Here is a 72,089-nt window from a genome sequence, read left to right as displayed (position 1 = left end):
CTATATTTTATGCAAATAATATGCCCTATAATGATAGCCAGAGTTCTCAGATGCCATAGCCATCATAATATCCCCATTAATAACTTCAACATACCTAGTAGAGTACCCCTATAAACAATGTTCATTGAGTGCCAGCGCACATAATATTGTCATATGTACTAGAGTATTTGATTGTCCCATAGGGACCATCACCCAGCAGGAATGAGATAATAGTCATGTAACCTGTGGATTGGTGACAAGATGTTATAACAAGACAACACTTTTAATGGGAATTGCTGGCCTCCTGCCATTCTTAATACTGATGACCTATGCTGTGAGAATGTCATCTGTATCACATTTGTAGGGGTCTGACATCTGTCTTAATTGTGAGGTAAATGAGGTGACTGCTGTAAAACCTCTACAGAATCGTCAAGTGCTGTTCTATTATTAGGCTTACTGGTCAGAATGAAAAATGCAGGACATAGTACTTTTTTTTAAATCTAAATAGTGTGTGGGCAAGGAAGCTTGGTAGCAGCAATGGTGCAGACCCAACCAGTCAGAGAAAGAGGCATAATGTCTGGTGCAAACAGGTTTATTTGTAAAAACAGCAAAATAAATAAACCTTCACTTCAGGTACAAAATAAGCAAAATAAAATACAGCCTTAACTTCAGTCATAAACGTCAAACAAAAACCCTGCTTGTCCGAGCACTAACTAAACAGTATACTGATAAACTATATGCGTGGCTTACTACCAGCCACATGAATAAACAAATACCAGACTTAGGTCTCACCAGTCTCTCAGTATTTCAGGACAGACCCAGGCGGCTCCTATCACTCCCAGGATCTGCTCTGCAGCCCTTTATGGCCCAGTAATGAGCCCAGGACCCACACGTGGGCTGAGGCCTACTCCAGACCCGCACTGAACCACACATTTGTCAGAAACCTGGGGAAGATATAACGTGATTTCAGCATCTTCTCACAAGTGTTATAGAAAATGTTAAAGCAAAACTATCAACAATTCTTAAAAATATGTTTAACATAAAAATTTGGCTTAAAAAGTAAGTCATTATTGATGACACGTTCCCTTTATGAAACATTTCAAAGATTTTTCAACCACAGAACAGTAAGTCAGAATTTATTTCAATGGCCAAAGTTTGTTAACTATTCTAGTAGTATTTATAGATAGATTAACATTTTTCCTGCCATTTTTTTAAGTGACAATTAGAATGGCAGCCATATTGGTTGTTACCTTTAAATTTACTTCTCAGAAACTGAAGTCTGAAGTTTTATCAGTATGTTCAATGAAAAACAGTCACAATTTACTAGAAGCCAATTTACACTCAATATGGCGGCACTTTCGGTTATTACTTTTACCAAAATGGACAGCGTAACAAAACAGAAAATTGTCAATATCTGTGAGAGGAAATAAAATACGTCAAATTTTGAAATTTTGAGTAGAATAGTATATATTTGAAATTTTCTTTGTATGTATATTTATTTCTTACTTTTGCTGTGACTCACTAAGAAAACCTTATATACAGAATTTTTTTATATTTTATGGTATTATATTATATTTTGTATGATTTATTTGACATCGATACAATATACCTATAGTGTTCCATTAGCTATATACACGTATTTATCATAAATTATACCTATCTTGTCTATAAGGTCATTGTTGCCACTGTGTGTGAACCTTTCAATAAAATCAGAATTGGGGGATATTGTGAACGTTCATTTAGCACCCAAACACCTCCACGCGTAAAATATTCTCCCATTAACCCCTCCACCCTCCATCCATCAGCCGCCACCCTGACCGAATCTGCCCTGAGAGCACATTAGTTTAATCAGGCCGGGGGGTGTTAATACTCTATTGATTGAAAATGCTGCTACACTGTGTTAGCCCAGGTTCCATATTCTTCCTGCGTGTGACATTCAGGTACATGTGAAAAATTATACCAATTATGAAATCAGCCACTTACTGCCTTAAAGTGCACTCGTGTGTCACAGTGTAAAGTGCTTGCTACCAAATAATATTAGATGGATCCTGAGCTCGAGGGAAAGTGCTGAGAGGAAAGACTTTAACCAAAGGGCAATTGCATGAAATTTACTTAGAAATAGCTATTTATCACCCTAGGATTTCCTGCTGTTCACATCCGATGCAGACACTTTATGGAATGAAACAGCCATCCAGCCGGTATAACGCAGCCATTGTGAGAAGTGGGTTTTTTTCCACTAGGCTGACATTAAATGAAAAATTTAGAAGTCATTTTAACAGCTTAAAGATGCATTATCCTCTTTGATGTGCCATTTGAGCTGCACATAAAAACCCATATAAAATAACCCCACAGAAATAAAAGGAACTTTAGAAAGTTTTATGACATGCTATTTAATGCACCTCTCTCTCCCCTTCTCTTGTTCTCGCTCTCTCTTGTCTATTCTGTCTTGTTAAATGCACCTTTCTCACTAATACTTCTTATCTCTCATTCAGATTCCACAATGTTACCATGCTTCCCCCAATGACACAATAGCAGGTACTCCATATATCTTTGTCTCCTATGAAACTACAACTCCCAATATTCTTTGCCTAGTGGTCATTGGTTGAGATGATTTCCAAATTTACAAAACTTGTGAATGTTGTCACTTCCAATGTCTAAAGTGTCTGATGAGAGACAAACCACTCAGACTGAAGAGACCATAGGAAAAGGCTGATGGTCACAGGTCTGGCACACAGTTGACCTTGTAGTTCACTGTGGCATTCAGACAGTTCTAGCAAGTTTTGAGTTCTATGAGTTCTACCAATGGAACCCCCAGTGATCACAAGAACCCCTGTATTCGAATCTCCTTGGTAAATGGAATAATAGTATACATGTGTGTCTACCACTCCATTCACTTCTATGGGACTGATGAAACACTGTACTCAGTGATCAACGTCAGCCTGATATAAGTGTATAGTGTGGTGGTCACACATTTACATTGGGTAGTATTCTCAACATCTCTGGGGGTACCAGCAGTCAGACCTCCCATAATAAGACACATCCAGTATCCTGTGCCCAGGGGACACATATTGTATGGAGTGTTTGTATGGAGTGTTTTCTATGAAGCAGCATTATTCTTGTACTTAGAATATGTCTGACTTAGGCTGCCTTCACACAGAGTAACGCCGGCTGCCATTCACAGTCGTACGCGTGAGCGCTGCAGAAGGCTCTCGAACACTTCCCATTCACTTCAATGGGAGCGGTCGTAAATCCGGCGTTACGAGCACTCCCATTGAAGTGAATGGGAAGTGTTTGGGAGCCTTCCGCAGCGCTCGCGTGTACGGCTGTGAATGGTCACCGGCGTTACTCCATGTTGTCGGGGGAATCATAATACCCCAGAGATATGCTGTCTGTAAAGGAAAATTAATTAACAGGCCAAGATTGGCTACAGCCGATCTTTGACCTGGAGAATCACGAAGACACATGGTGTTTGGTGTATCAAGGTGGATTCTAATTTAATGGTGCACAAAGGTGGTTTAAATACAATACAGACAAGAGCAGGTTGGACTATTCTAACATAGTTGGCATAAAATAATTGGTTATAAGATAAACCTGGCACATGACTATTGGCTGAGGCCTTATGTATTTTGCATATCATTACAGCTTAATGGACTTTGTACTTTGTCCTTAAACAAAGAAAGCTTCAAAAACACTTATGTGTGAACTAGCAGCTCACACTATGTCTATATGCATATATCATGTAAACAGAGATAAGATGTCATGTTGGTGCTAAATGAGTCTCAGTGACCTCCATATACCATGAAGATAAGATATACAAATAGCCAGCTGCGACTTACTTACACAGTTTGTGTGAAAGGTTACAAGATGACTGACAAAATACAAAGATGGAGGATTTGACTCTAACATTCCCCCATTTTGAGATGGCTGAATACAGGAATTCATATTTAGGTACTTCAGTGACCTAATGTCTACTGCCGGACTTTACCAGATTCCCCTCATATGTTCCTGTATTCTAACCTAATCTCAATCATAGTTCTGGCCTTTTATATCTTGGTCTGCTCATCCTTTTGTATATGTTTTGTATTAAACAAACAAAATGAACATAAGATTTTTACTACAACTTGCTGATATTTACTTGTTTATACTATGTATCGTTCCTAAAATATGAGGTGGTATTTTCTTAACTATATACTTCAAACATTTCCTGTTGCGTCAAAGAAACAGCTATATATGACATGACTTAGGCTAATATGGGGTTATGAGGACATATCCTACAATCTGACACATTCAGATCTTCGATCAAAATCATATGATGTTTAAGAAACGTATTGTCCCACTTCATTGTTAAATGTTCTATGCAGGCTTATCGTCAGGACCATCTGTAACAGCATTATCAGGAGAATCTTCATCGCTTTGTGTGTAGATACTTTCTTGCAATATGAAGCATGGATACAATTAGGCTCTCCTTCAAATATCACAGAAGGACTGGTTATCAGCAGCATTTGGAAGGACCATCAAATCTTGGCTCCAAGGTTTTTCTCACGTGTCTCTTCATCACCATCAATCTCTTGGCTCAAATGAATAGGTCCCGCCCACTAACTTAAAATCTGAGAAGGAGAGAAAACTCAAAGCCATACATTAGTCAGATGTTTTTGCCAAGACATCACATAGTCAGCCAGTACACCATACCACATCTGTAGGAGTTGCCAAGAATACAACCCCCAAAGAAAGTTTGACATGGGCTAAAGCCAATTCTTCTCTTAGGAGGGTACCTTACAGAAAATACCAATACAAGTGACACACTACATCTTCAGTAGCCGTCTATCTGCAGTCCCGTTTGTGATGGCTTTCTTCACCAGATATGCCTCAGACTTTTCTGAAGATAGATAACTATACACACAAGCACGTACTTATACCGTCTCACCTTTAGTAACTGCATATAGTTAACCTGCAATCTCTGGAACAGGTACAAGGGCTCTGGGCCTGGCTCTGAGAAACTTTTCACTTTTTGGCCTACTTTGCATTTAACACATGCCATGCAGTGTCTGTAGTGATGTTAAATCCTGCAGCCGCCCATCCTCTGCTTACCAGGTCACACAAGGCTACTTCTAAACACTGCTTTATGCCATCAGTGGGGACAATGCACTTAGTAAATATATTCTCTTACCACCGGAGATCAGGACTTGTACATCCTCTTTTACTGTAGTCCTGGACCATTTTTGGTGCCTCAGTGTTGTAAAACCTGAAAAGAGAGCTAAAAGGGGGGTTTGGGTCGAGTATAGTGACCAATTATCAGTAAGGCATATCCCCTAGGCCTCTGCAGCTGGGTTAGCGGCAGTGTCTGCCCACAAGTTACCTCTACTTTCCTTCGTATCAGCCTTAGTGTGTGTCCTGACTTTTGACTATACCCACCTGTGTGGAGGTGGCAGCATCACTACCTGAACAGCCTGGAAATCCTTTTAGGCTTAACATTAACCCTACAGAAAGCTCTCGCTCTCCAGATTGGACCATAGTCCCACTATATCAAACACCTACCCTCAGACATTGTACCCTGTCTCAGTGATGGCTTCTAGTTCAGCTTCATGAGCTGAGACCCATACAGTTCCATAATGGTTCTACTTTGTGCTTGGTTTTACCCTTGGTTTACCTCATATTCAGTGACCATGACATATCTGGTGCAGAATCCACCATCATTCCCAAATCGAGAATCATCTAAAATAAAAGAATTCTCATCAGAGTTAACAATAGATTCATCATTTACATAACCAAATCAGCAAAAGTAAAATTAATTTTAAGTTATCTGACTCTCCTTACTCCTCCCCTGAAACTATTGTTAACAGGTTAGAAGGGACTTGTAGTGCAGCACAGAATGCAAAGCTTACATTTAGAAGACATAGATAAGACACACTGCAGCCTGAGATATCCAGCCATTGTCATCTTTGTTTCCAATGAAAGATTTATTACCCCTTTGTCTTATCATGGAAGCAGCTGCGCTGGCTCTCCCCACACTTGTCATAGCTGTAGTACTACATATCCCAGCAGACTTATTTATACAATCCCAAGTAAATTCAGTTCTTTAAAACTTCTAAACACTCCAAAAATTCATTAAGGTAAGTAAATACTCAACATATATCAGCAGAGAAGGCGGAAGCCTTAAATTACAGAGCAGATATGCGAGTGACTTCTGATCTACTTACACAGCTATCTAACACCTTGTAGCAAACAATGACCCAGAAACACCACTTTAATTTTGTAGAACTGCAATTTATCTTTACCTGCGTGTACATGTTAGGGGCGTTCTGTGCCCCTTGTGGCAAGATAGTTCACATGTATTGCCTACCCCTATGGGGCCTAATCCCATATCAGAAGGAACATCTGAATAACTTTTTCACACAATAAATCCCGATTGTTAACATTCATGGATTTATAGTATAAACCCATAACAAATATTTATGTTACAAGTGTAAAGCCCATCTGATATAATTGATACACATACGCACCAATAAACACTGAGTACATAATACATGTACATGGTATATCAAGTACATCTCATTTACACCAGAACACACATATATGTATTCAACAATGGAAAGAACTTTTATGCCTCCCTCTCATATCTACTTGTCACCACCCTCTGTGGTTATCAGCATTCAATATCTGCTTGCTGTGGAGACTGAAAATGTAACAATACAGACATGGACAAACAGAACATGTACACATAGCAGACACATGTAACATGTACATTGACTGACACACATATATGGGCCCATTCACTTTTCTGAACCTTCCATACAAACATGCAACGTCACACTGGAGCTCCAGACAAAACAAAACAAATGTCAATTAAATCAAAAAGAACTTGTCTGAACTAAAATAAAAATTTTCATATATTTTGTACCGTGATATCACTTATCGTCTCGGGACGGCTTATTCCTACAAATAGGCACAGAGTTAGTTATAATTCCCGCACAGCTAAATATTGAGGAGAAAACAAACCAAAACATGTAAATAGTTGCCTTCATCTTCTTACCAATTTGCATATTACTATAAAATAAACATAATAATGTTGATCTCATATTTATGCCATTTATCCAATTTTAAAAACATTACCATGAGGGGAGCATTCTCAAAATGGGAAACCTTTCCTGAATAAAAGGACACTATAGACATTCTAGAAATAACTTAATGTCCACCCCCAAGCCTATATACACACATATGTGTATACACATACCTACACTTAACCTGCAGTATCCTCACCACAAAACATATCATGTTTCCACTTTCCACTAACCAACAAACTAACAACACAATGCTATGTGCCAAGCACATTAGCCCTTTAACTGGACTGTCAATGGATGCTCACTATACATTTCCTTACACTCAAAGCCTTTGTCCTTCGCTTAGGACACCAGCAATCTCTAGCCAAATGTCCCTGGTTTCCACAATTAAAACACTTCCTGGTTACCCTCTATCCCTGTATCTGTCCTGCCTATTCTCCATTGGTAACTCCTGCTCTTTTTTTTTTTTTTTTTTTCTTGAGCGGCATCTTCTTCTCTCTCTCCCATTCCTATTAGTTCATATGGGGGTATACCCTACCTCAGAGGGTCCCTCCCCCATAATAGCTGATGGCCAGTCAGCCGTGAGCATCCCACTCCTCTAGGGCAATTAAGACAATAGAGGGTCACTTTTGACTCACCTAGTGGGACCTCCCAAACAGTCACTCTGTTTTCATTGAACTAATCTCTAATGTGCATGTTCTGGCGTAGTGCTCAGGGCAAAACCCTCATTTGGTTTCCACAGACTCCACTTTGTCTGTGTCCCTCTATCGAACACCCCTGAATCATTGCATGTACTTACTCAGATTCTACTCAGTCCTTAGTGTCCAAAACAAGGACTTTTCAATCACTCAGTACTTCCACTCTCGCAACTCTAGGGATTAAGGATGAAGAATAACTCTCTCTTCTGCACCGCTTTTTACACTCTATAACAGATGTAACAACCAAATGACAGCATGGACAGTAGACAAAGAATGAGGTATAACATTTCCCACCCCACTACAGACAACATACTATTCAGGTTCTTGCACATTATATAATATGGCATCGATTGTTATAACATATGCAGCACTAATCTTCACTCACCGACACACAGGATCCGGAACACGTAGGAACTCAGATTAGTTATTTGGCAAGAAAAGGACTTACCGTTACAGCGCCGTTTTATTCATCTGAGGTCCTCCGGGCCCGTCTCCAAATCGGTTGGTGAGTGGATCAGTACACTATCGGCTGCACATTAAACGATTATCGATGCCCCACGATGGGCGTCAGGTTCTGTCAGGGGAATCATAATACCCCAGAGATATGCTGTCTGTAAAGGAAAATTAATTAACAGGCCAAGATTGGCTACAGCCGATCTTTGACCTGGAGAATCACGAAGACACATGGTGTTTGGTGTATCAAGGTGGATTCTAATTTAATGGTGCACAAAGGTGGTTTAAATACAATACAGACAAGAGCAGGTTGGACTATTCTAACATAGTTGGCATAAAATAATTGGTTATAAGATAAACCTGGCACATGACTATTGGCTGAGGCCTTATGTATTTTGCATATCATTACAGCTTAATGGACTTTGTACTTTGTCCTTAAACAAAGAAAGCTTCAAAAACACTTATGTGTGAACTAGCAGCTCACACTATGTCTATATGCATATATCATGTAAACAGAGATAAGATGTCATGTTGGTGCTAAATGAGTCTCAGTGACCTCCATATACCATGAAGATAAGATATACAAATAGCCAGCTGCGACTTACTTACACAGTTTATGTGTGAAAGGTTACAAGATGACTGACAAAATACAAAGATGGAGGATTTGACTCTAACAGTGTGAAGGCAGCCTTAAAGTGGTCGTCTAAATTTTTATAGGATAGAACATTAATTTTAGATCGGCAGGGACCCCCACCTTTTCCCTTTGAAAGTGCAAAGTGTAGCTCAATGCAGTTCAATGGTGGCAGTTGTGAGTTCTGTAGTGAGTGTCCATAGACTTGAATAGGACAATTGCTGCAGTAGTCACTACTATTAAAATTACAGCAAGTTATAGGAAACAGCTGATCTGTTGTGAATGAAGAAAAGTGAAATCTAATTTCCCTCAATATTTGGTGTGATCTTTGCCCTTTGCCTTCTATCAGTTCTTCTCCGTACTTTCAGAGAGTTTTTCAGGCCCGGTTCACATCTGCATTTGGGTTTCTGTTCGGGGAGCCCACTTGGGGACCCCCCGAACGGAAACCTATACGCATAGAAAAGCAATTACATGGGAAATGACACGGACCCTATAGATTATAATGGGGTCCATGTGGTTTACATAGAAACAATTTGGAGAGAAAAGTTCTGCAAGCAGCACTTTTCTCTCTGCATGTTTCGTGTGGAAACCGAATGGAAACCACACAAACCCCATTATAGCCTATGGAGTCTGGGCGTTTTCCCACCTAACTGCTTTTCTATGCATATAGGTTTCCGTTCGGGGGGTCCCCAAGTGGACTCCTTGAATGGAAACCCAAACACAGATGTGAAACGGGCCTGAAGGAACTCAACAGGGAAGTTGTTTCCGCCATCTTGCAGAACTAAGCACAGATCTTCTGTGGATGTAGGCATGCTCAATCCTTCTATCTCTTTTTGTAATCCCAAACATACCGGACAATGTTGAGATCAGGGTTCAGTGGGGGCCATATCATCACTTCGATGACTCTTCCTCCAAAGGGAAAAGATATTTTGTTCATTCACTTCATTACAATAAACTATTATCACTTCTATTTCTGAAAGCATTCTTACTTTGTAGCATTATTACCAATCCTGCATAGAACTTTGGCACAGTCAGTATATTCTAGATCTGTAGGTAATATCCAGCTCACTGTCTATACCTGTCATTAGTCAATTTCTCTGCACTACCGCATGTTTGTATAAATGTCTGGGCTGTATTATAAGCCTTCTCATGCCCTGCAGTAACCTCTACATTCTGCTTATGTTGCTACAACATACTATTTGCTTGCTGTTTTTGTTCATCGCTCCCTTTCAAGTCCTCACTTAGGTAATTGTCATAAAATGCCGTTTTCGGAGTTCATTTTGTAGCTTGTGGTCGAGAAGCCTGTCTTTTTTAGTTCTCCGAGCAGAACAAACATTACATCTGCTGTAAAACCTTCAGAAGTAATATTTTGGGATGCATGGCTCAAAGTTTAGAACCTCCTCACAAAATAAAGCAATTGATTGCCTGTGCCATAAAAGTGCGCAGCGCCTCGGATGAGGATAGAAGACGCTGCAGCAGAAATGTTGTGTGAGATGTTCCATGCGCTGCAGCCCCCAGCCCTCCCTCTTGTCTGTAAATTAAATGAGCTGAGACCGGTAATACAGTTTGCCGTGTGTGAGTGACAGGCCTGTTCCTTAGGAGTGCTGCCATTAAGTAGACAAGACAGGAGCTCAGGCAGCAAGCAGCCCCTAAAATATAATGAAGGAACACTCTTTGTGGGGCAGAGCTGTACCCATGGGGGCATCCAAGTGAGGAATTGAATTTCTGGCCATTCTGGGGCTCGATGGCTCGTGACGATAGCAATCTCCTGTCACCGGGGGGTCGGAGGCACTGTGAGAAGGGCTGGACAGCCGAGGAATTGAATGTAATTACATTTCACTGCCATGGTTCGCATGATGCCACGGACATTTCTGCGATCTCAGTATTAATCGGGGCATTCAGACTTGGCAATCAGTATGCAGATCCCACTCAATGAAACGCCGTTGTCAGTTTTCTAATTTAGTTGTCGAGTGCACTAGCTCTGCTCACCGAGCTCCCTACAATATATTTCTGCGTAGGACAATTCTTTATAGGCGAATATAAAAGTATTCACACCAAGTTTGTACGCTTTAGGTAGAAGATAAAACTATATCAGTTTCAGAAGATGTTTTTTTCAGAATTCTCTCTTTTATTTGTACCTTTTTATATTTCTGTTTAGCAACTACCATAAAAATTTTATCAAAGTTTTGATTCACCTCCCTACTAGATTATTACATATACAGCATTTTCCTGCATCCTGCAACTCATGCTGCACTGCTAGAATCCCTGAGGCCCATGTTATAACTGAGACTAATAAGTGGCCTCAGTGGTCGCTGGAGAGGGACAAGTGATGTCATTCACATATGTCAGCGGTTCCTTACCATCGAACACTAAAGCCACTAAATGGTCTCATAGGTCACATGAGCCTCAGAATTTGGCACGGGATAGAAAGGGCACTGGCAGTGGACAACGGCGTGGAAAGGTGAGTATATATGTTTTTATTATTCTTTTACTCCTCCGCCAGCTACTCCACGGGTTGCTTCAGTTGCTATACAACCCCTTTAAGGACTGAAACAATGATAGAAATCGACAACAAAGGATAAATACAAATTTCCACTGCTGGCTAGCAAAATATTTCATTTTACTTTCGTTTATATTTTTTTTACATAACAAATAAGAAGGAGAAAGCCCATACAATAGATGCACAACCATGGGATGGGGGGGGACACTGATTCTCATTAAAGAGGTTCAACAGGTTTATGGAGACTTAACTACAGGTAATAATGGGGAGAATATGTTTGAAAAATAAGTAAAAAAATTATTATACACAGTCCAGTCATATTAATGTGACCACCGCCTACTTCTGACGTCAACATTAAATAACCAATCACAGAAGCCACGTGTCATCAGCCATCTGGGTGCACTCATCATTGTGAAAGGCACAATGGATCAACACTAGTATGCATCTATCCTTGCAGACCATGTTCACCCCTACATGTGAGTTGTTTCTCCTCAGGATGATCTACCAGCAGGACAATGCGAAGTGTCATAAAACTCGCAGTGTACGTGCGTGGTTCGAGGAGCACCAGGATGAGTTTACCGTACTCTCTTGGCCAGCAAATTCTTGTATTTCCAATTTACCGTACTCCTTTGGCCAGCCCCGGACTTCAACCCAATTGAGAATCCATGGGACCATCTCAATCGGGTTTTTTGCGCCATGAATGCTCAACCGCGTAACCTAGGGCAGCTGGACATGGCACTGGAGTCGGCATGGCTCAAGATCCCAGTGAACATCATCACAACATCCCCTCTCTTCCTGCCATCCCCTCCTCCCCTCTTACTGTATGTCTCGCAGTGGTTCACTCTGTGAAAGGTGGTTATTCTGGATTTTGACAGGTGGTCACATTAATGTGACTGGACTTTGTATATTAGCCAAAAATATTTCATGAAGAAGGAGAAGGAGAAGAAGAAATGTTATTTTCTCCTAAAGCTGTGAATGTTTGACCTATTGTATTTGCATTTTTAGATTTTTGTTTTAACCAAAAAAATGGCAGAGGTTGCGATAAAAAAAGGAAAGAGGACAAATATGGCACTTATACTTGGTTGCTATGTTTAAGTGTTATTATTCTGGCCCTCCTATATCACTTTATCATTGTTTTTTCATTTGTTCTTTGACAACCAACTTCATTAACCCCTTCCCAACATGCGCCGTAATAGTACGGCGCGTGTCGGGTCTGTAACTATGGCGACCGCCCGGGAGCCGGGCGGCCGTCATAGCCGCCGGGTGTCTACTGCTTTAAGCAGTAGACAACCGGCTCTAATGCCTCTGATCGGTCCCCGGACCTATCGGAGGCATTAACCCCTTTAGCCTTTGACAGCAGCGCCGGAGGCGCCATTTTCCCGGCGGCGCATGGGCGCCGCCATTTTGGCAGGGATCGCCGGCTCCTGGAGCATGCTCCAGGGCCGACGTCACGTTGCCATGACAGCCGGGAGCCTTGTTAAAGGCTCCCAGCCGGTCTGCAAATTCTCTCTTTTGCAGGCTGGTGTATACAGCCTGCAAAAGAGATGATTTTTTGCAATGCATTAGCATTGTAATGCATTGCATTAGTGATCAGACCCCCTGGGGTTCAACACCCCTAGGGGGTCTAATAAATGCAAAAAAAAATAAAAAAAAAGTAAAAAAAAATATAAAAAAATATAAAAAGTATTAAAAGTTCAAATCACCCCCCTTTCCCTAGAGCACATATAAAAGTAGTTAAAAACTGTGAAACATATACATGTTAGGTATCCCCGCGTCCAAAATCGCCCGCTCTACAAATCTATAAAAATATTTTTCCTGTTCGGTAAACGCCGTAGCAGGAAAAATAGTCAAAAGTGCCAAACCGCCATTTTTCACTGTTTTAATTCTGATAAAAATTTGAATAAAAAGTGATCAAAGCAATAACATTTCCCGAAAATGGTAGAACTAAAAAGTACACCCAGCCCCGCAAAAAAAGACGCCCTATGCATCCCTGTACACCTATGTATAAAAAAGTTACGGCCGTCGGAATATGGCGACTTTTAGAAAAAAAAATTTTTAACACCGTTTTGGAATTTTTTTTAGGGGTCAAAATGTAAATAAAACCATATAAATTTGGTATCCCTGGAACCGTATCGAAACACAGAATACAGGGGACAGGTCATTTTGGCTGCACAGTGAACGCCGTAAAACCAAAGCCCGTAAGAAAGTCGCAGAAATGAATTTTTTCTTCAAATCCACCCCATTCTGAATTTTTTTCCTGCTTCCCAGTACATTATATAGAATAATTAATGGTGGCATCATGAAGAAAAAATTGTCCCGCAAAAATTAAGACCTCATATGACTCTGGGAGCGGAGAAATAAAAAGGTTATGGGGTTTAGAAGGAGGGGAGTCAAAAACGAAAAACGAAAATCAAAAAATGCCATCGGCGGGAAGGGGTTAACCAATTTGGAACATGTTGCTCATTGTCCCCTCTCTTTTGGAAACATTGACTACTCCCCTAAAGAAGTGATGAAGTGTTTCCATTGACCGGAGTAACCATCCCTGAACTAGTTGAGAGCTCTTAGCATAAGACAAGAATGGAGAACCTCACATAATAGGTATGTGTGTTCTCTGCATTCAGGACACATGCATGCTCAGGCGATCAGATCATCAATGTATATGGGGGAAGTCTAATAAACATTACCCTAATGTGTAGAAATAGTCTAACAACAATGAAAATTAAAATTGTCAGACAAAAATAAAGATAAAAAGTGGCACCAAACAAGAACCATGACTGTCCACTAAGGTGCCACCAACTCTGTAACAATTGGTGCACTATCCATGAGACATGGTGAGAACTTCACCTTAAACAACACCATTCTATGGTTATGCGGAGTACAGGATGTATAACATGTGGGCAATCATATACAGTACTTTGTGAAAGTCTTAGGCAGGTGTGAAAAAATATACTAAGAATGCTTTCAGAAATTGAAGTGTTAATAGTTTATTTTTGTCATTTAAAAGAATTAAATGAATGAAGATAAGACAATCTAAATTCCATCAATATTTGGTGTGACCTTTGCCCTTTGAGGAGTCCTGGAAGTGATGATATGGCCCACAACAGAACCCTGAACTCTACATCATCCAGTCTGTCTGGGATTACATGAAGAGACAGGATTGGAGCATGCCTATATCCACAGAAGATCTGGGCTTAGTTATCTAAGATGCCTGGAAATTGGAACAACCTCCCTGCTGATTTCCTTCAAAAACTCTCTGCAGTGTATAAAGAACTGATGGATGACAAAGGATGATCGCACCAAATATTGATGGGATTTAGATATCTCTTTTGTTCATTCACTTCATCTTGTTATTTGAGAAAAAAAAATAAGGCTGGGTTCATGCTACCGTTCAGTAGCTAGTAGCTAGTGTCCACTCAGAAGGTGTCTGTTTAAAAAAAAAAAAAATAGACACCTATCTGTTATGGTTCTGTGCATAGATTTAAAAATAATATTTTTAAACGACAGACCCACTAATTTACAAGGCACTGCAGCGAGGTCCACAGGCCCAGATGGGCAGCTGTATGTCAGAACAGTGCACTACCAGTTAAACTGCGCTGGCAGTGATGTGGCGTGGTGCTTAATGTGCACAGGCTGCAATAAAACCCTGCCAGTTAACCGCACTGGAAAGGTGCACCTGTACAGCTGAAACTGCAAGGCTGCCTAGGGTTAACCGTCACCCCAGGTCAGCAACATAACATGCTCCTGCAACAGCTAGGAGAAACAAAGGAAGTATTGACAGTTTAAGAGGCTATCTCAGGGACCATACTTGCTGACAGCACCTCAGGCTGGAACAGATTCTACGGCTTCTAGCCTTAGTGTAGGGCTGCCAGTTCAGGATTTACAGGTTCTAAACTACAGTACAGATAGAGGCTAAAGAAACCCCAAACAGAGGCCTATTCTACAACCTGCCTGAATGCTGGAGCCTAGCCCTGAACTACTGTCATTAACGAACTTCAGTCAAAGTGTGAGCGCTGGGCGGGCGTTGGCTCACACTATTTAAAGGCAAGTCCCCGCCCAATAGGGGGGTGGTCATGACCTCACCGCTCATGCTCAGTAGGGACGAAATGGCACTTAGTTTGCGAGCGGCTCCAATATGTCTGAGCATGCTCAGTAGGCCGAAAGCTGGACTTACACTCCAAACACCTCACTATCCGAGGCCGAGGGCGAGAGTTAGATTGACCCGCAGGTGGCGCTGTGTGCTGAGTGAGAACCCTGCAGGACCCAATCCTAACACTATCATAACGAACACAAATGGACAGTAACTGATGGCTATCAGTTAGTGTCTGTTATATGTCCGTTGCACATAGACTTCAATGTTAAAAATATAATGGACACTTGCTGTCTGTTTTTTCAAACGGACAGAAAAGTCCTGCATGTAGGATTTTTTTGTCCGCTTGAAAAAACAGACATGGTTGTAAATGGACACTAAAGGACACAAACGGACACTAAAGGACACAACATAAAATCCCATTGAAATGAATGGTAATTGCAAACGGACCAGCTAGTGTCCATTGCTAAGATCTCGTGCGGACAATAGCCACGGACACTGCTGAGCGGACACCAACGGTACTGTGAACGCCCCCTAACACTTCTATTTCTGATAGCATTCTTACTTTTGCAGTCCCCCACCACCCCAACCTGCCTAAAACTTTTGCATATCACTATGGCTTCTTTTCTTTCTTAACTCCAGGGGAGTCGTCCTATTCTCACTTAGCAGGAAAAAGAGCTCTTCACCTTACCCTAGGCTATGTTCATACTAGTTCCATTTATAAACACAACCCATAACTATGTGATGGATCCAAATTGACTCCATCATCTAATGGCTGAAGATTCTATAATTTTACCGTATGATTTTGCTGGATGTGACCTCCAACAGAAACTTCAGGCCATCTTTATTATACAGAATCCTAGAGAAAAAGACTTACTATGAAATTAAAGGTTTATGGAGATGCTGTAGGGCCCCCATAAAAGTCTATGGACTCCGTGTTATGAGCATGTAATACAGGATCCTTCATCTCTGATGTTGGCTTTCTACTTTATGTACCGATAGGCTGCCGTAATTACATGGCATTGTTAATTCTTGTACTCCATTGAAGTTTGGCATTGTGTATAAATTCCTACAAAGAAGATGCGTGGATTGTGCACTTGCTATTAAATTAAAGGCAATAATACAAGTACAATTTTATTTCTAATACATTGTAAGCTGGCGCTTCATACTTAAACAAACCATAATGATATCTGGGCTCCCTCACCCTCTGCCACCGTGTGAATTACATGTTTGCATATTGTCTTATTCTAAATGACAACAGAGGGGTAATTGCTTTTTCCACATCTGTCACTTGAGTTATAAAACTTTGAGAAATATAATTAGGTCTGAACATCCCAAATGCGACGTCAAGGTTTTTTTTTTTTCTTTTCGAGCTGGGAGGGCTACGCATCAACAAAATGAAGAGATCCACAATGAAAATAAACCCGCTCTCCGAGTCTGCAGAAAACACTCAAATATTTTCAATTATAATCAGGAACTGCTTAAATCTCAGAGGGCAGTAATAGCCCCAGTGTCCACAGGAATACAAAGAGTTCTCCACCACTTCTAGAACAAACAGTTTACCAGAAGCGGCTTCAAATAAGTAATATGTCAAACGCTCCAAAATTAAAACTGTCTTATAAAAAGAAATGGTCTTTAGGTCCCGGGTAAATTAATATGTCAATTTTCAGTTGTTTATTACTGTATCTTCATATACAGTAAGGTAGTCATATCAATTGCTCCCATGGAAGCTAGATTATTTTAGGCTGTACCGTTGATGCCCATTGGTTCTTTTGGGGCTATTATTAGTTATTTTCATTCTAAGACCAAGGTCCAGACATTTCATGCATCCAAATATAATAAGTACTATATTGAAGAATCATAAGAATCTATATTTAAAAGTATACTTAAAGATAAGTAAATTATGCAATTTTAACTCTGTCTACTTATGCTAAAAGTAGACAGACGAGTGTCAATTTTGTAGGCTTTTATCAGTCACCTCATTTACATGACAGACAGCATTACAGTAGAACATAACACCTCCATAGATGACACCCCTGACCTATCATTACATCCAATACTGACAGTAGATATTGTCACAGTTTATCTACTCCACTCTCTGCACAGAACATGGTCTAGAAAACTCTCCCATTGACCTCAGTGAGTTGACCCCAGTCTACCACTGTCTATGTTCATAATACTGATGTAAAGCATATCACTAAATGCTGTTAACAAAACAGAGAACAAACTCAGGCAAGATGGGTGCCCCCATAGTACTATAGAGAAATGGTTCCCCTTTAAGTCAATCAGTCAATCATGGCGCCTGCACAATAGAACACCAGCAGAAGCCACGCATGCGCAATAGAACACTGCTTCTTTTTGCTTCTGCCGGCATTCTATTACGCAGGTGCTGGCTCCCTTGGGAAGCAACGGCCAGCAGAAGTCAGTGTTGGTGAGTATGAGGGGGAAGGAGAGAGGAGAACTGGTGGCCTCCTGTCTCCAGTAATGCAGATATGGAACGTCACCAGGAAATCAGAAAATATGCCTGGTGCAGTCACATGACCGCCCCAGGCATATGGGTAAATATACATTTTTTTTAAAGGCAGTATATTAGAAATTAGGCGGGGGAGAGGGTTAAGCTTAAGGATAAAGTTTTAATTTATCTGGACAACCACTTTAATTGAGATCTATGACTATCAATCTCACAAGAATGGTTCAGTCATAAGCACCAACTAATGCTTGGCCACACCAATGATGCATGTATATTAACAAACATGATCCAAAAATATATGTCTTTGTTTCTTTGTTCAGTGCTGTTCTTCAGAGCATGAACCTTTTACCCGGTGACAGGTAGAACCTGCAGACCTGACAAGGTCTGTTTGGCTTGTCGGGAGGGACTGTATAGGTAAACATACTCTACATCTCTCAATCCGAGTGTAAGGCTGAGGCCCTTTCTTGCGGAAATGCACCTTTTCTGTTGCAGATTTCTGAGCCAAACCAAGAATGGCTAAGAAAGGAATGGAAATTATATAGGAAATTCTTATACTTCTCCCTTCTGCGTAATCCACTCCTTGCTTTGGTTTAAAAAACACAGCAAAATCTGCAACAAAAAAAGCTGTATTTCCGTAACATTGGCCGCAGCCTAAGAAAGACATTGTGCCACTGTGACTCCATCACCCAATGTCCACATAAAAATGGAGGACACCAGGCAGAAAGACATCTGCACACAAGGACTCCTGTCACACGACCAAAGATCATCATATTACCTTGCAATTCTTTCACCAAAGTATTGTATTAGGATCACCCTCAGAATAACAATGCAACGTTCACTTACATTAGAGATGTCACAGAGCAACATGGAGATCTTCAGTCACGTGACGGGAGTCAACCTGTAGTCCTAGCTTAAGGGGGCACCAGGCTCACGCACTTTTTAATGCAGATTTTGCTACATTTTTTTTGAGCCAAAGACAGGAGTGGATTTAGCAGAAGGGAGACGTATAAGAGATTCCTTTATATATTGTACATTCCTCTTCCACAATGTGTGGCCTCAGCCTAAAAGAGTCAAATGCAAAAGTTTGGACAATTTGCAATACTGGACATGGCCCATGGATAAGAGTGTTGCTTCTTAAAAGTAGATTCTTTTTCTCATTTCTGGAAAATGCCAGTAACCTTTGCTCACCAGATGTAATATTGGATTAGATGTGGTAGATAATGGTACAAAAACATACGGGGGCACAACTACTAATCTTGGGTATTTACATACATACGACCGTAGGCAGTACAAAGTGTAGATAATGCATTGTTCATTCTAATATCCAGCTGTTTGAGTGGAATGACTCCAATCTTTGGCTCTAGAGGGCAGATTTAACAAACCTCTGGTACCAAACATGTTAAATCATTTTTAACATTTTTACTAGGCAGATTTGGGCAATAAATCAGACACAGTACGTGCATAAAATTCCAATTCATCAGCACCGTACCAAATGAGCAGACTGATGCTATTGAAGTAATATTTCTGCTTTAATTATGTACGATAAAGAATTATGGTGTTTCTGCGTGAAATCTATTCCCCTTCACATGAGAATTAATTGTCAGCCTTAAAGAATGGAATCTCCAAACCTGTGACCCTTAAAGACAACAATATTTACTCTGGCAGAGGCAGAGGAGCCTCCAGCAGACATGACCCAAGATGCACCTTACATTATAGAATACATGTACGTCTAGTACGCACTGCTAGGACCTACTGAGCAAGGTCATATTAGTATATATACTTATCCAAAAAACTTTAGTGCAAAGGAAAGGGGTTAAAAATTTTTGACTAAAGTCTCAAAATGTGTCATCAAAAGGAATCTGTTTTTATTTGCAAGTTTCTGTACATGATTATGGGGTCGGCCATTTTGCCAGAGTTTGCCTTTGCTCTGTTAACTGCACTTGGTGACATGCTTTACAGCATAGTCATGGCCATAGGCAGCAATAATCTGGAACTGATTCACTGAAGTCTATGGAGACGTTTTCTAGGCATGTTCTGTGCAGTAAGAGGGAGTAGATAAACTGTGACATCACTGATTGTCAGTAATGGATATAATGATGATGGTGTTATCTACAGATGCGTCATCTTCCATTGAAATCCTCTCTATGATGTAAATGAGGGGACTGCTGCAAAGAAAACCCCTATAGAATGAGCAATGTTATTTTTAGACTTAATGGCCAGAGTAAAATTGCAGGATTTAGTTAAATTTTTTTAAAATATAGATAATAACATGTAAAATAAATACCATCAAAAATTATTGAACAGTATGCCTCCTGAGTCTTCACACCCAGGAAATGCTCAGCCAATCGTTGACCACAGCATTGAGGCACCTCAGCAAGTGATTGGCTGAGAAGCATTTCCTGTGTGTCAAGAGGAAACAGGAAGTAGAGACCAGTTGGGTATCATGGGTGTACTGAAATTAGAGCAGTTCAGTGAATATTACTTCATTTATTTATTTATTTTTTTTACCCCCTTCAGAGCCTTTTGTCTAACATTTGTCCCCACCAGACAACCCCTTGCTATTGGTAACACTATTACAACACATTCAATAAAAATGAGAGCTGTAATCTTGATCTTGGTCTGGTCCTGTATATCTCTATCCTACTGCATTACATATGCTGTATACCTGTAGCCTCTGCATTTTCTGCAGTATATATCTTGTATACCTCTAGCCTTCAGGATTTCTGCAATGTATATCTCATATATTTGTAGTCTCTAGGTTTTCTGCTATATATCTTGGTTCTTGGTGCTTTGCACCACAGGTCTATCAGCCTTGTCATTTACTACCAAACTGGGACCCCTGTAGTAGGTGAAGGCCTTGCGGACTACCCACAGCGAAGTCCAGATTCCCGTATGGAGGTTAAAGGGTGAAAACTGGGGAGTCTGCTGGGATAACATCCTTAGAGGTGGTCCCAAACCAAATGGTTTGGTACCACAGTGGCTTCACAATCCACTTCCCACAATTAATATGAAACACTGCTACGAGGGCTGTACACACTGGATAATGCACTTGGTGATTATTCATCACATAACCATTGAGATTTTTATCCACTGGAAAGCTTGAATCACTCTCGGTCCATGGATGTGGGTTTAGGGGTTAGCACTGTTGACACTGGGATTTGAGTACTAAGGCAATGTTCACACTGCATATAATGTATACCAAGAATGTCTGGGTTATAATGGACAGTAAATGTTTCAAGTGATCTAAAGTAAATGAACCTCTTCTTGGCAGAGACTGTTCACAATCACCTTTGAGCCTTCCGTCAGAGGAATATGTTGGGAGGAATTCTCATTATTCACCTCCATCTTGGTTCCTGTGTACGCCATTGAATAAGGTTACATTGTCATAATAGCCCATGGGATCCCTTGTTAAAAAAACGTGAAAGAGATTTTTCGAGCTTGTATGCTGTACATATTGCATATGATGTGAACAACAAACTTAATTGTTGGATAATGTCTGCTGACCAGTTCCCTGGCGAGTTCCAGCAGAATAGTGAATGCGGCCCTGGACTGTAAGGCTTCACACAGAGATTTTTGGACCGAATTTTAATGCGGAATCCACCTCAGAATCTGGTCCAAAAAAACGCTTCCCATTGACTTCAATGGTTGCTGTTCACACTTTTTTTTCCACTAGCGGTTTTGTGCCACTTGCGGAAAAAAGAAGCGACCTGCCCTTTCTTCTGCCGCAGCGACCGCGGTGCGACATGTCTGTCCCGACTAGTCCCATTCATTTGGTAGCTGTTTTTTAGAAACAGCGGCCTCCGTGTCAAAATCTGGTCCAAAAATTGCTGTGTGAACCCAGCTTAAAGGGGCTCTATCACTGGGAAAAGTCTTTTTTTTTTTTTTTTTTAATGTAGATTGTGAGCCCCACATAGAGCTCACAATGTACATTTTTCCCTATCAGTATGTCTTTGGAATATGGGATGGAAATCCATGCAAACACGGGGAGAACATACAAACTCCTTGCAGATGGTTTTTTTGCCCTTGGCGGGATTTGAACACCAGGACTCCAGCGCTGCAAGGCTACAGTGCTAACCACTGAGCCACCATGTGGCCCCCAGGAAAAGTCATTTTTATCTAAACACATGCTGGCATAGGCTTTAGAAATGCTATTCCACATCTACCTTTAGTATGTAGATTGCCTCAGTGGTTTCTGAATAAGTCCGTTTTTATTCATATGCTAATGAGCTTTCAGCCAGTAAAGGAAGTTCCCAGCAGCCTCCTCTCTCCCATTATCTTCTATGTGTGTGAGGCAAACAGGAAGCTGAGTCATCAGCAGCAGCCTCCCATAGGAAACAACAGGAGAGGTGTGCACGATGTATCGTGCAACAGTCTAATTAGCATATGAATAAAAACGGACTTATTCAGAAACCACTGAGGCAATCTATATACTAAAGGTAAGTGTGGAATAGACTTTCTAATGGCTATGCAAAGGTGTGATTACTTAAAAATGACTTTTCCCAGTGATAGAGCCCCTTTAATACAGGCTAATAAAGAGACTCTATTTAAAGGGAGAACCCACCTGCAGATAGGTAGGTTATTGTCATCTGAATCAAACAGTATTTGCGATTTACATGTTTGGAGCAATGGTAATGCCCTTGTCGCTCCAAAGAGCTGATTTGCATATTTACAGAAGCAGCGATATCAATGGAGGCAGTGATTCATTAGGTATATGCTAGGTTCTAGCGACAGACTTCTCTTTAAGGAGGCTACTTGTTCTCACTCAAGAAAACTGGCATAGAAGCCATGAAAAAAATGTTACAAATTGTTTGCACATGTGAAAATTTTGGTGCAAAACGGCCCCATCAGACTTATCAGAAGTTATGCCTCTTCGCAGGGGCGTATCTACCGCGGTAGCAGCGGTAGCCGCTGTCACAGGACCTAGGACCTAGGCCTGGTGGACCCCTGATATGTTTTTTTTTTTTAAATACGTAACCCCAGGAGATAACTGGTCCTATTTACTTACCGATCCTCACTCCTTCTCACAGCTGGCAGCCCTTCCCCTTCTGCGAATGCAGATGTAAACAGCTTCGGCGCTCGGTAAGTGAGGCTGCAGGCCCATGAACCTCACATACACCACTATCATTATACTCTGGGGTCTTTCCAGACCTCAGAATATAATGATTTTTGGGCCAAGGGAGGTGAGACAACATAAAAAATACTGTTACTTACCTCTCCTGCACTCGGTGCGACACAGGGTTCGGGCCTGTTTATTGAAGTCACAGATGTCACGTGGCTCAGGCCAGCATCATTATGGGTCGCGACATCGGTCTGGTTCAGGTGACATCTGGTCCATGGAGTGCTCCGGAGCCCAGGAGGTGTGAATAACAATAATTTTTATGTTTGTATCCTCCCTCTGCGACTCCGATAATTATACTCTGGGGTCTGAAAAGACCCCAGAGTATAAATGTTCGTGGGAGGATCACAATGGGGCATAATACTGTGTGCAGGGTCCACTATGGGGAATAATATTGTGTGCAGGGGCCACTATGGGGAATAATAGTGTGTCTGTAGCGGCCACTATGGGGGATAATAGTGTGTGCAGGAATGTGGTTTGTGCGGGAAGGGGAGGGGGAAGTCAGGGGGCTGGGGGACCTCATGTCAAATATTCGCCTTGGGGCCCCATCACTCCTATTTACATCACTGGATTTATGTTTAGGCATATGGACTGCAACTTATTTTTGACTAAGGATGCACATGATCATAAACTCAGTGTAGTTTCCGGAGGGGCAGGGAAAAGTTTCTGTATATTTGGTGAAGCAAAGTGTAACTTCTTGCATTGAGCCTCACTTGCTTTTATTGCCAGTTACAGTTATGAACTCCTTCGATTATTCATGCGGACTCATGTTATGTAACACTATGGTTTCCGAGCATATTTTACAGTGTAAACAAATATGTGATGGCTGGGCCTGGTAGGAACACTGCCTGGAAAAGCCTGAAGATGGAGCATGTCACGCTGCTGTTATGACAACTCGAGAGACGTGCTTCAGAGCGACACATCAAATACAACAAACGAGTAATTATGGCGGCTCTTTGATTAACCTGTTGGAGTCTCTGGAGCTTGACAAGATTCAATATCTCATAGTAAAAAATGGTAAAGAAAGTTGTTGAAAGAAACAGAACTGTCTTAAGAGGTAGCTTTAAAGAGGACCTTTCACCACTTTTGGGCACATGCAGTGTTATATACTGCCAGAAAGCCGACAGTGCGCTGAATTCAGCGCACTGTCGGCTTTCCCGATCTGTGCCCGCTGTAAAGAGCTTACGGTGCCGGTACCGTAGTGCTCTATGGTCAGAAGGGCGTTTCTGACCATTAGCCAGAGACGTCCTTCTGCCTCGCGGCGCCTATCACGCTGTGCTGTGGAGCCGGGAGGAACGCCCCCTCCCGCTCCTGATAATACTCGTCTATGGACGAGCTGTGTGAGCAGAGGGAGGGGGCGTTCCTCCCGGCTCCACAGCACAGCGCGATAGGCGCCGCGAGGCAGAAGGACGTCTCTGGCTAATGGTCAGAAACGCCCTTCTGACCATAGAGCACTACGGTACCGGCACCGTAAGCTCTTTACAGCGGGCACAGATCGGGAAAGCCGACAGTGCGCTGAATTCAGCGCACTGTCGGCTTTCTGGCAGTATATAACACTGCATGTGCCCAGAAGTGGTGAAAGGTCCTCTTTAACTTAGAAGATGTTAGATGGCAGCTGTATGTGCAACAGCCGCCCATGGTCTGGTCTGGGTACAAAGTCAAGGTAAATTTTCAATATATATAGAATTAAAGGGGTGTTCAGGGACTAAATGTTGATGGACTCAGGATAGGCCGTCTTTGTTTGTTTTGGACAATATTATTATTGATAGATAGATTATCACTATCAGCTCTGAGGGTCCCATACCCTGGACTCTCATCATTTGTTTGAGGAGACCTCAGCACTCAGATGAACACTGCAGCCTCTTCACTGAATACCAAGCACAGTAGTGCACATTGTGTAAGGGCTCTGCTTGGTATTGAAGCTCAAGCCCATTCTCTTGAATAGAACTGAGCTTCAAACAGGTCACGTGATGTATAAATGAGATGTCACATGACCTGTGAAGTAGAAGCAGCACTCCTAAGGATAGCTCATTGAAACACCTTTAAAAACCCTTTAGGCTGGGGCCCCACATTGTGAAAATACAGCGTTTTCCATTACCTGCAAAGTGGATAGGATTCTGGCAAATCTCATCCACACGTTACTAAAAAAGATCTGCTGCAGAAAAGCTGCATTTTCAAAAATGCCCATATTTTTGAAAATTACAGCATGTCAATTATACCTGCAGAAATGCTGGTTTTTTGCAAAAATGCAATGAAAAACATGATGCATTTTTTCTGCAGCATTTTTTTTTCCGCTCTGTCTGTCCACCTGGGGCCTTAGCATTAAAGATGGCTTTTCACATCCTCAAAGATGTGCAGTATTACATACCGCCGACAGTCAGCTTTCCCAGTATGTGCCCCGTTAATTTCGGCACCAATATCTCTCCACTGTCAGAAAGGCAGGCCTTACATTCTAGCATCATCACTAGGCTGTGAAGAACGCCCCCAACAGCCTTGTACTGTCAGGGCGGCGTACCTCACAGCCCAGCAATTACGCTAGACTGTAAGTCCCGCCTTTCTGACAGTGGAGAGATATCATTGCAGCACCAATATCTACAGCACCTGGGTGCATAATGGAAAGCTGACTGAATTCAACGCACTATTGGCTTTCTAGCTGTGTATAATGCCACACATCTATGAGCACATGAAAGGTTCTCTTTAATCAAATTAAAGGGTACAGATGCACCCCCTGGCATAGCAAACCTATGTGGCTGTGTCTAAGTAAGTAATAAGGGGCCATGACACTCATGATTCATTCTTATAATCTGCATGAGTCAAACATGGCCTATCATAAGGTTTTAGTCCCATTTTAGTCCCATTTTTAAAGCAGTTTAAGGTGAATTTTTTTATGCAGTTGTAACGTGTAAACGGACTGGGTATAATGTACAACTATGGACACCTGCACTGCCTCTGCTCACCAGCTTCCAAGATGGCCGCCTTCTGCTGTTCATTTTACCTTGACCTACAGTTTTACTTGGCTTTGCAATTGCTGTTTGGGCCACTGCATCTGAGCCTGAAAGAACTAGACCCTGGGAACTCACACTTGATCCGTCTTTGGCCTGACTTTACAGTAAGGCAGCAAGTCCTACCTCTGTCATCTGAGTGTGAACTAACTGTGTGCTTTTTTTGTTGATCGCTTACCAAATACTAAAAGTGCTAAAACCTCATAACATATCCTCCGCGTGCACTGATTTGGGCGGTATAGTACTGATATGAATATGTGTAACATAGGCTGGGGACACATGGGCCTATAATCAGCTGAGACAGAGCGAGTCGCAACATTGTTATCTCAGGAGGTCCTTTGTGCCACAAGTGAGATCTATGTCAGCTAAGGACATAGATTTCAGGTATAATTTGTTCCGTTTTTTGGCATAAGTCATAGTAAACTTGTCAGGTAGAAGCATCTCCACCCTGACCAGTTTTTAGAAAAACCAACAAGCTTAGCAGAAAATTCCAAAAACATGGCATACAACAAAAATTGTGACTTTGACATCCTATGGCACCTCCATAGATCAGCCCCATGTGATAGCTTTGTGCATTAAGCTGGGGCACCACATTACGAAAATGCGGAGGCGAAAAACTTCAAGTTTTACAATATCTACATAGTGGGTGGGATTCTGGCTAATTCCATCCACACATTGCATAAAAAAAACTGCAGTGGAAATGCTGCGATTTCAAAAACACTTGTAGTTTTGTATATGGCAGCATATCAATTAACCCCTTAAGGACCAGGCCATGTTTTGGTTTCGCATTTTCGTTTTTCCCTCCTCACATTTCAAGAGCCATAACTTTTTCATTTTTCAGTTCACAGAGTCACATGATGGCTTATTATTTGCGGGACAAATTGTACTTTGTAATGGCACCATTCAATATGCTGTGCAATGTACTGGGAAGCTGGAAAAAAATTCAGAATGAGGTGCAATTGGAGAAAAAATGCATTTGCGCCATTTTCTTATGGGTTTAATTTTTACAGCGTTCACTGTTTGGTACAAATGACATGTTACCTGTGTTCTACGTGTCAGTACGAACGCGGTGATACCAAATTTATGTAGTATTTGAAATGTTTTGATACTTTTAAAAAAATGATAAACTTTGCAAAATAGAAAAAAAAATTTGTGTCATCATGTTCTAACACCTGTAACTTTTTCATATTTCCATGTATGGAGCTGGTTGTTGTGTCTTTTTATGCGGGACAAGATGACGTTTCTATTGATACCATTTGGGGAAAGATCTGATGCTTTGATCACTTTTTATTCAATTTTTTATAGGAGGCAAAGTGTTGAAAAAAACGCTTTTTGGCGGTTTTTATTTTTTTTGCCGCTACGCCGTTCGCAGTACGGGATAAATGTTTTGATACTCTAATAGTTCGGGCATTTTGGAGTGCGGGGATACCTAATATGTTTATGTTTAATGTTCTTTAATTACTTTTATAGCTAATCTAGGGAAAGGGGGGTGATTTGAACTTTTATATTTTTTTTATTTTTTTAATACTTTTAAAAACTTTTTTTTTTCTTCTGTTACATTTATGATCAGACCCCTTAGGTACCTTGAAACCTAGGGGGTCTGATCGCTCATACTATTCACTGCAATACTACAGTATTGCAGTGAATAGCAAAATCGCAGCACTTCTATTAGACGATGCCTCTGGCCTCTGGCATCGTCTAATAGATCTAGTGCAGAGACAAGCCTGGAAGCCTTCAATAGGCTTCCGGCTGTCATAGCAACCGATCACCGCCCTCATGTGACGTTCAGGAGGGCGGCGATCGGGGAAACATGGCGGCGCCCATGCCGCCTGCGCTGTTTACACGCTGCGGTCGCGTTTGACCGCAGTGTGTAAAGGGTTAACAGCAGCGATCGGCTCGGGCACCGACCGCTGCTGTTATTGGCAGGTCCTGGCTGTATTATACAGCCGGCATCTGCCGTGTATGGAGCGAGCTCAGCGTGTGAGCTCGCTCCATACATCCCCATGCGACCCATGACGTACAGTTACGTCAAGGGTCGCTAAGGGGTTAATTAAAAGCACGGGCGGACATGAGGATGTGCCGCCCATGCATAGGCCGTGCTTCCGCCATGGAAGCAAAATTGGACAGAAATAGGACCAGTTCTATATTTTGCGGGCCGGAGTGTCGGCCTGCATACGGGATCGTAAAATTTACAGTCGTGTGTACGGGCCCATAGAAAAGAATGGGTCAGTGTGCTATCCGTGAAATAACACGCCTGCAAGGGGCCTTAATCTCAGTGTATGCAATATGCCCACAAAACACAGGCAGTCCTGGCATCTACAAAGCATATAGGTTTCTATAAGTGTATATACACAATATACGCCACAGCAGCAGTGCACAGACTAGATGTCAGAGCTGCGTTTCTGACCGTGGCTGCTTCACAGGTCGGTAATATATAATAAAGTCATAGAGAGTGCTGAATCCATAACTTCATGTCCAGCGGATCAAAGTATCGGCATGGTAAATGAATCTAACTGGATCATACGCTTGCAGTGTCAGACAGAAGAGCGCTCATCATCTGCTGATTAATTCACCTCTCACTTGTATCGAGCTGCTGTGTACCAGGTCACTAGCCAAAAAATGACAAAGTAATTGACTTACGTGAGCATTCGGATCACTCTTCATGTTGTAAAAGATAAATCTTTACCTGGACATCCACACAATGTACTATATAAAATAGACCTGTGCACACAGACATCGCTATCTGCAGGACAGCAGTAGAGTATGCCAGAGCATGTCATAGCAATAGCTCTAAGATTATCAAATTTGATGTTATTTTCAGAATTTTAGATTTTTTCAAACAAAAATCACCATAACTTTATGTAAATCAGCATCATGATTCTGTTTTGTTTGTTTTTTTACCAAAAATGAAGCAGTGGATCACAGAGGATGAAATGTTTTGATTAGATTACAAAAAAAATACAATAATTGCATTTGGAGTATATTCACATATAGGAAATTTGGTGCAAAAATGATTGCTAAGGACCCATTCTTTGCAAGGAGGACTTAGGGGGACTTTTGGTTCCCCATCATCCAGACCACTGGGGGACCCAGAGATTGGGACCCCAGTTTATAATCTGTAATAACAGGCCAACCCCTTTAATTTTCCCCGCAAAAATGCTGTGTTTTCCTTATAGATTTATTTAGGGGAGGCAAAAATTAAAAAAAACTAAAATATTTTTATTGCTTTTTTCATATGCATGTTCTCACTCACTCAATAGCATCCTTTGGCTGTAATAGGGCATCCAATGTACACAATGAAGAGGCGGCTTTCCAGCGTCGATGTCCCGGGATCCATATATCCATAGGAGGAACAGGTAAGTATGATAGGGCAGGGAGGCGGTCTTCTTTTTACTTACGTTCTGGGGTGCAGATAGCTGTTAGACCGAGACCATGGAACATGAGCGGAATGGCAAAAAATCTAATATATGTAGGTCACATGACTTACATATATTACAGTAAAACTAAAAAAAATCTCCCTATGTTATAAAAATGGATTTCTATCTGTCTGTCTGTCTGTCTGTCTGTTCTTTATGCGCGACCAAACAACTAGACCGATCTTCACCAAATTTGGCACACAGATACTTCAGGTGTCTGGGAAGGTTTAAGACAAGGCCTCAAATCGCTCAGACGTACCGTTGCTGAGATACAGTATTCCCAAAACACTGACCCCCCCCCCCATTAGCCAATACAAACCTGCAAATCTTTCACTCAAATTCCAACTGCCATACACACAGTCACTCCACATGCACAATCCACTACTGATATCCAAACTGAGATACACGCATCAGAAGATTAGATACATAGGTCAGCACACAGTATCACACATCAGAGGATTAGATACGCGCGTCTGCACACAGTTCCACATGCCAGAGGATTAAATATGTGCGTCTGCACACAGTTCCACACGCCTGAGGATTAGATATATGCGTCTAAACACAGTACCACACGCTGGAGGATTGGATAAGCATGTCTTCACACAGTACCACACGCCGGAGTATTAGATACACGCGTCTGCAGACAACACCACACACCGGAGGATTAGATACGCCTGTCTGCACACAGTACCACACATCTGAAGATTATATACGCGCGTCTTCACACAGTACTACACTGGAGGATTAGATACGCTCATCTGCACACAGTACCACATGCCAGAGGATTATATATGGGCGTCTGCACACAGTTTCACACACCAAAGGATTAGATATGCACGTCTGCACACAGTACCACACGCCGAAAGATTAGATGTGCGCTTCTTTACACAATACCACACACCGGAGGATTAGATACGCACGTCTGTAGACAGTACCACATGCCAGAGGATTAGATACGCGCATCTGCAAACAGTGCCACACGCCGAAGGATTAGATACGGGAGTCTGCACACAGTTCCACACGCCAAAGGATTAAATATGCGCGCCTGCACACAGTACCACACGCCGGTGGATTAGATACACATATCTGCACACAGTTTGATACGGTGGAGGATTAGATATGTGTGTCTTCACACAATACCACACGCCGGAGGATTAGATACACGCCACTGCACACAGAATTACACATTAGAGGATTAGATATGACCCTCAGCACACAGTACCACACACCAGAGGATTAGATACACGCGCCTGCATACAGTTCCACACGCCGGAGGATTAGATATGTGCATCTGCACACAGTTCCACATGCCGGAGGATTAGATATGCGCATCTGCAGACAGTAACACATGCCGGAGGATTAGATACGCGCCTCAGCATACAGTACCACACTTCAGAGGATTAAATACGTGCCTCTGCACACAGTAACACACGCCGGAGGATTAGATATGCGCCTCACCACAGAATACCACACAGGGAGGATTAGATATGTGCCTCTGCACACAGTGCTACATGCCGTAAGATTAGATAAGTGCCTCACACACAGTACCACACGCCGGAGGATTAGATACGCGGCTCTGCACAGAGTACCACACATTAGAGTTTTACTCCAGGTTTCCATAGCAACCCAGCCATTTTTCTTCACTGCTGTATGTTAGCTTTAAAGAAGCAGGACACTGTGTATGACACTGTTATACAAGGTCACATTTACACAGCTTTACTCCAGGTATCCATAACAACCGATTGCAGATTTTTCACTGATATCCAAAATAAGATACACATGATCACATGATGCTTATGGACACATGCACAATCGACATACAAAATACACCGGTGCAAAACTGAACAATTCTTATGGGGCCACTACACAAACAAAAAATTAAATATACTCGTGCGAATCCGGGTCCTCCTGCTAGTGAATAATAAATGTTATTTAGAAAGTTGGAGGGGGGGGGGGAGGGGGTCATGGATGGCGTACAGATACAACTTTAATTTATCCTGGACAATCCCTTTAACATTCCTGTGTGAAGTAGGCCTTATAATACAAGACATGCAGACTTATTATGATGCTCACATGCAGCAGAGAACTTCGGGACATGCAGATTTTAAACCCTGCTGCAGAAATTTACAGCAAATCCAGAGAGGAATATGTAGATTTTGCTGTACATTCATTAAGAAATGTGCATCAGAAAGCCCCCGATATATGCAGATCAGTAATGGCAAACCTATGACACACGTGCCAAAGGTGACCCGCCAAGACATTTTGGGTAACATACATTTTCCGAACCGAGTGGCAGCTGCAGAGGCGCACTGTCCATGAGGTGGCCTATGGCAATGGCCTCAGGCGGCGCCTCATGGAATAAACTGGGGGCAGCATTTTTTTAAATTGGCAGTTACTTATTGTCTTATTGAAAAAAGTAACTGCTAATAATTTTTACTCATCTGTCTATGCTCCTGTCCTGGCCACTCTCTGCTACCTCCTCTAGGTGGCGCTACACTTATGTCCCACGCCGAAGATGACTCAAAACGAATGAGAAATGTAGAGGATGAACTTACATTTCTCCTTCGTCTGTATCCACTTCTGGCTGCAGCTCAAAAAACTGCATGAAAAACATCCCTATATAAATTGGACTGATTTTCAGATAAGGTATGTTGTGTGAACATACCCTTAGGGAATGTTCATATGGAAATGGTAAATGACTATACCAAATCTGCCACGTGTATGGAAAAGATCTTTTTTATCACCCAAAAGGTTGGTGTAAACAAGCTCAAAAAGTCACAAAAACCTATTTTTTAAGGGCTCGTGCACACGATGTAACGCGGCGCTGATTCTGACATGTAAACTCGTGTCAGAGTCAGCGCTTCAAAACAGAATCCCATTGACTTCAATGGGTTCCGTTTAACTCGCGCTACACGTTGAAAGCAATGGGTTAAAAAGCCTCCCATTGATTTCAATATGTAGCGCGCGTAAGACGGAACCCATTGAAGTCAATGGGATTCTGTTTTGAAGCGCTCACTCTGACACGAGTTTACATGTCAGAATCAGCGCCGTGTTACATCATGTGCACGGGCCCTAACACCAGAATTCTGGAGCTCAGGATTTGACAACTTACCCCCAATATATATTGAAAAGACTTTCACCTGTTCTGTGTTATAGACCCACAATAACTGATGCAAATAACTGACTGTGTGAAAGTAGCCCAATGTTCATGGAGCGCTGAATATTTCTGATTACTTCATCCCTGAGATATCCAAACTCTTTAGCTGTTCCAAAACTACAACTCCCAGTGTACCATGCTGGACACATTGGGAATCGTCCTTTAGGAACAGGTTAAAAGCCACAGACTGGAGTGAGTGAGTGAGTGAGTGAGTGAGTGAGTGAGTGAGTGAGTGAGTGAGTGAGTGGATGGATGAGAAGTGCTCCTTGCACAGGGCAATGTTCACACTGGCTGTTGAAGGGAGAGGTGCAGTTTCTGTCAGTGTTGCCCCCTCCCCCACATCTTTTGGTTACTAGTGTTCACAGCTGATGTTGTGTTGCTATAGAACCTTTTCCATTGCTGATTTGGAGTGTGTCCTAAGGTTCCTGCTATGTATAAGCTCAGTACACACATCCAGTGACTAGGAGTTCCCACAGGTCTCCATGCTGGTCATGTGACAGATGGCGGCCTATCAGTGTTGTAGATTCCGGTCACATCCAGAAGGTTCCTGGTGAGTCCAGGCTTCAGTCATGAGGTAATTTCTACTGCAGTGAGGTGACGTGCTGTGCCAGAGACCCCAGACATGGTAGGGAGGATGGCCGCTCTTTAGTGTTATTTTTACCTCATGTCTATAACATAGTGATAGAATTCAAGCAGAAACAAGTAAAACACATAAATGCCTCAGCTTACTTTATGGCCGTGTTAACATGAGACAGTTTTTACCACACGTTTTACCACAAGTCACCATGGTTTCTGGTCTTGCGGCTTGTTTAGTTGAAATCACGGCAAAATCCTGGAAATTGTAGGGAAATAAAGGGGCAAGGGTTTTTTTTTTTTTTTTTTTATTTATCGACTACTGTAAAAAATAATCTGTCTCATATTCATTCTTCAGCTAGTAAAAATTCAGCTGTGTGAACTTACCTTTATTAATACGAACAAGCTGAGACTGTATTTAGTGGATCCGAGCAGCATGTCTGTCACACTTTGGGTTTTTCTTTCACCCGTTCACTTCAACAAGTGTATCAGGTCTGTGAAAACTGTTCTATTATACTCAGCTGTGTGAATAGGCACCAAGAAAGGATGTGTCCATGTATGTACCAGGGCTATGCTGTGTGGTAAAAACCATGATACAAAGCCAGGTGCATGTTTTAGAAGTATGTCTCATGGGGCCTTCACACTACCGTTGGATATCTGGTCTGATGTAATAAAAAAAAAAAAAAAAAAAAAGGTAGGTGATGCCCGCGAAAAAAAATGGACATGTGACGGGTTTGGGATAAATAGACGGACAAAAGATAAAATATCAAGGAAATCAATAGGATTTTTAATGGATTTATGATGGTTTTGTTAGTGTCAATTGTTAACATTTTGTAACGGACACTAACGGTAGTGTGAACGCCCCCTTATGCTGTTTTTGTGGTCTTACCACAGCAATGCATTTTAAAACATTTTTTTTGTGGACCTTTCTTATTGCATTATATATATATATATATATATATATATATATATATACTGTATATATATATATTTTTTTTTCAATCCACCAATCTTAACATTTTTTGCATGGGCCTCCTCCACACAACCATACTTTTGGTCCCCAATTGCAGATCAAAATATAGACATGCATTTTTATGGGCCCATACACACAGCTGTAGTCTTTGCAGCTGTACGGAAGAGCCACAAACTATAGAGCAGGTCTTGTATGTCCTATACCTATATATATTTGTGGTTCGTTCCATTCACTTCAATGTATGGGCTAGTAAAAAAGCACAGATGTCCCACATACACCAATTTGTGTGTCAATAATTTTCACTGACCCGTACACTGAACACAGTCGTATAAAGGAGGCCTTATTAAGAGATTCCGGTCTATTAATAAATCTTGCACACCATGGGAGGTACGGTACTTTGTGCCTAAAATGTACTTGTACCTTTCAACAGACAGCTAGTTTGCCATGCTAAGTATATACCATAGAGGAAAGCTGAGAAATTACAATTTACAAGAATAGCAAATGGCAATATAGTGCCAAAGATTTTAGACTTCTGACAGCTGTCATGTGGCCGTCCAACTAATGATGGGATTGTTTGTATGAAAGATCCCAATATGAACAAATGAAATTCACAATTGGAGGACAGGTTACTTGTTAAAAAAAAGACAAAGTACCGCTTATCTCTTGGCTGAATGTCGTGCTTGCTCTACGTACGATGGAAACCCTACTTGCTGAGCTCCATCAGGAGCTTCTCTGGAACCACTTCTATTATTCTGCCAACTTCCAAATCCTCTTACCTTCTGTGTCCCTTATCTGATGATGTGTGTTTTGTTTGTCACCTATGTCCTTCATTTTATTTACTGATTATTATCTGTTTGTTCTGCGTTATTGAGATGTTTTGTATGCTGGTTCTGCTGCGTCAGAACCGTTTCCTATTTCATACCCACTTCCCGTCCCATTGCACCTTCATTATTGCTTCCCATATTGTACTCTCGATTGCTATCTCAGAGACTCTTTACAGTGTTGCTTTCCCCTTTCCCCCTCATTTTTTATTCCCCCCCCTTGTTCTGTAAAAAACTGTGAAAATTTCAATAAAACTTTTAATGTAAAAAACCCCAAAATAAAACAACAAAGTCCAAAGCTGTCTGTGCCAGTTTTCTGGTCTAGATGAGTGTAATTGTAGGACATCTTTAGCACATAGCAGTTCCTTGTGTCAAATATGCACCATATCATTTGTCATATGTCACCTCACTATCAAGTTGTTCAAAATCAAATGACCAGCTTTAGGTTAAGACCCCACGAAGCTTCCCGCAGCAAAAAAAGAGCTGTGGGAAAAACCACGACGGCAATGCATCACATTTTTTCCCCACAGAGCTTTTCACAGAAATTCTGCAGATGTTTCTATTTCCATTATACCTAATGGGATAACACTGGCATTTCTGTAGGTATAATTGATATGCTGTGAAAACCGCAGCTTGTCTGCAGTGCATATTTTCTTGCACTGTAGGGATGGGATTTGCTAGAATCCCATCCACTATACAGTGACTGTGAAACACTGCATTTTACAGCTTTCACAAGCCGTGGCCTTATGCTTGGTTCACATCTGTGTTTGGTAATCCGTTCGGGGAGTCCACATGAGGACTCCCCCCAAACGGACTACCGGACACATTTACAAGCGGTGTGCAGTGAAAGCACACAGACCCCATAGACATAATGGGGTCCGTGTGCTTACCATGCACTGCCCGCACGAATCATGCGGACAAGAAAGTAGATTGTGAACTACTTTCCTGTACGCATGTTCCCTGCAAAGATCTGGCGGCAAGCACACGGACCCCATTATAGTCTATGGGGATCCTTGTGCTTTCACTGCACATTGCTTGCAAATGCGTTCGGCATTTCATTTGGGGGGGGTCCTCATTGGTGGATCACTTCAGTGGGATTGCTGGAGATAGCGGAGTGCTGTACTTCAGTTATCTGGAGCTCTCTTATTGAAGTGAATGAGAACCTGGGTTTGATGGAGTTTGCTGTAACTGCCTTCACAATGGGGGTAACCTCCTCCCCTCCTCCATTCTCAGGATAGGTGGGGATTTCAGCAGTCAGACCCCACTGATCAGTAATTTATCCTTTATGCTATAGATAGAGTATACATATGTTTTATGGTATAACCTCTTTAAATAAATGTGCGTCAACTATAAAATTGCACCACTAAAAGGCTTTTCCAGCACCAGATCGAATTTCCATACTACAGGAAGGGTCATCAGTAGAGGTGAGCGAGTAGTGAAATATTCGAAATTCGATTCGAGTAGACCTCAATATTTGACTATTCGTTCAAATATCGAATCCCCTTATAGTCTATGGGAAAAATATGCTCGTTTCAGGGAAACCAAAATTTGACCAATTGGAGTCACCAAGTCCACAATGACACCTTAGGAAATGATGCCAATGCAACTGGGACAGCAGGGGAAGCATGCCTGGGGGCATCTAACACGGCCAAGTCCTAGTATTATTATTATTATTATTATTATTATTATTATTATTGCTCATGATGATTTAGCCAGCTAATGACTGTATACGTTTTTTTTTTCCAATGCCTACGTTGTCCTAGTTCCTGTCCCACCTCCCCTGCATAGTTATTGGTTAAAAAAAAAAAAAAAAGCACCTGGGAAGGTGGGAGGGGAATCAAATTTTTACTGCGTTTACCGCGTGGTATTCGATTGAGTACGAGTATTTCGAATACCATAATATTCGATTGAATACTTAGTCGATCGAATACTACTCGCTCATCTCTAGTCATCAGTGTTTGTGATCAATTGGGGTCTGACACATCTACCCTGCACAAATCGTCCATTGGTTTCAGAGGCTGCTAGTGGCTGGGAGTCATGTGCTGTTCCACTCCTATACAAGGAATGGGAGTTGCACAGCAACATCCGTCCACTGCATAGCATTGCTTCTGGTGAACTGCAGCACCCCTCCTATTACTTGAATAAGAGCGGTACTGCATGCTCCACATGTCCACTAGTACAGGCATGTCAAACTCAGGGTAGCCCGAGGGCCACATGAGTAACAAGAGGTTGTTGTGAGGACCGCACACAGCAGCCAATGTCACACACGTATTTTAACAGCAGTCATGAAAACAAGATATGAAGTAGTAATATGTAACGGCAACATATATTTGCAGTGCGCAACAGCAACTAATATATTTAACAAAAATACAGCAATTAAAAACTAAACATTTATTTGCTATCATTTTTTTCAATCTTTTTTAGTGTTTTGTCCTGAGGCTTGACACCTCTTTGTGCTAACAATTGTTGGTATATCAGGCTGAAATGACAACGCAGTGCCTACTTTGATCAAAGATGATAAGTGGTGATCAGTCAGCCTTGTTCTCTGAGAAGATTTTGTTAGTTTCATAAAAGAAAATTATCTGTTTACATATACACCCTTCATCTGCCCCCAGTTTCATGTCCCCTCCATCTCTGCCCCCAAATTCATGTCCCTCCCATCTCTGCCCCCCAGATTCATGTCCCCCCTTCATCTCTGCCCCCAGATTCATGTCCCCCCTCCATCTCTGCCCCCATATTCATGTCCCCCCTCCATCTCTGCCCCCAGATTCATGTCTCCCATCTCTGCCCCCAGATTCATGTCCCCCCTCCATCTCTGCCCCCAGATTCATGTCTCCCATCTCTGCCCCCAGATTCATGTCCCCCCTCCATCTCTACCCCCAGATTCATGTCTCCACATCTCTGCCCCCAGATTCATGTCCCCTCCATCTCTGCCCCCAGATTCATGTCCCCTCCATCTCTGCCCCCAGATTCATGTCCCCCCATCTCTTCCCCCAGATTCATGTCCACCCATCTCTGCCCCAGATTCATGTCCCCTCCATCTCTGCCCCCAGATTCATGTCCCTCCATCTCTGCCCCCAGATTCATGTCCCTCCATCTCTGCCCCCAGATTCATGTCCCTCCATCTCTGCCCCCAGATTCATGTCCCTCCATCTCTGCCCCCAGATTCATGTCCCTCCATCTCTGCCCCCAGATTCATGTCCCTCCATCTCTGCCCCCAGATTCATGTCCCTCCATCTCTGCCACCAGTGTCATGCCGTCCCCTCCTTCATCTGCCCCCAGATTCATGTCCCCCCATCTCTGCCCCCAGATTCATGTCCCTCCATCTCTGCCCCCAGATTCATGTCCCTCCATCTCTGCCCCCAGATTCACGTCCCCCCATCTCTGCCCCCAGATTTGTCCCCCCATCTCTGCCCCCAGATTCATGTCCCCCCATCTCTGCCCCCAGATCTCTGCCCCCAGATTCATGTCCCCTCCTTCTCTGCCCCCAGATTCATGTCCCTCCATCTCTGCCCCCAGTGTCATGCCATCCCCTCCTTCATCTGCCCCAGTTTCACGTTCCACCTCTGTGTACACACATTAAACTTACCTTCTCCGACAACTGAGTCCTCGCTCCCCCGCCGCACTCTCTCTCTCTCGCGCGCTAACAGTTGTAGACGCGATGTGACGTCATCACGTCACATCACGTCTACACAGCGAGTAGCAGCGTGAGTTTTGTACATCTGCGGCCCGCACAAAAGTCTCAAACTTTGTCTCTAAACTTTAGAGGCAAAGTTTGAGACTTTTGTGCGGGCCGCAGATATGCCTGTAAAGGGCCGCATGTTTGACATGCCTGCACTAGTAGTTTTTGGTTCCTGGAGGCTAGTAGGATGGATGAATTGCACAAGGTCTGGGTGTCGGATCCCGATCGGATCAGATAACTCATCAGTATGAAAATTCGATTTGGGGCCAGAAAAAAACCCTTTTAATTACATCTGCACACTTTTTCTTTTTCTGGAATATATGTATAAACTGCTTTGTGTGAATATGCCCTAGCAGTAATATGTCTATACATCCAGACATGTAGCAATCCAGCAATTGCCCCTCCGAGGTTATTATAAGCCATACCTGGAAATATGGATTATAGATGAACGCTATTCATTAAACATTTCAAACCTATGTAGCGGCGTGTGCTGAAAGGTTACTTTATCCCTGGCTCCTGGGTAACAAATCATGAAGGCTATATAATAGATTACAAGGCAAATGCTACTTGTAAAGCACAGTGCTGTACTAAAGTAGCCCAATGAAGACTCATCTGGGATCATTTATCACCGGTGTTAATGCATGTGATAACGATAATGTATCTCGCTCATAAAGGATACACAGATAACACAAACACACTCAGACGCCTTGAAATATGTATGTATAAAAAAAGGCATAAAACATATATACACAACCTAACAATCACCTTCCACATAGACATGTTTTGGGAGCAGAGTTGTTTTTACACGGTTATAAATCCTGTTAATATTTCAAACACCCCCCCCCCCCAAAAAAAAAAAAAAAAAAAAAACAGAGAAAGATCAGAATATCTGTCTTTATCTGCAACAATGTCATGAATATTTCATCCCCGGCTGAACTTCAAAGCCCACTCATCGAGGACAGGAATAGAGGGAAAACTGCCGAGAGAGGGAAGGAGAGGAAGAGTGAGAGGAATTCGAGAGTATAGAAAGGGGGGGATGATTAAAGAACCTTATTAAAAGGCTGCTTGTAGGACCGGCTACATGAAAGAGAGCGCATCGAAGGGTTTATCCTTCTAAATGACAGCGTGCTCTCACCAACACGCCGAAACCTGATTATACTGACAGGGCCTGAGTGATACTGCAAACTTGTTAATAGCATCAAAATTAGAAGAGCCTCATGCAAAGACGGGAGATTAATTTTCGCTGGGGTAGTTCTCTCGCAAATTGCAAACTTGTGAATATGTTCTCAGATAATGAGCATCCGCAGTCCTCAGCCTGCCTGTCATTTTCTGTAATTAATGTTAAGGAAGACTCTTTCCTGATGCGCAGAATTAGTCATGTAGCAGAAAAATATCTTCAGAGAAATAATTTCCATTTATTACCATCGCCCTGTTTGTGTGCTTTACTCTGTCGGAAGAGGAATTTATGGCTGGACTGTTTTGCTACCTTCCCTTTGATTAGTCTGTGATACATACACATATGTAGACTGCTCGGATCTGGGAATTCAGGCGTAGAGGAGGTGTCTGCCCGCACATGGTGTGCAACAATATTACATATTAAAAGGAATAGAGCTTACATATGGATATGGGGGTCGTGAAATAATAGAGGCACGTGCAATGGCCTGGTGCATGGTGCTCTTCTAAGATGGAGTCACCTCACCATTTACTTAGTGACACCCAAGATGGTACATGTGACAATGCAATCTGGGGCAAGACTGAAAATTTGATACTGTATATTGACAGATACATACATGTACTCTAGGTAAGGATAATGCATATTATTTAGCTAGACTTGAGGATAGACATATTGCATATAGATGAATAGATATACTATATATAGATATAACATTATAGGCATGTTTAAAATGGGTATCAATAAAACTTAGATAAACTTACAGCATCTATTTGTAGTATATATCTTACACTAATTGATAAACTGTGCATAGTTATATTGTATATAGGGATGTTTTTAAATAGGGCTAGATGTATATGCTGTATAAGTTGATAAATATATAGTATATCAGTAATCTGTTACTGTATATAGATGGCTACCTGTATCATACTGTAGGTACAGTATACTGTATATAGATGGAAAGATATGCTTTGGATACATATAGAATATGTACTGTAGACAGATATAGATAGGTGTACTGTAGATATTTAGATATAGAAATAGATCTGCCTTGTATATACTGTTGGTGGAGATAGATTAGATAAAATATAGATTATTTGATAGTTATTCTATGTGGAGATGACTAGATATTCTATAGATGTATTGCACATAGATTAAAATAAATGTACTGTAGATGTTAAGATAACTATACTATGTATAGATGGATAGATATGCTATATAAATGCATATGGACTTACTGTAGATGATTAGATATATATACTGTAAATGGGGATAGACTGTAGATGCCTAAGTAAACTGCATGTAGATGGACGGCTAGGTATCCTATAGCCAGTATAGATATATTGTACATATAGATGTGTGTAGTTACATACTATTGGTATAGTAAATGCAAAATTACTGGGTAATGTATATACTGTAGAAAATGTGTGTGTGTGTGTGTGTGTGTGTGTGTATGTATATATATATATATATATATATATATATATATATATATATATGTATGTGTATATATATATATATATATATATATATATATATATTATACTTTATAGATGATTCTCTGATTATATATAGATTTAGAATGGAGAGATGGATGTAGCCGAAATGAATTTGGCCTTGATTTGTTTGGTGTGTGTGTGTTATGTTTTTTTTCCTTCTATTTTACATTACATGATGACTTAGGTTTAGCTCTTTTATCTTCTGTACTTTGTAAAACCTGCAAAGTGATATCACTAAGTGTCAGCAACTTTAGCCCTGCTCCTGCATGCACATTCACTAGTGGCACAGCTATATACATAGGACTAGGATACACTTACTATAATCCCAGTCATACTTTTTATTCTCCACAATGGTACACTGCACTAGATTCAGTATCGTCATTGTATTTCAGCTCCTGGAAGGAGAAAAAAAAATACTGAAATCCCATTTTAAAATTCTTATGAAATGCGAGTTAACTTGGCACAAAATGCATCCTCTGCTCACATCCCAACCTTAATCCTGTTAATAATCTCTGCTCCCTCCAAAATAAATTGTGAGAGACGTTTTTACAATGCAAAAAGAATAGAGCAAATATCTTTAATTTTCTTAGTTTGCTCCTTTTTTCTCTCTGTAAAAGCTGATTTCATGCGTTTATTTTGCCACTCGGCACCTTACTTGCTATACGACAATATTTCATTTTGCTCGCCCCCCACCCTTCGTTCCTTCAGTTAATTAAAGTCACACTCCATCAGTAGGGTTCGTGTGGTGCGGCGGCGTGATGAGCTACAAAGTGCCAAGTGTGCTTCACAAAGCCTATTAATGACCCCGTGACGCAGCGTGGCAACTAGATGGTTAAATAAAATCTGTTTCTAAAATTTATTGTTGATCAGTGGCTAGCAAAATATTTATATAAATATTCCTTTAATCGCTTGAGGACTGGCCATTTTCCCGAGTTCTCGACACATTTTTGGGTTAATTAATAATTTTTGGGGGCAATAATATTTTTTTTTCATTTGGGTTTTCCAACTAATTTTTGCGGCATTTTTCAGTGATATATATGAGTATTTTTATTAGAGATGAGCGAACACTGTTCGATCGAATAGGTATTCGATCAAATATCAGGCCGTTCGAGGTATTCGTTCCCAATTGAATACCACGCAGCATACGCAGTAAAAATTCGTATCCCCTCCCACCTTCCCTGGCACGTTTTTTGCACCAATAACTGTGCAGGGGAGGTGCGACAGGAACTACGACAACGGAGGCATCGAAAAAAAAATTTAAAAACCCATTGGCTGCCGAAAACATGTGACCTCCCATTCATAAGAATGGCCGCTGCCATATTTGTCAGATTTGCAGTCAGAGATAGGGAGAGAAACATATCTGCTGAGGGCTAGATAGGCATTAGCTTCAGATAGGCAGGGGAAAAAACGAAGAACAACAACAGCTCTTCTCAGAGCTATATACTGCAGGGACAGGAGTCCAGCTTTCCACGGACGGTGGAAAACAGGGATACAGAACAGTAACTTCTTGCTATATACATTCCAACCAGCTTTTCTTAGGTGTGTGCCCCCCCCCCTAAAAATAGCAGGAATCCACAGCAGTTACTTCTTGCTATATACATGAAAACCAGCTTTTCTCAGGGGTGCCCCCCCAAAAAAAATAACAGGAATCCATAGCAGTTACTTCTTGCTATATATGTGCAAACCAGCTTTTATTAGGGGTGTCCCCCCAAAAAATAGCAGAAATCCACATCAGTTACTTCTTGCTATATATGTTAAAACCAGCTTTTATTAGGGGTGTCCCCCCACAAAATAGCAGGAATACAGAGCAGTTAGAACCGGCTATATACATGCAAACCAGCTTTTCTTAGGGGTGTCCCCACCACAAAATAGCAGGAATACAGAGCAGTTAGTTCTTGCTATATATACGTGCAAACCAGCTTTTCAGGCAGTGTGTAACCCCAAAACAGGGATACAGAGCAATTAGGTCCAGCTATACACTCAATCCCCCAAAACCTAGGTGGGAGACACTGAAATTCAGTCAGGCTATGTACGCTCAATCCAGATATCCAGGGTGTGTACCCCCAAAACCTAGGTGGGAGACACCGAAATTCAGTCAGGCTATTTACGCTCAATCCAGATATCCAGGGTGTTTACCCCCAAAACCTAGGTGGGAGACACCGAAATTCAGTCAGGTTATGTACGCTCAATCCAGATATGAAGGGTGTGGAACCAGAAATCCTTTCTGGTATATACCGAAATTCAGTCTGGTTATGTACACTCAATCCTAGTTTTTCACGGTGTGTAACCCCCCAACCTACCTGGGAGACACAGAAATTCAGTCAGGCTATGTATGCTGAATCCAATTTTTAAGGGTCTACCCCCCGAAGCTAAGTGGGAGACAGCTGTTCATTCAGTCAGGCCTTGTATGGTCAAACCTGTTTTTAATGCTGTACCCCCCCCAAAGCTAAGTGGGAGACACAGCAATTCAGTCATGCTATATCAGCTCAATCCAATTTTTAGGGGTCTACCCCCCCTCAAAAGCTAAGTGTAATACACAGCAATTCAGTCACGCTATATCAGCTCAATCAAATTTTTTGTTCAATCCATTATTGTTTGTTCTCCATGATGTGAACTATGCCTTTGTCTCTTGAAAAGCAACCCAACATGAAGTCAGCCATGTGTGCCAGTGTGTTACTTGGCATGACTTCACTGCCCCCAACTGTAAGGGTCACTCTCCATTTCCTCCATTTTTCACTCCCCTTCACACCATCCGTGCTGAAGCAATGGGATGCACTGAACTTCACCCTCAAGCCTCGTGTGGGACAGTGACATGAAATGCCACTTCATCCCCCTCGTCTTCCTCCGCCAGCAGACGGTGCGAAGATGACAGGAGTGTGCTCTGAATGTTTTCAGCCTAGCAGAGGCTACTTTTCACTTACGAAAATAGCCACACTTTGACCAGTATATCAGGCACAATGGTGTAGGTTTCAAAGAACCTCTGCACCAACAAGTTGAAAATGTGGGCCATGTGTGGACCGTGTTTGAGTCTGGCAAGCTCCAGATCTGCTACTAGGTTCCGGCCATTATCACATACGCAAACATGCCTGGGCCCAGGTGCAGCGGGGAAAACCATATTGCCATCTCATCCAGGATGGCATCCCTGACCTCGGAGGCAGTGTGCTGTCTGTCCCCCAAGCTGATGAGCTTCAGCACGGCCTGCTGACATCTCCCCATGCCAGTGGTACAGCGTTTCCAGCTCGTAGTTGGGGTTGAGGTTGCAGCGCAGGAGTAGGCTGTCAGAGAACCCTGCCATGAATTTTGGGCTGGGAGAGGAGATAGGCCACCCCAGTTTACACCCCGGGCCCAGACTCCACTACATGCACCTGGCCTGTCATTAAAGATAAGCAGCATCCGTGACTGCATGCGCTTGTCAGTGGTCAAGTGGACCTTGCAGCAAAGTGTGGAACTCTGGGCCCGACTGATGTTATGGGACACGTGCAGGCACAAGGCAGGTACAGCACACCAAGATAAGTAGTAACGGCTAGGCCCAGCATAGGGAGGTGCCCCAGCTGCCATCTGGTGACGGAAGGCCTGGGTATCCAGAAGCATATACGCCAACATCTCCAAGGTCAGCAGTTTTTAGATGAGGCCATTAAAGGCTTGGCCATGTGGGTGGCTTGCGCTGTACTTCTGTTTGCAATGAAACGCCTGGGAGATGGGGAGTGGCTGGGAAGAGGCGCATGATGGTGCAGGCCAAAAGGGCGGATGAGGGTGAACTCCAAATGTGTCAAAGACAGATGTGTAGGTGTCCAGGCTGGTGATCTGGACTGCAGCACAAGCACTATAAACAGTGGAAGAGGCAGTGTCGTCAACGCCGGGCGACGATTGTCCTGCGTTTGCTCTCTCCCACTGAGCCCAGGGCTTGCCTTCCAAATGACAGCGCACGCAAAAGGTGGTAAGGTTGCTCTTTTCAGAGCCCCTACTCAGTTTAGACTTGCAAAGTGTAAAAACCGCACTAAATTTGTCATGTTACTGGTGACACTAGGCACCTCAGTGGTGGTAGTTTGGCCAGGGGGTGCTACTAGCCTCCTGTGTGACAATCATCTGCCAATTCATCATCCTTCTCTTCTCCTCCATCAATATACGCTGTGAAGTGGATAGGAGTGTGCACTGACTATCCTGCTGGAATGGTTCTGCTCCTATGCCTGACTCCTCAGCGTACAATGCGTTATCCCTGATGGTGATGAGGGATTCTTGCATCACACACAGGAGCGGGATTGTTAAAATAAGTAATGTGTCATCAAAGCTGACCCTCTTGGTGGACTCAGAGGTCTCGCATAAGTCTGGCAACATGGGCAAGTTTTGCATGAGTGGCTAGTACATGGAAAATCTTTGGCCTTGCTGCCTCTGGACATCCCTCTGCCTCTAGCCACCTTTTTTCCTGCTTAGCTCGCCTCCACATCTACACTGCATTCCCCGCTATATATCACCCCTGTCCATGCCTCTGCCTGTAGCCACCTTTTTTTCTGCGTAGCCTGCCTCCATATTTACATATTATTTGTGTAATTTTTTTTCCTCTTCTGTACCAGAACAAAGGATGAGATTTTTAACTTATACCAGGGGTCGAGGATTGCAAAAATCCATTATTGTTTGCTCTCCATGATGTGAAATATGCCTTTGTCTCTTGAAAAGCAACCTAACAAAAAGTCAGGCATCTGTGCCAGTGTGTTACTTGGCATGACTTATAATGAGCTTCTAACTAGCACAGTTGTGGGAATCAGGGTGGATTGAGCCTCTAACCAGAAGAGTTTGGGGGCATTAGTGTGAATTGAACCTAGTAGGAGCAGAATTGTGCAACGCTGATGGTGGAGGAGTATGAGGTGGAGGAAGAATTGTAGAGGGTGAGCACACACATCAAACTTCATGTCAGGGTGCTTGACACTGCTGGACATGAAAATGATGGGTCTATCCAGTGGCTGTTCATTTTGATCAGTGTCAGCTGGTCAGCACTGTTAGCATGATGCCACCGGCTGCGCTGAAGACATTTTCTGATAGCACACTGGCGTCAAGGCAGGAAAAAACCTCCAATGCGTAGAGCGCAAGTTCCAGCGACAAATCCAACTTGGAGACCCACTAAATATAGGGCACAGAGGGATCGGAGAGGACAGGGCTGAGGTTGGCCAGGTACTCCCGCAAAATGCGCCCATACTTGTCCCTCCTGGTGACACTAGGCCCCTCAGTGGTGGTAGTTTGGCCAGGGGGGGCCATTAACGTGTCCCAGACCTTGGAGAGTGTGCCCCTGGTGGGTGTGGACCAGATGGCAGTTGTTAGCCTGTTGGAGGAATTAGTCTGGCAACATGGGCGAGTTTTGCATGAGTGGCTAGTGCACGGAAAATCTTTGGCCTTGCTGCCTCTGGACATGCCTCTGCCTCTAGCCACCTTTTTTGCTGCTGCGCTTGCATCCACATCTACACTGCTTTCACCCCTAGACATCACCCCAGTCCATGCCTCTGCCTGTAGCCACCTTTTTTCCTGCTTAGCTTGCCTCCACATCTACACTGCTTTCCCCGCTATACATCACCCCTGTCCATTTAGGGTCAGTGGCCTCGTCATCCACCAACTCCTCTTCCAATTGCTCACTCTTCTCTTACTGCAAACCGCACATGACAACAGCATGCCCTGATGGCAACTATGTCTCATCATCATCAATGAGGACGGAAAATGCTGGTTGCGGGTCCACAACCGCACAGTCGCCAGGTGATGGCGGATGCTCCAGTGTTTGGGCATCGGTACACACACAGTCATCTGGTAGCTCCTGGGATTCGGGAAGCGGTTCAACAGAGGGAGAGATAGTAAAAGGACCTGAAAAGAGATCCTGGGAGGGGGCAAGGGTGGGATATCTCTTTTGGGAAGATTGGGCATGTTGGGAGGAAGGAGGGGCAGACTCTTGGGTATGAACACGACTGCAGGTAGTTTTCATACCCAAGATTGCTGGAGTGTATTGAGGCTAGCACCAGGTACTGTAGACTTGCCAAAGTGGGAGCACAAGCCCAGCACTTAGAACAGTGTTAATAAGGACACTGTTATCATCATCCTGCTTAGGACAGTGTTAATAATCATGGTTGATTTTCTGACAAGTGCCAGGTAGTAGAATGCACTAAACACGACTACATTACAGCTTTGCCCAGGGACACAACTATGGGGGATGCAGTGAGGAGTAGAGGTGAAGGTCTCATAGGGCAGTTGGGTTGAGTGTTTAGCTGACAGCTATATAAAGGATGAAGTCAATGCATTCCTAAACCACCCATCAGGATGCATTGTCAATGATGTGGCTACAACTCACTACTTTTACTAATCCAAACCTGATTGGGTCCTACATCAGAGACTTGGGGGTCAATCCATTTTCAGACCTCTGGTCCTTATGTCAAGGTTTCTGAATATGAGGCACTTCTGAATATTTTTGTATGTTGAAGTTTTGGAAGGGGTTATAGACAATTATTCAGATAGATTCCCTATAAACCATAATAAAGGACTTCTTCCCAGTAACACAGTCTTGAAACACCAGGCAATTTGTCTTCTCTAACCGAAAAAAATCCTCTTGTTTTATGGGAGATTCACTGTTAAATTATATCTCAGCAGAAATAAAATATCTTAATAGCGGATTCGTATATATAAGCTGTGGCCTAATGAAATGGCAGCCGTCCACTGATTACTGGAAGACGTCTGACTATGTGTCTGCAGAGAAACATATATTCTGTTTCACTCACTGGAGCGCAGTGTTTTATTGACAGGACTGTTCTGGCTCGCTCAAAGTCTAAAAGTAGTCAATCACTGGTTTCCTGTTACGTACAGAGGCATTACTTCCCCATTATTTCAGCTTGGCATTGAGTGACGGAGACTCTACAGCTGTTGGAGAACTTTAATTTTAGGTTGATCAAATGGTACTTTTCCAACATGAAGAGCTCTCTGAAGGTTACCCATTAATCACATTTAACTGGCATGGTATTGCATGGCTATTCTTAATGGGAGTCTGTCACCAGAACCCAGCAGATCACCCCAGCCCTGCAGATAAATTGGTTGGGGTCACCTGAATCAAACAGTGTTTTCCCTATGGGAATGGGTGCTTCTGCTGCCAAGATATTGCTGTCAGAATGCAAATGAGCTGTTTGGAGCAATGAGGGCTTTACCACTTGCTTCTTTGCAGCAATGGTAACACTAGATAGTAGTTTGCATATTGTCAAAAATGTATATATCTTGGTGATGAAGACAGTGTTGGGGGAAACACGCCTGGGAGCACATGCTGTCGGTTCCAAATTAAAAACAAAATGGTTGCCCGTATTGGGAGAACACAAAGCCACACATACTCAGATGTATATCAAAATGTTCTGCCATTTATTACGTTACTTAACTTTTATAGAGGAATAATGGCTGTATGCTAATTTAGGCATGACAACCTACATCTCATAGAAATATCACTTATCATCGGTCAAAGTACAGAATGGGCGTTTACAAATCTATATAAAACTCAAATTCTGTAGTAGTCCGCTCTATACAAATCCACAGTTCTCACCCGATTTTGGTGAAATTTGGCACGCCCCCTCTCCACCCACAGGAGCAGAATACTGTGCATGTTACATCTCGCTAGCGTCCCCCCGTCATGAGATTGGGGCCCCCGAAGTTAGTCCCTATAAATATAATGGGGGAATGTGAAAGTAAAAGTGCTGAGGGGAAAACAACAGTTGTGACTGACAGGGACGGATTATAGCGACGGCGCCAAAGAGTCGCTGCTGAAGGGGCCGCACCACCACAAACAACACACTAACATTTCACAAACACCATATGAACATCACACAGACAGCACACATACACCAAACCCCAAGCACAACACCACACAAATACCACACCACACAAACACCACCCCACAAATACCACATCATCACCCCATAAATACCACATGCACACCACACACATACACAAACAAGGAACACACACGCACGCGAACACACTCAGATGGATGCACACTATGCACACGGACGAACTTAGCGCATGTGTACTCACACGCAACTACCGCAAGCATGGATACTTGCACTGTGCACGCACAAACATATGGATCCATATACACGGACCACACACGTGCATGCACACGCATACATACACATGGATCACACACATGCACACACATACGCACACAAGGACAACACGCACAAGCAAACACACTCAGATGAATGCATACTACGCACATGGACAAACATAGCACGTGCGTACTCACATAGAACTACCGCACGTATGGACACTTGCACTGCACACGCACAAACACATGGATCACATGCGCACATACAAGCATACATATACACGGACCACACATGTGCATGCACACATGCATACATACACATGGATCACATGCATGCACACACACGCATACATACACACATGCACTGACAAAACATGTCTGGTATCCTTAGTAGCTGCTTGCACTCTACAGTATTTTTCACGGGCCTCCGGGCCATGGATTTGGAGGTTCCATAGACTTATTTGTGCGCAAAGCTGTGAAATTTGCAGGCTCCATAGAAGTCTATGGAGCTGTAGAATCCACGGCCCGGCTGTAGTGTTACTGTAGTGTGCAAGCAGCCATACTGAGCAGCAATATTGATCATGGGGAAAACTGCCTCATAGTAAGATTGTCATTATTGCTTACTATACAGGGAGCTTTCATCACTGAAGCACTACAATAGATAGTTGTTTAACTGTAAACCAATTTTACTCCTTTGTCCGTGAACTTCTTATAGATTATACTGGAGGGAGGGGAGAAAGGTTGCACTATGTCAGTGATGACGAACCTATGGCTCGCGTGCCATGGAGGGCACACAGAGCCCTCTATGCTGGCATGCGTGCGGTCACCCGGATCGCTCACTAACAGGGAATCTGGTACAGGATTCCCCGTTGATCAGCAACTGCTGCCTCGAGTTGTATGTGCAAATGCACATACAGCTGAAAGCTGTCAGTGTAGGCTGCAGATCGCGCAACTGCGGCCTACACTGACTCCGGTGGCTCTTCATGGTTAAGTATAAGAGTGTGTGTGTGTGTGTGAGTGTGTCAGTCATACTGAAGAGCGTACTGAGGAGCATATAATACTGTGGGTGGGTTAAGGAGGAGCATATAATACTGGGAGAGCGTACTGAGTAGCATATAATACTGTGTGTGGGGGTACTGAGGAACATATAATACTGGGGGCGTAATGATAAGCATATAATACTGTGTGTGGGTGCCACTGTGGAGCATATAATCCTGTGGGGGGCTACTATGGAGCATATAATACTTATAATACTGTGTGGGGGGAGGCCTACTGTGGAGAATATAACACTGTGTGTGGGTGCCACTGTGGGGAATATAGTACTGTGTGGTGGGTCTACTGTGGAGCATATAATACTGTTTTATAGCAGCCGTGGTATTAGTACAAGATGTAATAACATTGCACAGTCACTATAAAACAGATTCTGTGCGATGTAAATAGTGAACATTAATTGTTCAAAGTACTAAATGCAGAGACCTTTAGGGGGCGTTCACACTACCATCAGTGTCTGACAGGTAGTGTCCGCTGCTAATGTCCATTCAAAATCTTGCACGGACATTAGCAGCAGACGCTAGCTGTGTCTGTGACACTTTTCAATCATTTAAATGGCGATCGGGTACGTTCTTTTGCACTCCGTGCCTGTCCTTAAATGTCCGTTCCTAAAGATGTCCGACTTTTCAAGCAGACAGAAAAAACCTACATGTCGTGTTTTTCTGTCCACTTGAAAAGTCAGACATCTTTAGGAACAGACACTTAAGGACAGGCACGGAGTGCAAAAGAACGCACCTGATCGCCATTAAAATGAATGAAAAGTGTCACGGACACAGCCAGTGTCTGCTGCTAATGTCCATGCAAGATTTTGAACAGACACTAGGAGCGAACACTACCTGTCGGACGCTGACGGTAGTGTGAATGCTCCCTTATATTTCAGTACAAAGTTGTTTGTATTATTAAAAGCTCTGTAAAGCCCCATTCACATAACTGTAATTTGTGGGTCTGTGACTGTCCACAATAGTATTAAGGATAAATTGCTGTGTTGGCACTTCACGATAATTTAGTGGGTTTTGGGTTGCAGTTTGGGCACTCGGTCTCTAAAAGGTTTGCCATCACTGTTACAAAGTTGTTAATTGGGTGTAAATGTATTATATGTTTGTGTAAGGTGCAGAAATTTTAAATTTTGACAAAAAATAGTTTAAAAAAAGTTGTAATAGTTTATACTACATAATATGTATTGAATATGTAATATCAATAAAAATGTTGAAATGAAAAAAAAAAGTTGTTCACATCAATGTTACAACAAATTAGTAAAATGCCAAAATAATAAAAATGTAAAGTGGAAAAAAAGATTTACTGTAAGCTCTGAAAATGTCAGTTTCAGTGTGATACTGAAAATTTTACTTTAGCATAACAATTCAACATATTTTCCGCGAGCGAAGCCGCAGGTATTCTACTGGTGATAAATACGTGCATAAGCAATACGTAGGTTAACACATGGTTGTCCGCGTCATCCATTTTAGTTCTAATCATGCTAGCACAGTGCTCTAAGATGGATGGTATGTCCTTGATCCTTAGCTTAGACTATTCTCATATCTAATGGACATTCTGTGTCGTGTTACGGAACATGAGAAACTAAGTAATAGTTATGAGAAACTCAGAAACATTCCAACCTTTTTCCTAAACATGATAAGAAAGCACAATTGCAAGTCTCTCACAGTAGCTGCGTGACAGAGACAAGATGTTAGTGAAAGCAATATGGAATATACAGACAAGATGGCGGAATGCTAGTCTCTCTCTTTACACAGATATTCTTCCCCTCACAACAGCAATGCACAAAGGGAAAACAAAATTTGATTTAGGTGTCCCACGTCACAATCAGGACCAAAATGTGCCATACTGCGCCCCGTGTGAACGGGGCCTAAATATTGATCCATTCCATAGTAGATCCTAATAGATTGAATGCATGCATGTTTGGGGAAGTTGGATCCATCCAATAATACATCTTAGAGGGAATCAATTTAGCTGCTATGGTGTCACTAGTAATGCAGAGTCTAGTCATGGTTGATCCCATTGTTTTTAATATTGGGTAGTGAGAGCCTGTAAAGAACTCCCTTGCCTATGGTTACTGCAGTCTTAGCAAAAGTGGGAGGGGGTGTTAGTGCCAGAGCTGTGGAAATAGAATTGGGAAAGCAAACGAGCACCAGAGTCCTTTTGTCCTAGTTGGCATTACCAAATGGTGATCCTATTTCATCCCATTTCCTCCATGTTACACCCCTGCACTAAAACTATATATAGAGAGCACAGAAATGCCTATAAAATCAGTGGGGAAACTGCATTAGAATATGAAAGATAGAACCAACATGAATGAATTACTAAAATAGGAAAGTGTTAGATGTTGCTGTATGGCTACTAATGTTCTTCTTTGTGCTCTGCTCTAGTGATTCTATTGCAGTTTTCTTGCCTTCAGAGGGAATAATGTACCTTTTTCATTTATTTATCTCTTCTGCGCTATTGCAGTTCACGTCTATGGTGATGAGCATAATAGCCATTTTTATGAGTAAGGTTTCTGGGCGTATGGCTATTGTGTGTACACACTGTTACATATAATACATAATTTAGTGGCTCACACCTCAATGTTATAGCATACAGTATAAAGCTAATTTACCCTTACTAGATTTATATGGAATTTGTAAGAGCAAATGGAAGGGGACTGTATGGGCCTAGTGAGTCCACATCACACATACAGTACTATGAGGAAAAATCAGGAAAGTAAGAATGCTTTAAGCAAAAAATAGAAGTTTCAATAGTTTATTTTTGACAAGTAACAAAATGAAGCGAATGAAGAAAAGAGAAATGTAAATCCCATCAGTATTTGGTTTGACCTTTGCCTTCCACCAATTCTTCTCAGTACAGCTGTAGTCAGGTTTTTGAAGGAACTTGTCAGGGAGGTTGTTCCCACCATCAGTGGCGTAACTAGGAATAGCGGGGCCCCGTGGCAAACTTTTGACATGCCCCCCGCCCAACTGACTCCTAACGTGCCCCACCCCCCTCCACGCATTTCTGCGCACACTATAATACTCCATATTAGCCCCTGTACACAGTATTATGTCCCCATACTGACCCCAGTACACAGTATTATGTCCCACTGTGGACACACATGAACAATTATTATACTCTGGGGTCTTTTCAGACCCCAGAGTATAATAATCGGAGACCCAGAGGGATACAAACATAACAAACTACTGTTACTTACCTACCTCCCGGCTCCGCTGCATTCTCCGTCGCTGTCGGCCATCTTCCGGGACGTCATGTGACCAGGGCCCTGCGTCGCGGGTCATATGACGTCATGCAAGTAGGCCGAAGCCTGCCTGGAGAGGTAAGTAACACAGTTTTTTATGTAATCTTATCTCTCCCCAGCCTCCGATCATTATACTCAGGGATCTCTCCTTATGTGCAGTATTATAACAAGCTGGTATTACATAAGAAACGGAAAAACACACCCATATATACTAATATAATCGAGCGTGTTTCCGTATAAGGGATGTGGAAATTGCAAAGGAGATTATTCATGAAAACTGGGCTTCACTAGTGTGTGATCAATGGTCTATGATCATATTGCACTCGAGAACACTGTCTAATACCTTGGTTCAAACCCCCCACAATTTAGGGACAGAATAGCTATTGTTACAAGGTGTCCAGTTGTCAGAAACCAACAGCTACTAACAACACACCCAGTCTCAAGGTCTCATCAGCTTGGCGAGTCTCACAGCTGACTACAGCAGACCGACGCAACCTACACAGAGTAGCTCATATTCCCTGTACTAAGGACAATCTCAAAGATTGAAGACAATTGTCCAGAAGTAACTACATCTCAATGCGTTTCACTAGTGGTATTCTAGATCCTCAGGAGACCAGTATACAATTTACCCTGATGAGTATCAAATTGCGGTCAAAACCGCAGTTCCCCGGACCGTGATGGTGAGTCCCGATACTTCATAGAGGCCGACGATGAGAACTTGAGACTGGGTGTGTTGTTAGTAGCTGTTGGTTTGTAACAACTGGACACCTTGTAACACTAGCTATTCTCCCCCCAAGCCCCAAGTTGTGGGCAGGGGGGTAGTTTGAGCCAACTAGACAGTGTTCTCGAGTGCAATATGATCATAGACCATTGATCACACACTACTGAAGCCCAGTTCTCATGAATAATCTCCTTTGCAATTTCCACATAGTGGCTCTCATCCCTTATACGGAAACACGGGTATGTTTATATACGGGTGTGGTTTTCCATTTCTTATGTAATTTCCGCTTGTTATATTACTGCACATAAGGTGAGAAGGGAGGAGGGATCTGTGCCCCTAGGGGGACCGCTGGCGAATATATTAGTGGTGCAATTTGCCACAGCTATGTGAAACAAAACCGTAGCAGTAATACCCCATTATTGAAGCTATACTTCCCCTTCTCTTCTTTTCTCTTTTAAAGAAATTTATGTTGCCACTTTTTTCTTGGGACATTACTTATAGTTCCTAATACTTAGTGCCGACATACGTGTTGGAGCTGATGCTCTGCTGTTGTTTTTTAAGCTATTTAATAAGAGTCATATTTCTCCAATACTTTGACTTTGTATCTCTTACTAGTATTTGTGTGGGGGAGTTGTGAATAGCTTTTCTGCACTTACGAGTTATCACGACCAGCCCTTTCATATACTATGACCAGACTGATTTCATGGCTTACAGATAAGACATTGACAGTCAGCCTGTCAGTAACTGAATGGCAATCTGTGCCGTACTCAATTTCTGGTTAAGCCTAACCCATACACTTGTAGCGTTTCTTTAACTCGCAGCGACAGGCTAGCTCCTGCGTATTCTCTGGCAACCTCAATTGCTGTCAGGCTTTGGTGATGCAAATAGACAACCCATCTTTCATCACTCACTGTCAGTTGGTGACTGCCAAAGCCTCCTTGACTCGCTATCAAGCTGCTCTAAATTTGCTCACTGGCACGTCAGTTCTGACTTGCTCAGTAGCAACCTTTATGTAACTTTTTGCTAGCAGCGTCTTCTGGTTAGATTGCCACAATGAAGGGAATAAAAAAAAAAAATCTAACTTTGTCCATATACTCTAGTAATAGAAAAATGATCCAGTAGATTTTGCATCCCATACAATTTCCACCAGTTTTGTAAAGTCTTCTGTAAGTGTTCAGCAGTTCTATAAAGTCCATACACATTTGTATTGTAAATATGTGGAGGTGAAGCATTTACCATATGGCTGTATCTCCGGTTTCATACCATCTAGAAAAAAAGCTTCTGCTATCACAAGATATATGATATGATATTCTCAGCTTTTATATGTTTCTAATAGAAGTACTATGTACTAACAGAACATAAACTATCAATAGTTAAAACCAGTCTGGAATATGAACATTATATGCAACTGAGAATTTCAGCTTTCTTGTGATACCAGAAGCATTTTTCTAGATATACAACCATTTGAAGTCTCCATCCTCATTTGGTAAATACATATTTACAATACAAATATGTACAGACCTTCCCCAGTAACAGCTCAGAGGGTTGCCAGGGTGAATGTTACAGCATGTTTTATGTTAATCAAGAAAGTTAGGTTAATAAAGTATTTCATAAAAATGATCACCAAACAACCCCCAACACAATAGCAAAATAAAAAATGGGAGTTACAGTTTCAACTTTATCTAACCCTCGTAGATATATAGAAAGGCTTTAGAAGGCTAAGATAAGAATTTCATTTCAGAGAATTCAAAGAACTTGAAGACCCCATACCTATTACAGCAAAGCTGGCCTAGCCGTCCAATTTTGGTTGGACTAGGGAAATATCAAGTTTACAGGAGCCTTCCTTTTCTCCCTTAGCAGATGTCAGGAGAATGAACGATCAGACATGTTGAATCTCGCAACCTGGCAATTTTTTTTCTACTGATCTTAATTTTTATAAAAGAGAATTTTAAAACAAATTTCATATGAAAATAGTTATTTGGCAAATCATATACTGTGTGATTCACAGTCAGTTTTCCACTTTAGCAGATTATGTAATATCATGTGATGTCATTTTATGTGATATAATATCATGTGATGCAATGTTATATTATGTTACCAAGTTATTAAACCACTGTAGAATACAGTGACATTTTATAATTGTACAGTGATTTATCAGTACATTCAGTAAATATATCCCAGAACCATGTATAGAAACGGTGAAATGATTGAGAAATAAGACCTTTTTCTCTGTTCTGATATAAAAATGGTTAAGCAAAAAGTAAGGATTAAATAATGATTTAATATAAAACAGATAATACAAATCAGTAATAAAATAGAGGAGAATATAGTGTCCAAGAGACATGAATCATGTACTCTACACAGGATAATAGTAAAAATCTCCTGTATCGCCTCTGCACTGTACAACCGAAAAAAAAAAGTGTTTTTATTTTCTGCTTTGTACTTGACTATAGAGGTGACGGAAAACAAAATATGCCGCATAGTAAAAGATTATCCTCCTTATAAAGTCTGTGTGACAGGTCCCTGATCTACACCGAGGGCACACAAAGCCTCTGACCCATTTGTGAACCTCACAGGCTTATGAGTCGCTGATATCATACAATTGTGGTTCACTCCCTACAAGTGATCCGATATAAGGTGCCATCATTATATTATAATACCTTCCAACTGGGTCTGCAAAGCAAATCTATTACTATTACTATTCACCCCCTAACCTTTGTATAGTTTAGTGTTCAATGGAAGCACTATGTGTTGGATCTAAATTATATTTTCTTTATAAAAAAAAAATTGCCCACAATGGTGTAATGACTTTGCTTACCCGTCCCCTGCATACTCCAATCTGACAGTACTGACGTCACCCACTGATTTCTGCTTCCTGGTTTCTCTTCACAGAAAAATGACTGCTCAGAAATAATTGGCCACAACTTTAGAATGAAAGAAATTGTTGAAGTGAGTAACTTTTCTTCTTTTTTTCTTTTAGTGTGTATTATAATAATACAGAAATACTCTTTAGGTTAGGCCACTCAGTGAGCGTTCTCCTGCAAACCACTGCGGCAAAAACCACCCACAATCTGGTGGCTTTGCTGAGTCTCATCCGCAGGTCTACCACAGATTTCACCTTTTGCATTGAAAATAATTTACATTTTAAGGTTTTAATCTCATTCACAATACTGCTACTATATGTCACAGTGGGCTAGCTGTCGACTAGTTTGTAGTGTCTAAGTCACACAGAAAATCCAGGGTTCATCAAAGAGATGCATATTAAGTAGGGTCTTCCACTTCTAGGACCCTCGGTGATCAGCTGTAATATGTGGGAGAATCTAGCATGTCGTATTGAGTTTCCTTACAGCCCCAAGTAGGGAATTTGAAGAATTCCACAGTCTCCATTGACATAAGTGGGCTGTACATATAATACATTGTTTTCCCAGCTTTTACTGAGCAAGAGGTGATCTTTGTATCTTGTCTCTGTATCATATTCCATTAATATTAGAGATGAGCGAACAGTGTTCTATCGAACACATGTTCGATCGGATATCAGGGTGTTCGCCATGTTCGAATCGAATCGAACACCGCGTGGTAAAGTGCGCCAAAATTCGATTCCCCTCCCACCTTCCCTGGCGCCTTTTTTGCACCAATAACAGCGCAGGGGAGGTGGGACAGGAACTACGACACCGGGGGCATTGACAAAAATTGGAAAAAGTCATTGGCTGCCGAAATCAGGTGACCTCCATTTTAGACGAATAGTGGATTTCAAATCCGGGTCATATGAGAATGTGAACTTTGTGACTATGAGACAGGGATAGCTGTACAGGCAGGGATAGCTAGGGATAACCTTTATTTAGGGGGGAATGTTATTAAAAATAACTTTTTGGGGCTCTATCGGGTGTGTAATTGTGATTTTTGTGAGATAAACTTTTTCCCATAGGGATGCATTGGCCAGCGCTGATTGGCCGAATTCCGTACTCTGGCCAATCAGTGCTGGCCAATGCATTCTATTAGCTTGATGAAGCAGAGTGTGCACAAGGGTTCAAGCGCACCCTCGGCTCTGATGTAGCAGAGCCGAGGCTGCACAAGGGTTCAAGCGCACCCTCGGCTCTGATGTAGGAGAACCCTTAAAAGTCACTTTATTTCATGGAAATCCCTGTCAGTTTGCGATTTTCGCAAGCTAACTTTTCCCCATAGAAATGCATTGGCCAGTGCTGATTGGCCAGAGTACGGAACTCGACCAATCAGCGCTGGCTCTGCTGGAGGAGGTGGAGTCTAAGATCGCTCCACACCAGTCTCCATTCAGGTCCGACCTTAGACTCCGCCTCCTCCGGCAGAGCCAGCGCTGATTGGCCGAAGGCTGGCCAATGCATTCCTATGCGAATGCAGAGACTTAGCAGTGCTGAGTCAGTTTTGCTCAACTACACATCTGATGCACACTCGGCACTGCTACATCAGATGTAGCAATCTGATGTAGCAGAGCCGAGGGTGCACTAGAACCCCTGTGCAAACTCAGTTCACGCTAATAGAATGCATTGGCCAGCGCTGATTGGCCAATGCATTCTATTAGCCCGATGAAGTAGAGCTGAATGTGTGTGCTAAGCACACACATTCAGCACTGCTTCATCACGCCAATACAATGCATTAGCCAGTGCTGATTGGCCAGAGTACGGAATTCGGCCAATCAGCGCTGGCCAATGCATTCTATTAGCCCGATGAAGTAGAGCTGAATGTGTGTGCTAAGCACACACATTCAGCACTGCTTCATCACGCCAATACAATGCATTAGCCAGTGCTGATTGGCCAGAGTACGGAATTCGGCCAATCAGCGCTGGCTCTGCTGGAGGAGGCGGAGTCTAAGGTCGGACCTGAATGGAGACTGGTGTGGAGCGATCTTAGACTCCGCCTCCTCCAGCAGAGCCAGCGCTGATTGGCCGAATTCCGTACTCTGGCCAATCAGCACTGGCTAATGCATTGTATTGGCGTGATGAAGCAGTGCTGAATGAGTGTGCTTAGCACACACATTCAGCTCTACTTCATCGGGCTAATAGAATGCATTGGCCAATCAGCGCTGGCCAATGCATTCTATTAGCGTGAACTGAGTTTGCACAGGGGTTCTAGTGCACCCTCGGCTCTGCTACATCAGATTGCTACATCTGATGTAGCAGTGCCGAGTGTGCATCAGATGTGTAGTTGAGCAAAACTGACTCAGCACTGCTAAGTCTCTGCATTCGCATAGGAATGCATTGGCCAGCCTTCGGCCAATCAGCGCTGGCTCTGCCGGAGGAGGCGGAGTCTAAGGTCGGACCTGAATGGAGACTGGTGTGGAGCGATCTTAGACTCCACCTCCTCCAGCAGAGCCAGCGCTGATTGGTCGAGTTCCGTACTCTGGCCAATCAGCACTGGCCAATGCATTTCTATGGGGAAAAGTTAGCTTGCGAAAATCGCAAACTGACAGGGATTTCCATGAAATAAAGTGACTTTTATGCCCCCAGACATGCTTCCCCTGCTGTCCCAGTGTCATTCCAGGGTGTTGGTATCATTTCCTGGGGTGTCATAGTGGACTTGGTGACCCTCCAGACACGAATTTGGGTTTCCCCCTTAACGAGTTTATGTTCCCCATAGACTATAATGGGGTTCGAAACCCATTCGAACACTCGAACAGTGAGCGGCTGTTCGAATCGAATTTCGAACCTCGAACATTTTAGTGTTCGCTCATCTCTAATTAATATCATTTGCAATAGCCATTTTCAACTAAACATACCTTTGCATAGCCTTTAGAAAGGCTATTCCAGGGATACATTTTATTGTTTGATCAGCACCAGCGGTTTTTAATTAGCCCAGTTTTAGTGATATACAAATTATCCAGCACGGAGCACCAGAAGCCTTCTAACTATTCCTTGTGCACCGCAGCCTCATCATCATCAGCCTTCCCCTTCTCACTGCCCTCTGGAAGCAGTGAAGAACTGTAGGAGGAGGGATCCTGTTTAAAGAAGGAGGCAATGAGAAGGGGAAGGCTGATGATGCTGCGGTGCTCAAGGAATAGTTAGAAGGCTTCCGGTGCTCCGTGCAGGATAATTAGGATATCACAAAAACCGGGCTAATTCAAAAATGCATGCACTGACGAAAAAATAAAAGGTATCCCTGGAATAACCTTTCTAAATAGTATACAAAGATATATTTAGTTAAAAATCGCTATTGCCAATGATAGACTCCCTTTAAAGGGGTTAGAATGAATAGAGTTTGTGAATACTTAATTCCTTGTGGATTTTAGACCTCAAACCTAGAGGTCCTGGGTTTGGTCTGACCTTGTGTTATGTATTCAGAACCAGCGACTGGCCTTAAAATCACTCCGTCTTCTGTGTTCTCAGGTACTTGATTTACTATTCTAAAGATTTTGTCTGCAATCCCCATAACATAGCTAACCACCATGGAGAAGGAACAACTTGAGGGCTGGGTGTTGGTTCTGATCACATGACCCCTTTAAGTATCTATTTCCAAATAGGTTATTTAAAAACAGTTTTTTCTTATCCAGATAAGATTGTACACCTTGCATTCATATTAAAGCCAGAAATGGGTACAAACACACTGCAATTTGCTTCTTCTCGCATTCCCTTGCTAAACTGTGATATTTACAGTGCTGTATAATAATGGAAGAAACATGGTTGCTATTTTTTTTTTCTGCTGTGCTTCCATAATGTGGGGTCTTAGCCTAAGAGTTTTACTAACTTGGCTGATGCCTAAAGATGCCCATTCACCAGTGTTTGGACTAAGGTTCCTTGGGCCCACCAGATAAAAGGGTTTGGTTGCCAACTATCCAAAAACTTCTAGGAAACAGAACATGGTGCCCTTCAAATTTGGACGTCTTCTTCTGGACCATTACTGGACCATTACTGTGTTACAGGGTATGTCCAGTGGAGGATCCTCTGGTACTCTGGTGGGCTAGTACAACACTGCCATACATATAGATATAAAGTGGCCTAAACCACTGAAATCAGTAAGATCACTTGATCACTTGACTATCTTAAGCGTAAGGGGTGGTTTGGGGGGGGGGTCAGTTATGTTGGATTTCTTTTTCTGCCATAAAAAGATTTCTAGCAGTAGGTTTTTTTATCCCTCTTTTCCCATTGAAAACACATGCACTTTGAACAGAGTGGAGTATACACGTGTATGGGAGCAATAGCGGTTGGCTGAACAGAGCATGCATGTGCATGTGGAGGTCAGGAGGAATAGCAGTTAGCCAAACCAAGTGTGGATCTGTTTGGAGTAGTTGGGAAGAATAGTTGTCAGAGGAAAGAGCCTCCAACTGTTGTTGAATGTGTATAGACACCTTTAAAAGGATTTTGCCCAAAAGCCCCCCTGTATCCTCACTATAAATGACTCACCAACATACAACCTGTGCTCCATTCACTTCTATGGGGTTAGTGTAATCTCTCTGGAAACCCCATAGAAGTGAATGAAACGCCCATTACTCCCCTGATAGCTGGGGATCCAAAAAGTCTGACCTTTAGTCATCTAAGAGTTAGGTTATCCCCACAAGAGAGGGAACGTCCTATCCAAGATTGACTAGTAGTAGGAGAAAGACCATCCCATTGCTGTGCTGTCCATTTGTGGTTCTCTGGTACCAATGTCCATTGCACTCCCAACAGAAACGCTACTACTCTCATTGCATGAAGCTCAAGGATAGCCCACAGTCGGGTGAAATAACTGTGAGCAAGGGAGATAGTAAAGTGTATTGGATTTAGCAGCCTGCTAGTCTGGGAACAGGTCTTGGTTGGTCTCCTTTCTTATGTGTCCTCTGTCATATCAGGAACATCTTGCTTAACTTCATTTACAACAAAATTAATAGGATAATGACACGATAACTGCCTTAAAGTTTGGCAGGTCAGTGATTCACAAAGAACAAGATAGAAAGTTCTGTCCTGGAATTTCTGCATTTAACCATTTTGCTGCTGTACAAAGATTAATGCAGCTAGCATGTAGATGGTCTCCACCAGGCAGCCTCCATCGGGTGGGGTGAATGGCTTATTGTATTTTTCTGGGAGTGATTTTATCAATGTCGTTAGAACATTCATTGAAGTAAGTGAGAAATCCATCACCCGCTGACAGCTCCCTGCTCACTAATGGCTGTTAGATGGTAATCATTTTAATATGGTTTTTATTTCACTTAATTTCATATGTGCCTGACAAAAGGTCCTGTATCATCGGGGCGATGTGTGGAGCCGCTAATAGTCTCCTGTGATGCTCCATTACATCTAGAGTCACTAAAGAGACACTGAGGATGGAAATTTGAACGAGAAGTATACAGCTGAACCGAGAGTAGCAGATTCATGGCGTAGACATCCAACAAGGGCTAAACAAGGGTAAAATTTCAGAGGCCCTATACTGTATTATTAGCAATAATAACATAACAAAGCACATACCATATCCTAGTTTACTGACATATAGTATATTCATTGTCAGGACTGCAGTAGTGTGGTGTTTCTTGAGGTGGTGGTGGGGGGCGTGGTTGATCTTGCAGATGTTTTATATGGACTAGATGTGTGGCTAGAAAGATTTTAAAAGGGTTTGCAGGATTAGAGAAACCTAGTTGCTTTCTTTTCAAAAGTGCCAATAGTGCCACACTAGTGCAATGGTTGTGGCTAGTATTGCAACACAGCTGCATTAAAATAAAAAAAATAAAAAAACAGTACCACATACAACCTCAGGGTAGGTGTGGCACTGTTTTGAGAAATAATCAACTGTGTTTTATTGCATTTAATAGAAATAAGGGTAGAAAGCAATAAAAGATGTAGGAATAGACACATGAGAACTGGTCAGCGATTAAACTTTGAAGTGTATCTCCAGTTGCAATCTCCCATCCTGACCCAATCTGGTGCACGAAGGGATTCAGCTGGATGATACAATTACTGTGGCAAACCGTCAATGTCCAGAGAATATGGTGCATGGATTCTATAATGCAGAATAGCACCCTTGAATGATACTACCAGGTGTTCTAGATTTGCAATGACAACTCTACCACCCAGCATGTAATAGTGTCTCTCTATGCCCGATGTTGAGCCGAGTGGGAGATAACACATGGAAGTACACTTTAGCAGTATATATATATTCGTGCTCAATTACATAATGGTGAAGGCTAGCCAAAAATAATCAGATAAGACACTGGCAGAATTTGTGAACTTAGTAGGAAAACGGCATGTAGATAACATGTATGCCTTCCACATACCCATGCATTTCATTTAAAGGGGTTGTCTGGGAAGTTTAATTTCTCTTACATCCTCCAGTCATTTTATGAAGCTGGAATTGGCCATTCCAGAATGGTTCCATACCCATGTCATGTGTTCAAGGGTTGGTCTCCCAGGTCAACCTGCATTTTCCCTCAAATACTGTATTTACAGGTAAAGTCACCTGTGCTATGAGGGTTGGCGGACTATTATAAAGCCAACCCCTATAATATGGGCAGATACCTGCGAAAATGGAGGAGGAACCTGGAACAATTGTCTTTAAGGAACTCTATTATGGATTAAAGAGGACTTTTCATACCCTCTGGTATTATATACTGCTAGAAAGCTTTGTTTGGACATCCAGGGCACAGGCATTGAGATAGTCAAGACCTATAAGTACCTGGGTGTTCTCCTCAATAATAAGCTGGACTGGGCTGATCACCTGGATGTGCTGCACAGAAAGGGCCACAACAGACTCTACCTGCTCAGGAAGGCCTTTGGAGTCCAGGGGGCACTTCATAGGGACTTTTTCAACTCTGTGGTCTCATTAGCCATTTTCTTTGAAGTGGCCTGCTGGGGGAGTAGCATACCAACCAGGGACAGAAATAGACTTGACAGTCTGATTAGAAGGGCCAGCTCTGTCCTGGGGAGCCCCCTGGACCCAGTACAAGTGGTGGGCGACAGAAGGCTACTGTCTGTAGTGAGCTCCATGCTGGAGAACAACTTCCATTTCATGTATGAGACCGTGACACCAAGTGTGAGAAGGAGCGCTATCGGAGATCTTTCCTCCCAATCGTGGTCAGGCTGTATAATCCACATCAGGCCAAGCGAAGATCACTCAGCAGAGAGAACTAAATGATCCTGAAGTCTTTCTTTTCCTTCTTAGTTGCCATGACCCCTAGTATCTTTTCTATCTGCTTTGAGCTTGTATGTGTTCTTTCTTGTAATATATTACTGTATTATCCATGCTGCTGTAACGCACTGAATTTCCCTATGGTTTGGCTCTTAAAGGATTATTTTATCTCATGTGCCCTGGTGTCAGAAATATTGGTGCCACTAATTTTGGCACTTATATATCTGACACAGGGGCGAATATTGGCAAAGCTAACAGTGCCCCTTCGTTATCTCCCTCTCCAGTTGCCCACACACTATACAGCTCCACTTCCAGTATAGTGGCTCAAACAAAAAAAACAAAAACAAACCTAAAACTTATCTCTTCTCGTTCCCATGCCGTTCTCAATGGTGTCCTGCTCCCGGCGTCTTTGAGGAGGAGAAGGTTTAATGAAAGTTATGCCTCCTGCTCCCAAGACACCTGGGAGCAGAGACAAAGACCAAATGCTGAATCTGAGAGTGGACAGCTTCCTGCTTCACCATTGTATTCAACAGAATTGGAACATACCTCCCACCAACTGGGAGTGTAGTGAAAAGTTAGCAGAAAACAAAAAGTAGGTTACTTATATAGGTTTCAGAGGATGCTACAGATGTTGTCAGACATCACATGTTGTGTCGCATCACCACTCATACTTCTAGAGTACTGCCCAACTTGTAAGACCAATTGTATTTCCATAGCTAGGCAGGATTCTACCAAACGTAAACGTGTGCTCATTTTGGCAAAATACACGTGTAAAAAATAAACGTGTAAAAATAAGACTCCCATTGACTTCAATGACATTTTTTTACACGTGTAAAAAACGCAGCAATATACACATGTAAAATGTAATTGAAGTGATTGGGAGTCTTATGGGCTCGTGCACACGGAGTTAACGCAAGTGTATTTTAGCATAATACACGTGTATACAATACACGTGTAAAAATAACATTCCCATTGACTTCAATTAAATCTTTTACACGTGTAAAAAGCACGTTGTTTTTTTACACGTTTTTTACACGTGTTGGGCCTAAGAAGAGAAACAATACCAAATATGTAATATGATATGGCAGGGTTAATAAGATGACAGTGGCTACACAATGACAGACTTCTCTTAAAATGTAACCACCGTGTTTGTAGCAGACACTGAGCAGATATATAGATATTTATAGATCTAATATGCATATCTAGTATTCTGTACATGCACATTTTGTGTGTGCCTAATGTTCTGCTACAGATGGCAATATACCGTACTACTGCAAATTGACTTACCTGGTTCTATTAAAATGCCTTTCCTGACTAGTGGCTACGTGTTAAACATCACCTTAAGCTATTGTGCCTATCTAGTTAAGGCCAATGACAGGGTTGTTCTACCACCTTATACTGCTACTGAGAGTCTATGTAGTTTTATTTTTAAAGCACATTGCTATTTGTATATGAAAATACTACATTCTAGCAAGTAGCGTTCGGCAAATGAACGTTTGTCCATCCAACAGCTATCATTTTGAACTTTAGGGAATGAGAGTAGTGAGAAGTATTTGGAAACCTCTGCCCTGACAAAAATGGAAGTAAATGACAGATGGACAATCCAACCTCCAGGAGCCACCATTTGTTTACCTCTAATACAATTAAGAGGATTCCTTCTCTCTACTTGACCTTTTCCAGCTTTCACAACTGAATCAGCTTAAAAATTCCTGTACATACATATATTTTTTTTAACTTAAATTTTCCTTTAATAGATTTTTTTTTTTTTTTAAAGAAAAAGTAAACTTAAAACACAATGGTTTCTCTAGAATCTAGTACATAAATAAACATGAGATAAAGTAGAACACTCCCTAGAGCTCTTTTTTAGGGTCACACTAATTGCTTGAAATTGCTTTTATTATTTACTTTCCATAACCATAGAAAATGAAAGGCTAAAATAAAGCCGAAGAAGACACTAAAATGTAAAACCGTAGTAAGCAAAAAATGACTAAAACGTTCATTGCCTAATGATAAGCAACAAAGTTTAGTTAGGGGTTAAAATGAATAATTCAACCATTAATGGAGCCTTAAAGGAGCCTTGTCATTCATGGACTCAGGAACCACTCTAAGCTAAAATGGATTGAACCATCCCTGATAAATAAGAATAAACATAACTTCTTCTATATGTGTTCTACAGCTGACAAATCACTGGCTGAAATGCACAGAGGAGTTTTAGCCTTGACTATTCTGGGGTGATAAGTCATGTGAGACTTAACTGGTAACACACCATTGAAAATTACACAGGGTGTGGCAGCTACTGCCCACTTATACATCCTTCTTTATGCCAGCTCATTTTCCAGAACTAGACACTCACAATGAGATCTCAATGCTTCTACTATCTCCCCCTTCCCTAATTTTGCCAAATCTATTCTGTCTGACAAGCATCATTGATCACACTATCCCACTTCTGACACCTAATGTTTTATGGTGGGTTTCAAAGGATAGTGAATCAAAGATACTACATGGCTCTAAGAGATTTTTGTAACGGAACAGATAGTTAACAGACTAAGTGCCTTCAAAGAAAAGATAATAATCAAGAACATAAGTTACTTAACTTTAAGGAGTTTTCAGGAGTTTTATTTTATATTAGGCTAGGGAAGGTGAAAAAAAACCCCACTGTCCCTGGTGCTGTGGTGTCTCCCAGTGCAGTCCGGTCCTGCTACTCTGCTGTTTTTTCTTCTGATGGAAGTCCCGATACAGGATTTGGAGCTACCCTTGGAGGAGGCTGGGTAGGTGTAAAAGGGGAAAAAAAAGCCATATTTGCTTGTCCCCAGAGTCCCATTGTCCACACTGGGTCCCATCTCTATTGGGTTTGCAATGTTGGAAGCTGTGATGCTTCCAACTCAGTGGCCTTATCATTTGCTTTTAAGGATCTGGTGACATGAGTAGTCCCTCTCTAGCTATCACTGAGACTGACTGGTCTCTGCTATCACATGAGCCTCGTGACTTCTGACACTATGAGCTCCAGTATGTGACAGAAAGGGGATCAGGATCATACAATGGGGCGCCATGGACAAGCCTGCTTTTTTTCTCGACTACAGGGTAAGCTTCAGGATAGATATAATGGCAACAAACTTTGTCAACCTTTTTACATTTCTGAATTTCAACATGAATTTAAATGTGAATCCAAACTTGTACATGATCAAAAAAATTCTTTAAGACTGAGGTAGAAACAGCTTCTTTTTTTTTGTTGTTGTTGTTGAAACTTTGCTATGGTTTTTGGAGCCAAGAATGGTTACAAAAGAAATGGGAAATATATAGGATGTTCTTATACTTCTACTTTCTGCACAATCCACTCCTGGCTTTGGCTCAAAAGACAGCAACAAAAAAGCTGCGTTTCCGCCAAAGTAGCTTAAAATAGACTTTATTAGCTAGTGAAAAAATTGTCTTTTACGTCACCAAAAGTATGTCAGTCACCATAACTACCAGAGAGCATATACACTACTTAGGAGTAAACTAAAGGGAAATGTCACCATGAAATGATCTATTACTTAAATCATGTTTTTATGTTAAACTCATTTGTTAGCAATTTTTGATTGTCTTTACTTTTACAAATCAGTAGCTATATATCAAAAAAATTCCTAAAAATCATGCAATTCCAAATTATGCAAAAAATTCTAATTCACTTTCTGTTTCCTATAGAAAGACTATGGACCATAGACCTGAAGGGAGTAGATAAGCAGTGAAATCCTCTATTGTGACTGGTGGATTCTGTGTCTTATCTACATATGCATGATAGCTGTGACCACTCGTGTGCTAATAAAATGTGGCATTTTACAGTCACTGTATAGTGGATGGGATTCTAGCAAATCCCATCCCCACAGTGCGGTAAAATATGCCCTGTGGACACACTGTGATTTCCAAAACTGTTGTGGTTTTGGAAATCGCAGCATGTCAATTATACTTACGGAAACTCCAGCAGTTTCCCTATAGGTATAATGGAAGCAGAAAGTCTGCAGAGGAAACCTGGAGACAGGAAAAACTGCAACGTGTTGCTGCTGCGCTTTTTTTGGCGGCGCTTTTTTGCTGAAGCCCGCTACATGGGGCCTTAGCCTAAATGAGGTTTCCAGCACTATGGTATTGAGCTCCACTTACACTTCAGGCAGTGACATCACATCCATTGGTCACATGGTCATGCTGCTGTTATGTCCCATCCAAATAAATGAGGTTAAGGTGCAATCCCAAGCACAGCTGCTATATAATGTACCGCCCTGTACATAGTGCTTATGAAGAGGCCACAGCTATCAGTATCATAGTCCCAGACAACTCCTTTAGCTATATATATATATATATATATATATATATATATATATATATATATATATATATATACAGTTAGGGCCAGAAATATTTGGACAGTGACACAAGTTTTGTTATTTTAGCTGTTTACTAAAACATGTTCAGAAATACAATTATATATATAATATGGGCTGAAAGTGCACACTCCCAGCTGCAATATGAGAGTTTCCACATCCAAATCGGAGAAAGGGTTTAGGAATCATAGCTCTGTAATGCATAGCCTCCTCTTTTTCAAGGGACCAAAAGTAATTGGACAATGGACTGTAAGGACTGCAATTAACTCTGAAGGTGTCTCCCTCGTAAACCTGTAATCAATGAAGTAGTTAAAAGGTCTGGGGTTGATTCCAGGTGTGTGGTTTTGCATTTGGAAGCTGTTGCTGTGACCAGACAACATGCGGTCAAAGGAACTCTCAATTGAGGTGAAGCAGAACATCCTGAGGCTGAAAAGAAAGAAAAAATCCATCAGAGAGATAGCAGACATGCTTGGAGTAGCAAAATCAACAGTCGGGTACATTCTAAGAAAAAAGGAATTGACTGGTGAGCTTGGGAACTCAAAAAGGCCTGGGCGTCCACGGATGACAACAGTGGTGGATGATCGCCGCATACTTTCTTTGGTCAAGAAGAACCCGTTCACAACATCAACTGAAGTCCAGAACACTCTCAGTGAAGTAGGTGTATCTGTCTCTAAGTCAACAGTAAAGAGAAGACTCCATGAAAGTAAATACAAAGGGTTCACATCTAGATGCAAAACATTCATCAATTCCAAAAATAGACAGGCCAGAGTTAAATTTGCTGAAAAACACCTCAAGAAGCCAGCTCAGTTCTGGAAAAGTATTCTATGGACAGATGAGACAAAGATCAACCTGTACCAGAATGATGGGAAGAAAAAAGTTTGGAGAAGAAAGGGAACGGCACATGATCCAAGGCACACCACATCCTCTGTAAAACATGGTGGAGGCAACGTGATGGCATGGGCATGCATGGCTTTCAATGGCACTGGGTCACTTGTGTTTATTGATGACATAACAGCAGACAAGAGTAGCCGGATGAATTCTGAAGTGTACCGGGATATACTTTCAGCCCAGATTCAGCCAAATGCTGCCAAGTTGATCGGACGGCGCTTCATAGTACAGATGGACAATGACCCCAAGCATACAGCCAAAGCTACCCAGGAGTTCATGAGTGCAAAAAAGTGGAACATTCTGCAATGGCCAAGTCAATCACCAGATCTTAACCCAATTGAGCATGCATTTCACTTGCTCAATTCCAGACTTAAGGCGGAAAGACCCACAAACAAGCAAGACCTGAAGGCTGCGGCTGTAAAGGCCTGGCAAAGCATTAAGAAGGAGGAAACCCAGCGTTTGGTGATGTCCATGGGTTCCAGACTTAAGGCAGTGATTGCCTCCAAAGGATTCGCAACAAAATATTGAAAATAAAAATATTTTGTTTGGGTTATGTTTATTTGTCCAATTACTTTTGAGCTCCTAAAATGTGGAGTGTTTGTAAAGAAATGTGTACAATTCCTACATTTTCTATCAGATATTTTTGTTCAACCCTTCAAATTAAACGTTACAATCTGCACTTGAATTCTGTTGTAGAGGTTTCATTTCAAAACCAATGTGGTGGCATGCAGAGCCCAACTCGTGAAAATTGTGTCACTGTCCAAATATTTCTGGCCCTAACTCTATCTATATATATATATATATATATATATATATATATATATATATATATATATATTATCAATAGCATGGTTCAAAAGTATAGTTACAGCTGGTGGAGCAAAGTCTGGTGTATTGTTTGCCTCATAAATTTTATGTTATGCCTGTTTAATATTGTAAGGAAGTGAGATTGGACTGCTAGATAACTACTTGGATTGCCCACAAAAGCTGGAAGGTCATTGTTACCTCTGCAATTTTTTTTTTTTTTTTTTGGACATGAGCATGGAACAACAGTATAAAATACGGCTGGTCTCTTGGTCCGGTTTCATGCACTCGAGCATAACTTGATTTTGATTAAGCCATGTCTCTATGGTCTCGGTGTCAGTTCTAGTATGGCTCTAAATATTATCCTAGATGAAATTTATTGCTTTATCAGGCGTGATGTACTTTGTATTCCTTAAGTGGCTACCTATTTAAGGAGTTCTTGATACATGTAATCAACAGAATATTACTTATAACTTGCAATAAATCTTGATGCTTCCCTAGCCTGAAACATGATGTCTGCTGCCACCGGTTCACTATTGTATGCAAAACCATGACTGTATTTGTCATATGGTATTGAGGAACTCAGAGATGCAAGTGCTGTTGTCTTGATAATACACACACATATATATATATATATATATATATATATATATATATATATATATATATATATTCATTCTGCCCCCTGCTTCTTGCAAACCCTACAATTGTAGTTGAGGGCAAAATAGAAATGCAAATATGTAACTGCAGGTGTAAACTACTCTGAATATTTGATTGTTGCCTGTAACCATGGAAACACGCAGTTCTGCATAGGAGTTGTATGCATAAATTGTATTAAGTAGCAAGTTGCCTTTTAACTAGATGCTTTGGAGCAATAAAAAACTGGTTGTGAAGGTAGACCGAACAATGATATCAGAGCCTAAATTGGATAATCCGAAGACCTAAATGGTTTCAATGACCAGTGTCTACTACCTTGTCAATGTAATCACTAAGATCAGGGCCTTGGGTGAGAGGCTTCAGATTCTTTACAGTGGGTCTAACTTCTGGCACTCCCACTAATATGCTGAATGAAGCTGCCATGGTGATCACTATTTTCTAAAGGACAGGACAGGCCCAGAAAAACTGTTTACGCCAAGTTAATGATTCTTTATTCCCCCAACAGAGGCTATAACTCCAAGTGTTTTGTTTTTTTTTTAAAGCGGAGTGACATGGTCTAGGAGGCCACTAGTGTTAGGGTTGTTGTACCCCTTCAATAACTGTTGACTGAACACTAGTTTGGCTGAGAGTAATTCCTTATATCTCTCCGTATATGTACGCATGCCCAGCACAGCCAAAGATGTATGCATTCTGAATGGGGAGGGGTGAATAAGCCACTGCTCGACACCTCTGGTACAGCTTATCTTCCCTGGGAACAATAAGATAATGCATGAAGAAATCCAACTGATCATACACATGAGATGGGTGGGTGGTCTTGCTAAAATTGGCATGTTCAGCTTACATTAATTTAATGTGTATGGCCGACCTACAGTAGAAGATGATTGCTGCCTTGCAGCATGCTTCCACTTTAGGCCTCCTTCATAGGACCATAATTTTGTTGCATTTTAATGTCTCGATAATGACTTGGCTCTC

This window comes from Leptodactylus fuscus, chromosome 11 (genome assembly GCF_031893055.1).
Source record: "Leptodactylus fuscus isolate aLepFus1 chromosome 11, aLepFus1.hap2, whole genome shotgun sequence".
Classification (NCBI taxonomy): Eukaryota; Metazoa; Chordata; class Amphibia; order Anura; family Leptodactylidae; genus Leptodactylus; species Leptodactylus fuscus.
This window is presented reverse-complemented; position numbering follows the sequence as displayed.